General features: G+C 43.0%; 2 protein-coding genes across 3 annotated transcripts; one reads left to right on the top strand and one right to left on the bottom strand.

Moving 5' to 3' along the window:
- Positions 1-6292: 6292 nt before the first annotated feature.
- On the top strand, positions 6293-19444 carry SETD9 (SET domain containing 9). Its single transcript, XM_056848798.1, has 6 exons — positions 6293-6378; positions 10054-10418; positions 14311-14434; positions 18614-18729; positions 19114-19219; positions 19341-19444. The coding sequence occupies exons 1-6, from the start codon at positions 6293-6295 to the stop codon at positions 19426-19428; spliced, it is 885 nt and encodes a 294-aa protein (XP_056704776.1). The 3' UTR covers positions 19429-19444.
- An 8121-nt stretch (positions 19445-27565) lies between these two features.
- On the bottom strand, positions 27566-45933 carry MIER3 (MIER family member 3). 2 transcript variants are annotated; one of them, XM_056848724.1, is made up of 13 exons: positions 45837-45933; positions 44748-44772; positions 41767-41912; positions 40153-40287; positions 39041-39161; positions 38463-38548; positions 38141-38213; positions 34755-34906; positions 34480-34561; positions 33402-33493; positions 29119-29246; positions 28800-28945; positions 27566-28062 (listed from the first exon to the last, which is right to left on the bottom strand). In XM_056848724.1, exons 1-13 carry the CDS (start codon positions 45843-45845, stop codon positions 27605-27607), a joined length of 1653 nt encoding a protein of 550 aa, XP_056704702.1. In that variant the 5' UTR covers positions 45846-45933; the 3' UTR covers positions 27566-27604. The 2 variants fall into 2 exon arrangements, with proteins under 2 accessions (XP_056704702.1, XP_056704703.1); XM_056848725.1 differs by having other exon boundaries at positions 44698-44772; positions 45837-45878.
- Positions 45934-62640: the final 16707 nt, after the last annotated feature.

The following is a 62640-nucleotide window of genomic DNA, read 5'->3' as shown; positions in this document are numbered from 1 at the left end:
TAAGCGAAACCACTTTTGCTGCACTCAGAGCCGACTCTGAGGCTTTACCCGCCCCCGTCCAATTTGCCCAAATGGACGGAAGCCATTTCCAGGGGGGTCCAGTTGATCACCGCACCATAGGGGTGGCAATGGGAATTGGTTCCCACTGGGAACAAATAGACTTCACTATAGCCCCTATCCGATTTGAAGTGGTCTTGGGAATTAACTGGATTAAAGGACATAGTCCCAGTATTGATTGGGATACAAACACTATCTCCTTCGCTAGTCCCACCTGCGACCAGCATCGGCAAAACTTTGCTCTGCCATATCCGCCCGTTCCAGCATTAACCTCTACTGCCCCAGCACCACCGGCTCTACCCGCTGTATACCGAGACTTTGAAGATGTCTTCGACCTTAAGGAATGTGATGCCTTACCCCCCCACCGGGCCTCAGACTGTGCGATTGAAGTGGTAAAGGACTGCACATTAACCAAGAGTAAGATTTACCCTATGAGCGCTTCCGAGCGCACTGTCCTCCGGGACTTTTTGGACAAAAACCTCGCCAGAGGGTTCATTCGCCCTTCGAATGCCCCAAACTCGGCCCCCGCGTTTTTCGTCCGGAAAAAAGAGGGCGACCTTCGCCTGTGCATTGACTTCAGAAAGCTCAATGCGGTTACCCAGACCAATGCCTATCCTATCCCATTAATATCCGATATTTTGGGACAATTACAGGAAGGCCGTGTGTTCTCTAAATTAGACTTGGTGGAAGCTTACTACCGAGTCCGTATCCGCGAAGGGGATGAGCACCTCACTGCCTTCTCTAGCTGTTTCGGAATGTATGAATTCCTTGTGATGCCGTTCGGATTAAAAGGGGCTCCGGGGGTCTTCATGCAACTCATCAATGAAATCCTACATGACCTTCTATATCGTGGGGTGGTGGTCTACTTAGATGATATTCTCATTTATTCGAAAACTATGGACGAGCATGTGGCTCTGGTCAGGGAAGTTCTGCAACGCCTGCGTAACCATCAACTTTTCGCAAAACTAGCTAAGTGCGAATTTCACCAAAGCAAACTCACGTTTTTGGGATACATCATCTCCCACCAAGGTCTTCGCATGGACCCCGCCAAAGTCCAAGCCGTCCTCGATTGGACTCCCCCCACCAACCGGAAGCAAGTCCAGCAGTTTCTGGGATTTGCAAACTTCTATCGAGGATTCATCCCTAACTTCGCCCAGGTGGCTCTACCCATTACGGACCTACTGAAAACTAAGGGAAAAATAAGCTCGGCTGCCTTGCCCTCCGCGAAAATCCTATGGACTGAGCAATGCCAAGCCGCCTTTCTAGCCCTCAAACGCCTCTTCACTTCGGAGCCGGTGCTACAGCACCCAGACCCAAATCAAATGTTCATTGTGCAAGTCGATGCTTCCGATGTAGCCATGGGAGGGGCTCCCCTCCAGCAAGGACCGGATGGTCTTCTTCACCCTTGCGCTTACTTTTCAAAAAAATTTGCGCACGCTCAATTAAACTGGCCCATCTGGGAGAAAGAGGCCTCAGCAGTTCATCATGCACTGACTCTATGGCGACAATTCTTGGAGGGGTCTAAAGTCCCCTTTGAAGTTTGGACCGATCACAAAAATCTAGCTGCCCTCACGGGGTCCCATAAGCTATCGGCGAAACAACAACGGTGGGCGGAGTTCTTTGCGCAGTTCCGTTTCACCCTGAAGCACGTCCCTGGGAAACAGAACGTTCTTGCGGATGCCCTCTCCCGTTTACCACAATATCCGGTAAAACTCGAAAGACCCACCAACTCTCTGTTCACCCCTATGCAACGTGGGGCTCTACCTATGCTGGCTGTACAAACTCGATCCCAGCATCAACACACCTTACCCAACGTACAAGCTCCGCCAGCTCAACCGGCTGCCCAGCCGCCACCACAACAAACCGGAGTTCCCGCCCTTCCTACCCCTCCGACCGCCCAGCCGCCTGCAGTCTGCGCGCCGCCGCACGTAAGCACTAGCCCCATAACTGTTTCTAAGATCTCCATGGCCGACGGGGGGGCCCCCTCCAAAATCCCCATTTCCGAGTCCTTTTTAACTGTCCTTCGGGATCAGTGCCTTTTAGAACGTTCCGCTCATACCCTACCTCCTGGTGTTTTGGAACAAGGAGGATCCTGGTACAAGGACTCGAAATTATATGTCCCCAAGGCTCTCCGAAAGGACGTTTTACATTTAGCCCATGGAGCCAAAACAGCTGGGCACTTTGGGTTCCTGAAAACCCTTCACTTATTGCGCAGACAGTTCTGGTGGGGGGGAATGCGTTCCGACATTGACTCCTTCATCCGCAGCTGTCCCGTTTGTGCCGCTGCGAAACGATCGCAGGGCAAACCCCCGGGACTGCTACAACCTCTTGAAACGCCCAGCAAACCTTGGGAAGTGATTGCTATGGACTTCATGACTGATCTCCCTCTCAGTGGGGGTAAAACTGTATTGTGGGTTGTTACTGATTTGTTTTCTAAGCAAATACATTTGATTCCATGCGCAGGAATCCCCTCTGCTCAGAAACTGGCCCGCCTCTTCGTGACGCATATCTTTCGTTTACATTCGTTTCCGCGTAAGATAATTTGTGACCGCGGCAGTGGTTTCGTTTCTAAGTTTTGGAAAGCTTTCCTCAAGTTGGTGGGAGTGGAACAAGGGTTGTCTAGTGCATACCATCCTCAAACTGATGGTCAAACTGAACGTGTCAATGCTGTACTTGAATGTTATTTACGCTGTTATGTTAACTACCACCAGGATAACTGGGTAGAACTGTTACCTTTAGCAGAATATGCCTACAATAATGCCATGCATCAATCCACAGGTTTTAGCCCATTTTTTGCTGTGTATGGACAAGATTTCAGTCCCATCGCTCCTACAGATGATATAGAGGGGGAGGGGAACCCCGACATTGCCTCCTGGGCACACGCCCTCCGTACCACTTGGCCCTGGCTTGTTAGCAACCTCGACCGAGCCAAACGTAAATACAAAGCACAAGCTGACAAACATCGCTCCCCCGGGGGTGATCTGCAAGTGGGTACTTTGGTTTACCTTTCCACCAAAAATCTCCGTTCCACCCAACCGTGCCATAAGCTCAGTGCCAAATACATTGGCCCTTTCCCCATCACCCGGGTCATAAACCCTGTCACGGTGGAACTGGCTCTCCCCAAGTCCTTGAGGCGTGTGCATCCTGTTTTCCACATTAGCCTCCTCAAACCCCATGTTGCTTCTCCACGATGGCATCCGGACCCACCTCCTGCGCAACCCATCATGGTGGGGGGGGAGGAACACTTCGAAGTCTCCAAGATCCTTGACTCCCGTGTTCACCATGGCAACCTGCAATATTTGGTCCGTTGGAAACATTTCCCCCCTGCCTATGACGAATGGGTACGTGCACGGGATGTCTCCGCCCCCGACCTCGTCGACGCCTTTCACATTGCTTACCCAGATCGGCCAGCCCCCTTGCGAACTGGGAGGGGGCCTTGAGGGGAGCAGAATGTCAGGCTGCTATCTCGGTTTCGTTATTGCCTCTGTCTCTGCGTTGTATTGTCTGCCCCCCAAGGTCGCATACCTAGGCCTGGGAACCCAGCTCCTGAGAAACTGTATTCAGCCTGTACGTGTAATCTCCCGCCTTCCCTGCCTTATAATATCTCCCAGCTAGTGAGCCTCTCATAGCTGTCATTTTATTCGTTTGCACTGTATGCCTAATTGACCAGTAAAAGCCATCTGTTTGGACTCTATATGACTTTGTGGTGATTTCTGGTTCTGTGGGCCAAGGGCTGACATCTACGCCCATTAACCAACCCTGTTTTAAGCCGCCCACTTGAAGGTAAAGAGTTAAGAATATAAGAAAGGTAGGGTTGCCAACCTCCAGGTACTAGGAGAAGATCTCCTGCTATTACAACTGATCTCCATCCGACAGAGATCAGTTCACCTGGAGAAAATGGCCGTTTTGGCAATTGGACTCTAGGGCAAAGCTTCTTAAACTATGGGTCGCAACCCCATATGGGGTCGTGTAACGGAATGTGGGGGTCACGAAAAATTTGGCAACAGTATGCAAATTGGTATGCAAATTTGCTTCCATCTTTAATAGAGGGTAAAATTATATGTATACCAAATAATTGTTTTAAAATAAATTTCTTTACGATTTATTATCAGTAAATGTTTGATTTGTATACCTATTTTATATACCGATATACCCGGGGTCACGTAAAAATTTCTTGACCGAAAAGGGGTCGCGAGTGGAAAAAGTTTAAGCAGCCCTGCTCTGGGGCATTGAAGCCCCTCCCCTTCCCAAACCCCGCCCTCCTCAGGCTCCGCCCCCCAAATCCTCCCGCTGACGGCGAAGAGGGACCTGGCAGCCCTAAAAAAAGGCTATGCTGGGTCAGACCAAGGCCCATCAAGCCCAGCAGTCTGTTCGCACAGTGGCCACCCAGGTGCCTCTAGGAAGCCCCCAAATAAGACGGCTGCGGCAGCACCGTCCTGCCTGTGCTCCACAGCACTCGATATAACAGTTCAGAGCCTAGGGCCAGCGCTGTTGCTGTCAGGACTCGGCTTAGAGTGGAGGCCAGGGGCATCCGCCCCTCCGCCGCCCTCCCTCGAAATTGGTCCCCCCGGCAAATGCTGCCGGAGGCACTTTGGTTCCGCAGCCCGACCCCCACCGCGTTCCTCTTCGCGACCTGAACAGGGCATCCCTAAGGAGAGAGATCGTGCTGGGCAGCCATGTTAGTCTGTCTCTAGCAGTAGAAAAGAGCAAGAGTCCAGTAGCACCTTAAAGACTAACCACATTTTTTGATCTAATTCAAATGATCCAAGTAGGAAAAATATTACTGTTATAATTTAGATTAGGCCCTGTCCTGGATGGCCCAGGCTAGCCTGATCTCGTCAGATCTCAGAAGCTAAGCAGGGTCAGCCCTGGTTAGTATTTGGATGGGAGACCACCAAGGAAGTCCAGGGTTGCTGTGCAGAGGAAAGCGATGACAAACCATCTCTGTTAGTCTCTTGCCATGAAAACCCCAAAAAGGGGTTGCCATAAGTCGGCTGCGACTTGACGGCACTTTACACGCACACAGCAGTAGAAAAGAGCAAGAGTCCAGTAGTGCCTTAAAGACTAACCACATTTCTGGCAGGGGGTGAGCTGTTGTGAGCCGTGGCTCACGACAGCTCACCCCCTGCCAGAAATGTGGTTAGTCTTTAAGGTGCTACGGCTCACAACAGCTCACCCCCTGCCAGAAATGTGGTTAGTCTTTAAGGTGCTACTGGACTCTTGCTCTTTTCTGTTCCTAAGGAGAGTTACTCCAGCCTAAGCCCATTCATTTCAATGGGCTTCGATTGGAGTAACTGTGACAGTACCCCAGAGATCTCCCGGTATGAGTTATGAGTTGCACCTGTAGGGTGACTCAGCCTGAAGGTAATGAGTTGCACCTGAAGGGTGACTCAGCCCGTAACACTAATTGCTGCCTGGAGATGGCATCTGTATATAAGTATTTGACTCCATGAGTCTAATGTCGGGAGATAGTGGTGGAAGAGCGTGAATAGCACTGTGAATAAACAACTGCATTTTCTACAATCTTCTACAAGGGCCCTGAAGATTTTGTGTATTGTGTTTGTAATTGTTTGGTTACCTGAAGTTATATGTTGTGCTGTTATATTAAATGTTTTGCTATTCTACTGTAAGCAATTTCACACCTGTCCACAAGTAGTGCTGTCAGTTGATTGAATTCAGAAAAGAAAAAAACAAAAAACCCTTATCCTCTAGTGGGCATTTGTATCAACAGGGTTACATATGCCTAAGTTGTGGATGTATCGTCATCACTGGAATTGGGATCCCTATCTCTTCCCCAGTATCATCGGGACTCGAGAGATTTCTGCCCATCAGGGCCTCTGAGTCAGCAGCTGCAAATAAACGGTTTTCTGGAGAGCGATCTTGGGTTTCTCCCTCTCCCCAGCGAACCCCTGCTTTACTGCAACAGAAATAAATAAAATAATAATAATAATAATAATAATAATAATAATAATAATAATAATAATACTTGGCATTAGTCGCGTGCCTCTCAACCACGTGAGGACGAAGCTAAGCAGTCAGGGGCCTCTCCTGGGCCAGATCTCCCGCCCCTCCCCCCACGTTTGGGCGTTGGGACGAACGGCCGAGACAGGAGCGGGGACTCCGGTCATCCCCTCCCACCAGCCCTATGATTGGCGGTCGGGGAGGAGCTGCGGAGGCGGGCCCGCTTCCCCTCCTTCCGGTCCGCGGCCTTCCTTGGCGGGCGGAAGCCGTCGCCATGCTGGCAGCCCTGCGGCGGCGCTGGGAGGCCTACAAATACCGCTTCGTGCCCTGGGTCGCGCTCAACCTCCGCCACAAGCGCAGGTGATATTGGGGGCGCGGGGGGTGGGTGGGGGAAGAGTGTTGTGCCTTTTTCTCTCACCGGCTCCCCCCCCCCTTCCCATGTGCGTGTGGTGATGGCTGCCAGCTTCGAGGGCTTTCAGAGGGGAGGGGACATGTGCATGGAGCAGAGGGGCAAGAGTCCAGGAGCACCTTCAAGACTAACAGAAGTATTACTGGACTCTTGCCCTTTTTGACTAGAAGTATTTTCCGGCAGGGTTATGAGCTTTCGTGAGCCACAGCTCACTTCTTCAGATAGAAAAGGGCAAGAGTCCAGTAGCACCTTCAAGACTAACAGAAGTATTTTCCGGCAGGGTTATGAGCTTTCATGAGCCACAGCTCACTTCTTCAGGGGACCTTCAGACTCAGCGAGATGGATTGCAGTGTAAATCAATGTAATCCGCAGGATGAAACATCTAATAAGCAATGTAATAGGACTAGGATTACAGTAATCTCAAACAAAGCATAGACATATGTTAAACAATATAGAATATGGCATTATATAAGTATAAAAACAAAGCAGAGGAGTAGGATAATAAAGGTAAAGGTCCCCTGTGCAAGCACCAGGTCATTCCTGACCTATGAGGTAACGTCACATCCTGATGTTTACTGGGTGGTTTGCCAGGGCCTTTCCCAGTCATCTTCCCTTTACCCCCAGCAAGCTGGATACTAATTTGACCGAACTTGGAAGGATGGAAGGCTGAGTCAACCTTGAGCCGACCACCTGAAACCAACTTCCGTCGGGATCGAACTCAGGTCATGAACGGAGCATTTGACTGCAGTACTGCAGCTTACCACTCTGTGCCACGAGGCTGGGAGTAAATCCCACTGAACATACTGACTTTATATGGTTAGAACGGCGGTGCATCACTGGGCATAGAGGCCAGGGAAGGCTGGAAGGCTGAGTCAACCTTGAGCCGGCCAACTGAAATCAACTTCAGTTGGGATCGAACTCAAGTCGTGAGCAGAGCTTGGACTGCAGTACTGCAGCTTACCACTCTGCGCCACGGGGGTCTTCTAGTAGGATAATACATACAGCAAAAAGATAATGCACAACCTGGGGACTTGCAAGGACTTGTGTGGGGCATCTTGATTCCCCTCCACCACTATTTTCTCTTTCCTTCCCCTGAGGCCCCCATACCCTCACCCCTTTTCTTGCTTCATTTTCTTCTTCCCACCTAACAGCCAACCTGCCTTTATCTATCCCTCTGTCTTCAGCATTCCCTCCTTCCCTCCCCCTTGTGGTCTCTCCCCAGAAATACTTTGGTCAAGTTGCGTGGTGCTGGCTGAACTGGGCCCAGTTGCATAGCAGCCCCCATATCCTCTCCTTTCTCTGTTTCCCTCTCTCCTTCCCACTCACCAGCCAACCTGCCTTTTATCTAAACCTCTATCTTCAGCTATATTTAGTATTTATTTACTTCATTTATTTTTATTTTATTTGTTTTGATTTTTATCCCACCCTCAATTTCCCACCAAGGCTGGGCTCAGGGCAGCTAACAACAAGATATTTGATACAATAAAATACAGTAAAATCGATAAAAAGATAAAAAGCTATTTGACAGCCCCATAAAGTCATTGAATTAAAGATAAAACAGACAAATGGTGCTCATTTATTGAAGCATAGAGACCCCTGTAGGGCCTGAAAAAGACAGCCAAGGCCCCCCTCCTACTTGTCGGTAACAGTAAGAAAACGAAACACAGGTGCCAGGCAAGCCTCAAGAGAAGGGCATTTCCCAAAAAGGTGACACCACTGATAAAGCCCTGTTTCTGGTCTCTGCACACCTTCCCTCTGCAGCTGGTGGCTCAGAGGGCAGGGCTTAAGAAGCAGACCGGACAGTATGGGAAGAGGCGGTCTTTAATATTACCAGAATTGTGACAGTGCATGCTAACATGATCCTGACCTGGATGGCCCAGGCTAGCCTGATCTCGTCAGATCTCAGAAGCTAAGCAGGGTCAGCCCCGGTTAGTAACTGGATGGGAGACCACCAAGGAATACCAGGTTCGCTATGCAGAGGAAAGCGATGGCAAACCACCTCTGTTAGTCTCTTGCTTTGAAAACTCTACTGGGTTGCCGTAAGTCGGCTGCAACTTGACAGCACTTTACATTCACACATGCTAACGTGTAACTCCCAGGAAGAAATACTTAACCAAACCCCAATAAAGTGTTAGCAAAATTCATGTTGAAACGCACAAAGAGAAGGTTGCAGTTGCTGCTCATGAACCTACAGTTCAGACAATGGTTCTGTCCTCTTAGCATGTTTAGTGTGTGTGTGTGTGTGTTAAGTGCCATCAAGTCGCTTTTGACTTATGGTGTAATATGAAGAGCAAACGTCAGTTTCTAGCAACTGAAATTGGCTGTTACTTGACAAACCTTAATTTGTCAGGAGGCTTTTTTCCCGCTGAGGCAAAATTTTCTTGTTTGAGCTATAGTGTTATTTACCAGCCATTCCCTCTGTATGGATTCTGTCGTACCCCCCATTGTGCCCTCAAGCCCCCCATAAATGTGACGGATGATGACACTCTCCTTCAAAAAGAGCATAAAATGGCTTCTCAAGGGAAGTGAACCATTAGAAGTAGAAATGAAGTATTTGCAAATGCGTTGCATAGGGGGCAATTTCTTACAACGGCTGCAGTGTGGATTAGGAAGCCTAATTGGTGTTTTTCCGTCTCTAATTTCTGTAATAACAAACAGATGCCCTGGAGTGAATACAAGTTTAAATTGATTCCTGGCTCTCCGGTGGAACTAATAAATATCTCAAGCTGGATACTTGTGGTTTAATGATCTCAGCACAGTTCTAATGAATCACAGCCTTATATTCGCTCAGAGATCATTTATTATTCTCTGTTAGTATGTTTACGCTTCTTATCTTTCTGTAGGAAAGGAAAAGAAGAAGAGTTGGTTTTTATACCCCGCTTTTCTCAAACTTTAAGGAATCTCAAAGCAGCTTACAATCACCTTCCCTTCCCCTCCCCAGGTGGGGGTAGGTAGGTGGGGCTGAGAGAATTCTGAGAGAACTGTGACTGGCCCAAGGTCACCCAGCAGGCTTCATGTGGATGGGTGAGGAATCAAACCTGGTTCTCCACATTAGAGTTTGCTGCTCATGTGGGGAATCAAACCCAGTTCTCCAGATTAGAGTCCGCCACTCTTAAAGGCCATTATCTTCAATACTGAACCTGCTTCAGAATCCCCATGATGAGTGATTTTATTCACTGGGGTGAATGGATGGCTGTAAGAGACAGGGCCTTCTTAGTAACGGCATATTGTTTGTAGACATCTCTACCCACTGATATATGACTGGCACTTCACTTGCAAAATTTAGGCACTAAGTGAAACCCTTTCTATGTACTCAGACATGTCCTTTAGTGTGTGATTTCACTGTATATACTGGGTATTTTTTTCTGGTCAGGTTGTTTTTAATTTGCTGCCAGTGTGCTTTTTTTTTTATAGTGAAGGTTGATCTAGTGTATAGCTTGCATCTTTTTAAAAAATTACTGTTGCTGCTTTTATTCCTTTATTTTTCAGGCTGTGTTATGGACAATGTGCTAATTTTTATCTTAGTAAAGACCAATATGAAAAAGCAACCAGATTGTGTTTATAGTAGCATCCTGTCAAATTATTTCACATCCAGTACTTATATGGCCTTTTCCCACCTCTTGCAGGACTGTACGATTTGTACCAGAAGAATCCAAAGACAAAACCATTTCTAATGAAGATGTCCTTCAGACGCTCTTGGAAACATTTAAAGCTCTATTTGTAAATGACTTGACTAGGCAGATGCCTCTTCTAAGCTTACTCCCAGAAGTTCAGTCTAAATATCTGGAAGTACCGATTGCCACCAATTGCTGTGGATGTTTCAGGCTGGGCAATCAGCAGAGCCAAACTACCTTCCATGCAGAAGATGTTCTTTTTAACACATTAGGATTCAGCATTGCTCGAAGGCTCAGTTCCCTCGTTTCTGCTGGGACAGGCGTCTTTGTGACCAGAGGGTTTGTCCCAGAAAGGACAGTGGTAGCTATGTACCCTGGTACTGAAATAATTTATTTCCAAACGTGAACAACTCAAGAGGTTTGATTTCCATTCTGTCAGGTTATACTCTTCCGAAAATAATGAGGATCTTGGTTCTTGTAGGTTATCCGGGCTGTGTAACCGTGGTCTTAGTATTTTCTTTCCTGACGTTTCGCCAGCAGCTGTGGCAGGCATCTTCAGAGGAGTAACACTGAAGGACAGTGTCTCTCAGTGTCAAGTGTGTAGGAAGAGTAATATATAGTCAGAAGGGGGTTGGGTTTGAGCTGAGTCATTGTCCTGCAAAGTATTAACGGTAATGTGCAAATCATTGTCCTGTAAGAATCAAGATAATGTGCTAATGAGGGTGTGGTATGTTAATGTGGAACCATTGTATCCTGAAGTGATCTGTTAACATGTGGAATCCAAGGCTAATCCGCATGGCTGTTGTGGACTGTAGTCTTTGTTAGTCTGGAGGTTTTCGAGACAGGAAGCCAAGCCTTATTCATTCTTAAACTCTCTTCTGTTAAAGTTGTGCTGATGTTTATGAATTTCAATGGCTTCTCTGTGCAATCTGACAAAATAGTTGGTAGAATTGTCCAGTATTTCAGTGTCTTGGAATAAGACCCTGTGTCCTGTTTGGGTCAGTCCATGTTCAGCCACTGCTGATTTCTCAGGTTGGCCAAGTCTGCAGTATCTTTCATGTTCTTTTATCCTTGTTTGTATGCTGCGTTGTGTGGTCCCGATGTAAACCTGTCTACAACTGCGAGGTATACGATATACTCCTGCAGAGGTGAGGGGGTCTCTTTTGTCTTTTGCTGATCGTAGCATCTGTTGTATTTTCTTGGTGGGTTTAAACACTGTTTGTGGGTTATGTTTTTTCAAAGGTTTTTCCATCCTATCAATGACTCCTTTAATAAATGGTAAGAATACCTTTCCTATGGGAGACTTTTTCCTGAGTTTTCTGAATTTTGTTTGGTTTAATGGTCCTTCTGATTTCATTTCTGGAATAGCCGTTTGCTAGCAGTGGTGATTAATTCCTTCCTTGAGAAACTGTGGTTCACAGATCCGTCTTGCACAGACCATTAATGTTTTGATTATTCCTCTTTTCTGTCGGGGGTGGCGGTTGGAGTTTTTGTGTAAGTAGCGATCTGTGTGAGTTGGTTTCCGGTAGAACATGAAAGATACTGCAGACTTGGCCAACCTGAGAAATCAGCAGTGGCTGAACATGGACTGACCCAAACAGGACACAGGGTCTTATTCCAAGACACTGAAATACTTGACAATTCTACCAACTATTTTGTCAGATTGCACAGAGAAGCCATTGAAATTCATAAACATCAGCACAACTTTAACAGAAAAGAAGAGAGTTTAAGAATGAATAAGGCTTGGCTTCCTGTCCTGAAAACCTCCAGACTAACAAAGACTACAGTCCACAACAGCCATGCGGATTAGCCTTGGATTCCACATGTTAACAGATCACTTCAGGATACAATGGTTCCACATTAACATACCACACCCTCATTAGCACATTATCTTGATTCTTACAGGACAACGATTTGCACATTACCGTTAATACTTTGCAGGACAATGACTCAGCTCAAACCCAACCCCCTTCTGACTATATATTACTCTTCCTACACACTTGACACTGAGAGACACTGTCCTTCAGTGTTACTCCTCTGAAGATGCCTGCCACAGCTGCTGGCGAAATGTCAGGAAAGAAAATACCAAGACCACGGTTACACAGCCCGGATAACCTACAAGAACCAATGAACTCTGACCGTGAAAGCCTTCAACAATATTTTAAATGAGGATCGTTCGGATGGGCTATGGGGGCCAAGGAGAAACTCTTGAAGGGGGGACAACTGGCACACCTTAGCCTTGGAGCTGTGAAACTTTTGGGCTTTGGGTCAGACTACATGAGACACCATTCATGAATCTCCAGTGGTCTTTTAAAGCTAAATTGCAGCCATGTGCCACCCCTATCGCCATATAGGGAAGGTTTAAGCCTTCAACCCTTGCACAGTTTTGCCTATCAAAACCTCCCTTCCCAATCTGCTCTTAAGCCTGGAAATGGAAAAAAAGGTGGCTTCCCCATCTTCTGACTTCCAGCATGGTGTAGTGGTTAAGAGTGGTGGTTTGGAGCGGTGGACTGATCTGGAGAACTGGGTTTGATTCCCCAGTCCTCCACATGAGTGGCAGAGGTTAATCTGGTGGACCGGGTTGGTTTCCCCACTCCTACACATGAAGCCAGCTGGGTGACCTTGGGCTAGTCACAGCTCTGTTAGAGCTCTCTCAGTCCCACCTACTTCACAGGGTGTCTGTTGTGGGGAGGGACGGTGATTGTAAGCTGGTTTGAGTCTCTCTTAAGAGGTAGAGAAAGTCGGCATATAAAAACCAACTCTTCTTCCTCCTCCTCTTTTCCCTCAGGGGAGCATGGGGGGCGGGGAGAGATGGTATAAATTGGATGCAAGGGTGTAAGCATTAAACCTTTTCTGCCTTCCCTGGGCAGTCCTGAGCCAATCTGAGTTGGAGCTGTGCATGGCTGAAATGTACTTTTGTAAAAAAAAAAAAAAAAAAAAAAAAACCCTGGAAAGATCCTATCACTAACTTCTCAGTGTCTTGTCTGTTTTGGCCCCCTGGTTCCCATTGTCCTTCTGACAAAGGCTTTGAGCCCTTTAGGATTGCATAGTACGAAAAAGATCAGCAGGGAGTACTTGCTTATAGCTGGTCACCACCAGCCCACCACCACCCTGATAAAGCTGCACTCTCATAAAGACCATTGGCAGATGAAAGTGTGATACAGGTTGAGAATCACTTATCCAGACTGCTTGGGACCAGAAGTGGTCCGTATTTCAGATCTTTCTGTATTTTGGAATTTTTGCATATACATAATGAGATATCTTGGGGATAGGACCCAAGTCTAAACATGAAATTCATTTATGGTTTATATATGGTTTATATATACATTCTTCATGTAGCCTGAATGTAATTTTAAACAATATTTTTAATAATTTTGTGTACTTTGAACCCTCAGTGGCATTGCTGAGGGTCTGAGTGTAACGCCTGTACCCTGGCTCTAAAGGTCCGGTTTTTTGATCAGTCCGGATATCGGATGTCTGGATAAGGGATACTCAACCTGTAGCCATTTTTGTCATATGCTAAGATTAACAGTTGTGTGATGGAGGCAACATGGTGTAGTTAAGTAGGCTGAGTGTCAAGACTTGGACTAAGCGTGGTCCAGGTTCAAATTGCTGTTTAGCCATCAAGGTCACTAGGGGACTTCGGACCAGCTGCTGTCTTCCAGCATAACCATCCTCACATGCTTGTGGGGATAAATGGAATGACTCCCACATGCACTGCCAGCATCATAGTAATGGAAAGATAAGCTTGGTGGTCCTACAGGTGTTATGGAAAGAAATGGGTTTGACCAAGTTTTTTAAAAGTTGGCTCTGATTCTACTAACATACTCGGCCATCCTTTTCCAAATATATCCTGGCTTAACTTTACCCTGGTGACAATCAGCAGAGCCAAATTACTACCTGTTTGTTTAAAATTTGGTGACGTCTAGGCCCAAACGTCATTCCTCTGGGTCCAGTACAGTCCCCCACCACTCCCCCAATCTCATCTCATATTTACAGTCTCTTATGAAATAAAATGTTCTATTTTATTTCTACAACAACTATGGCCGTGGGCTTGCAGCCCAGGATGCCTCCTCGTTTAGGAACTAAGTATATCCATCCTCCACCCGCAGTGCTTGGATCCAGGTAACTACAGCCTTTTCGATGTAAAAAAAAAGTTTTTATTCAGCCGTATTAAATTAATTGGTGCAGTCCTTTTTGCTGATTTTTTTTACTCATTCAGAAATGTCATACTGCTTCAATCTGAAAGACTTTTCCTCCCTTGAACAGGCACAGTGTATGAAAACTATGAACCCATCTTTTTCCAGTCTATTGGCAATCCGTTTATATTTAGATGCATAGATGGGGTGCTTATTGACGGTAATGACAAAGGCATCTCAAAAGCTGTGTACCGGTAGGTAATGGACAGAAAACGCCAATGCAAAAGTTTTGTTCTTTGTAAAAACTCCACCGATTCTATAATGGGTCTTGTTATCTGACAACAGACTTAGATTTATGTGGTTCAGTTTACTGTATAGAAATGGTGGATACAAACTGTTGCGAGAGTAGTATGTTTCTGTGTGGTTTGTAGCTGTTACGCAGTTGTGCCGATCTAGAACATAAGCCTGTGCAGTTATGCACCCTTGACCTGGAAGAAGGGGCAAACAGTTGTATATTAAGATCCTTGTTGGAAGTCTGACTCGGGCTGCTACCATCTTCAAAGATAAGAAAGACACTGCCATGGTGTGTCATTTCTGAAACTCATGATACCCGTTCATTTGGCATCTGTCTTAATGGTTTTAGGTGCCAAATAAATACGGTCTAAATTCTGCTGTTTTCCAATTAATTCTGTTTTGGCTGTCTTCTTGGCTATGTTTTGTTATGGGTTGTTGTTTTGGTTTGGTTTTGTACAGATGTTGTAAGCTACCTTGAAAACTAAACGTTATTCTGTAATTTGATATACATAATTTAAACATATGTATATGAGGGACAGAGAGAATTTGGCAGAGCCTCATGGCAATGGGATGAAACCAGAAAGCCTGATAGCTGCTTCCTCCCCCGCAGTAGGATATTCCACTATTTTATAAATTCAAAATTAACATAATTTGGATGGTATTCTCAACATAGATGTTCTCAGCTGTACAAATTTGAGCTAGATAATAATTCCCCAGTGTTACTGGGGAATTATACAACTTTAAGGTTGATGATGAAGAAATTGAAATTGTTAAAGATTTTCTATTCCCTGGCTCCATTATCTACCAAAAGAGAGACTGCAACCAAGAAATCAGGAGACTGAGAAGGGCAGCCACGAAAGAGCTGAAAAAGATCCTTAAGTGTAAGGGATGTGTCATTGGCTGCCAAGATCAAGATAATTTATGCCCTAGTATTCCCCATTATGATGTATGGGTGTGAAAGTTGGACAATGAAGAAAGCTGACAAGAAGTTGATTCATTTGAAATATGGTGTTGGAGAGTTTTATTGATACTGTGGACTACCAAAAAGACAAATCTGTGGGGTCTAGATCAAATCAAGACCAAACTCTCCCTAGCAGGTAAAATTACTAAACTGGGGCCATCATACTTTGGTCACATGAAGAGAAGACATTTTTATTATTATTATTTGATTTTTCTTTTAGTTGCTGCTCATCCAGAAGGTCTCACTTTGACTTACCACACTTAATGTCCTATTACAATACCTATAAAATTCTACTTTGATACATCAAATCATTAAATATTATTTTAAAGGCCTGCCCAGGCAACAGGTAGGATTTCTAGGTAGCAACTTCTTTTAAAGACATCAGCAGGCAGGGGGTGGGACTGAGCAGATTGAACAAAGATATGTAATATGTCCCTTCGATCAGCCTCTGTACCAGAGGACTGGAGAATGGCCAATGTAACACCCATTTATAAAAAAGGTTCCAGGGGGGACCCAGGAAATTACAGGCCAGTTAGCTTAACGTCTGTTCCGGGTAAATTAGTGGAAAGCATTATTAAAGATAGAATTGTCAAGCATATAGAAGGGCAAGGTGTGCTGGGCAAAACCCAACATGGCTTCTGTAAGGGTAGGTCCTGTCTCACTAACCTACTAGAGGTTTTTGAAAGCGTCAGTAAGCATGTGGACAGGAATGAGCCTGTGGATATTGTGTATTTGGATTTCCAAGAAGCTTTTGACAAAGTCCCCCACCAAAGACTGCTAAGCAAACTTCATAGCCATGGGATAAGAGGACAAGTCCTCTTATGGATTGAGAGCTGGCTGAAAAATAGGAAGTGGAGAGTAGGAATCAATGGTCAGTTCTCCCAATGGCGGGATGTGAGCAGTGGGGTGCCTCAGGGATCTGTGTTGGGACCGGTGCTTTTCAACCTGTTCATCAATGACCTGGAGTTGGGGTTAAACAGTGAAGTAGCCAAGTTTGCAGATGACACCAAATTATTTAGGGTGGTTAAAACAAAATCGGACTGTGAAGAGCTCCAGAAGGATCTCTGCATACTGGAAGAATGGGCATTAAAATGGCAAATGAGATTCAATGTGAGTAAGTGTAAAGTGATGCATATTGGGACAAAAAATCCCAACTTCACATATACAGTGATGGGATCTGTGCTGGCAGCGACAGACCAAGAAAGGGATCTTGGGGTGGTAGTGGATAGCTCAATGAAGATGTCAACCCAGTGTGTGGCTGCTGTAAAAAAGGCAAATTCTATGCTGGCCATAATTAGACAAGGAATAGAGAATAAAACTGCTATTACCATACTGCCCTTGTACAAATCTATGGTGAGACCACACTTGGAATACTGTGTTCAGTTCTGGTCACCACACCTAAAAAAGGATATTACAGAGCTTGAGAAGGTGCAGAAAAGAGCAACCAAAATGATTAGGGGACTAGAGCAACTGTCCTATGGGGAGCGGTTAGGACGCTTGGGGCTGTTTAGCTTGGAAAGAAGGCGGCTAAGGGGAGACATGATAAAGGTCTATAAAATTATGCATGGTTTGGAGAGAGTGGACAGGGAGAAGTTTTTCTCCCTCTCCCATAATACTAGAACACAGGGTCATCTGCTAAATCTGGAGGGCGAGAGGTTCAAAACAGATAAAAGGAAGTATTTTTTCACACAACGCATAGTTAAATTGTGGAACTCCCTGCCCCAGGATGTGGTGATGGCTGTCAGCTTGGAGGGCTTTAAGAGGGGAGTGGACATATTCATGGAGGAGAGGGGTATTCATGGCTATTAGTTAGAATGGATACTAGTCATGCTGCATACCTATTCTCTCTAGTATCAGAGGAGCATGCCTATTATTTTGGGTGCAGTGGAACACAGGCAGAATGGTGCTGCTGCACTCTTCTTGTTTGTGGCTTCCTAGAGGCACCTGGTTGGCCACTGTATGAACAGACTGCTGGACTTGATGGGCCTTGGTCTGATCCAGCACGGCCTTTCTTATGTTCTTATGTTAACCTAGATGGCCAGTCTTCCCAGGCAAAAAAGTCACTGGAAAAGGCAATAATGCTAAGAAAAGTTGAAGGCAGCAGAAATAGAGTAAGACCCAACATGAGATGGATTGACTCAATCAAGAAAGCCACAGCCCTCAGTTTGCAAGACCTGAGCAAGGTTGTTAACAATAGGACGTTCTGGAGGTCATTCATTCATAGGGTCACCATAAGTCAGAAGCGACTTGGTGGCACATAACACACACACACAGTAAATAGGGTCTAGGTTTGGCTGTATCACATATTCCCTAGAGCTGATTTGAGTGTCCGCCTAGAGCTGGAGTTCGCAGGTGCATAAATGACTTGTTTCTGCGCATAACTTGCTAATGATATAATGCACAAGTTGCCGATGCACAGGCCTTAAAGTGTGATCAGTTCCATGGTTTGAGAAGAACTCTCTAGCTCAATAGATGACTCTGATATTTGAATCATAATTTCACATATATAATACATTTAGTAGGTACGCAGTGGTACTGTATTCTTGCATCTGGAATACTTCCCCCAAAATAAAATAAAGGGATTGTTCCTTCCTTTTTTTGTTACGAAACGAAAACATGTTGCTTTAAGTGGAACATTCAGTCAGGCTGGTACAGCTAGCGACCAACCAAGCTGATCACAGCTTATGAGCCATATATCGCGGGCTGCCAGATCACAGTTCAATGTGGTTCTGGTGGCTCACCATATACAACCGATAATTTGGGGTATGATTTGATGGTTCACAAGTTGTCCAAGTGCTCAAATCCTGTTTGCTGCTTGTGAATGTTATGTAGAATTTTTGTGTTGTTAACAAATACATTAAATTGTGCGTGTATACTCTGTTGGGAGGGGCTGTGGCTCAGTGGTAGAGCATCTGCTTGGCATGCAGAAGGTCTCAAGTTCAATCCCTGGCATCTCCAGTTAAAGGGATTAGGCAAGTAGGTGATGTGAAAGACCCCTGCCTGAGACCCTGGAGAGCCGCTGCCAGTCTGAGTAAACAATACTGACTTTGATGGACCAAAGGTATGATTCAGTATAAGGCAGCTTCATGTGTTCATGTGTTTACAAAAAGGTCATATGAGTATACAAAAAGTCAATTCAGGGATGTGTTCTTTAGGTTAATACTGCAACGTCTTTCAGGTCATGCAGCAAGAGAGATCAACTTGGTCCTTTAAAAATGAATGATGTCTCTTGGCTTGTAGCGGCTGCGCAGAATCCACTGGCTGTGGGACAATACGTCAACAACTGCTCAGCAGGTAGGCAGAAATTGCTGTTTCTTTTACCTAGTTCAGGTTCACTGCAATTCTCCACAAGGAAGATTCTGTGGATGTAACCATTCGGAGGGTGGCATACGACTCAGCAGTGTCTTATCCTGGCTACAAATTATGTGAGTGTTTGGCTAATGGTATCCTTACTACAGTCATGCCAGGTCAAATGTTACTTTCTCCATGTGGTTTTGTCCATGGGGATGCTCTATGTGCTCAGTTCTAGAGTGTCTGAATGGATCTGTTGTTAGAATTACCAAGACACAGCATCAGTGATTTCCTTCAATAGAGCTGAAGGATACGTACATTAACTGAGGGTTGCCCAAGTATGAATCACCATTCCTTTTAAATCCCCCCTTTTCTTTTTGTTATCAGACAAAGCAGCCAACGTATGCTACCAAGAATTTGATATACCTGAATGTTTTCCTATAGAATTCAGACAGTATCTTCCCAACATAAGCTACAGCCATGAAATACAGAGGTGAGGATTTTAATTGTGATCATTTAGTTTCATCTGGCATATGGTCTGGAAATATAAATGCATGTGCACAATAATCTCATCAGAAAAAGAAAACCCTCTCCTGTAATGTGTCTTTTTGCAGGCCGTTGAGAATTGTAGTGTTGGTTGCTCTCAGAGACATTGGGCTAGGAGAAGAGCTTTTTTCCAACTATTACACAATCATCAGCTAAGGCTGAAGAACCAGCAGCGGAACAAACAGCTTTGGATTCCTAAGGTGCTTGCATGGTTGGTATTCTAGCCATTGGAAGCCAGCAACTTAGTCTAGAGGGTGGGTGACCTTGGGCTAATGACAGTTCTCTCAGAACTCGCTCAGCCCCCCCCCCACCTCACACAGGGCCTGTTGTGGGGAGAGGAAGGGAGGGAATGTGATTGTAAGCTGCTTTGAGATTCCTTCATGTAGAGAGAGAAAAAAGGTAAAGGTCCCCTGTCCAAGCACCGGGTCATTCCTGACCCATGGGGAGGCGTCACATCCCGACGTTTTCTAGGCAGACTTTGTTTGCGGGGTGGTTTGCCAGTGCCTTTCCCGGTTATCTTCCCTTTACCCCCAGCAAGCTGGGTACTCATTTCACCGACCTCGGAAGGATGGAAGGCTGAGTCAACCTTGAGCCGGCTACCTGAAACCGACTTCCGTCGGGATCGAACTCAGGTTGTGAGCAGAGCTTTTGACTGCAGTACTGCAGCTTAACACTCTGCGCCACGGGGCTCCTATGTAGAGAAAAGCAGGGTATAAAAACATACTCTTCTAAAGCCATCTGTGTTAGTGGTCATCACTACATCCTCTTGCAGGGAGTTGTTCATTTTAAACACTCTAGGTAAAGAAGCGTGCTGTAGTGGTTAAGAGAGGCAAACTCTAATCTGGAGAACTAGAGTCGATTCCCCACTCCTCCAAAATTGTTTTAATCTATGTTATATGTACGTTTTGAGAGCCAGCGTGGTGTAGTGATTAAGAGTGTTGGACTTTAATCTGGAGAACTGGGCTCGATTCCCCACTCTTCCACATGAAGCATGCTGGGTGACCTTGGGCAACTCACAGTTCTCTCTCAACACTCTCAGCCCACATGGAGGCAGGCAATGGCAAACCACCGCTGAAGGTCTCTTACCTTGAAAATCCTATGGGGTCACTGTAAGTCAGATGTGACTTTACTGCACTTTCTACAACCGCTGAGTAAAGAAGCACTTCCTTTTGTTCATTCTTAATCAACAGCCCATCGACTTTATTGGATGCCACTACATTCTAGTATTTTCAGAGAGGAAGAAAAAGTTCTCCCTATCCACTCTCGGTGGCCTATGCATAATTTTATAAGCCTCTATCGTGTCCCCCCCTTAGACAATGTTTATTTTCTAAACTGAAAAGTCCCAGTCTCTTTAGCCTTTCCTCATAGAAATCATTCCAAGATAGCACCCTGCTTTTACACTAGCCAGATTTAATGTTTTCCTATCTGCATTGATGACAGGAATATATAAAAATATTCCAGCTAGTCATAAATTTTGTCCCTGCTGTGATAATGTAATTGAATCACTGGCTCGTGTATTGTTACACTGTACATTTTATAGCGAAGCACATCTGGATTTACTGGAACACAGTAAGGTGAACTATTTTCTGAGCAGAAGCGTCAGATTTTACTGGCTGGAGATGACAGAAGAATCCCTGTACAAGTAGGTAAGTCCGCTGCTATCAAATTACAGGTTGAGATATCTTGTGTATAATCTCTTTTGATAACCCCTAACTTTTTTCATTGTGTGATGTACATGGATAAACAATGTATGCTGAGATATGATTTTAGGTTAATTGTTGTCTGTTCTGCTTCTGAATGAGAATGCTGACTATCTTCTATTAAATGGTTGGAACCATACCTGCTTACTTGGTCTTAATTTCCATTGTTGTTTCTTCTACAGAGTACCCATCACCTTGAATAACTCAGAAGGTACCTGACCTTAGTGGATGATTACCAATATATGGTCTACACTGGGCTCTCTTTAAAAAAAGTTTGGGAAAGTACATTTGTTGCAAAATGTGATGGCTGGAATTCTGACCCATCAGTCTTACTCCAACTACACTGCTTCAGATTTCTTTCTGGACTCATTCCAAAGTGCTGGTTTTGTTCTTGAAAACCCAGGCCCAGAATACCTGACTTTCTGTGCCCAGGTGCTGAAATTGTCCAGTGGCTCTCAAGTAATCACAATAGGAAGACTTTTACAGCTGTGGCCAAGCTATGGAATTCCCTACCCATTCAAGTATGGCTCTTACCCTTTTTATAGTTTTGCAATAAAATCTTTCTTCATGAAGGCCTTCAATATTTGATTATAGCAAATAATTAATAGAAAGTCTTTCCACTTATTTATATGGATTATATATTGCCGCTAATATGAACAAAACATTTTAATTCTGATTCAGGCATTGCTGTCAGCTTATGCTGCTTTTTGGCTTTTAATCTGCTGTTTGGAAAACCTTTTTCATGATAAAGGCATCTAAAAGGATCTTTTTTTTAATACTCTGATTTTAATTTTATATATTCTCTGTAAGCAGCCTTGAGTACTTATTTTGTAGAAAGGAGGGATATAAATTCTCTGAATAAATACTCCCTGAAATACTTACCTTCTCTTATCATCACAATGGTCTGTCCCGCGTGAGTGACTAACAGTGCAATCGTATGCAGTTACTCCAATGTAAACCCATTGAAATTAATGGGATTAGACTGGAGTAACTCTCTTTAGGATTGCACTGTATTTATTTATTTTATTTATTTTGTGACTTATAGCCCACCCTCCCCGGCCAAGGCCAGGCTCAGGGCAAGTGACATCGTTTAAAAATACATCAATAGTGATAACAGTAAAATTAACAATAACTGAGTTAAAACAATAAAATTCCAATTAAGATAGTCCTCAAATCACAAACTCAAGATGGCGCCTGAACTACACTCATATTCATGTTTGCCCGAAACAAGCGATAGGTTGCCCCCTCAAGATGGCATAACCACAAACGTAAAAGGGGGGAGGGGGGTGCGGAGGCCAGCAAGATGATATCCAGTGATGTATCATACCAGCCATGACCTTTATCCCCATGAAGCTTGATTGCGTACCATTATATAAGTAATTTACAAGGCTCTCTGAAAGGCAATAGTACTGGACACATTCACAAGCTATATTACAAAAATTACGCAAACAGTACATAGTGATCAGAACCCTGAAGCTCCATTCTCTCCGAGTGTTCGTACTGTATACGTACAAAAATAGCATTCGCTGAGCATAAGCCATTATAAAAGTTATGATAGGACCTGGCCTTGATGAATTAATTTTTTTTTATTAGGCAGGTTATGATTTTGTTTACTTGTAAAGGAAGGTGTTGTAACAGCAAAATAAGCTATGTCCAGCTCAGCCATTATCAAAACACTTTCAAGTTTGGCTCTTACAATTGGGTATAGGTCAGGTTAAGAACATAAGAAAAGCCATGCTGGTTCAGACCAAGGTCCATCAAGTCCAGCAGTCTGTTCACACAGTGGCCAAACAGGTACCTCTAGGAAGCCCACAAACAAGATGACTGCAGCAGCATTATCCTGCTTGTATTCCACAGCACCTAATATAATAGGCATGCTCCTCTGATCCTGGAGAGAATAGGTATGCATTAAGACTAGTATCCATTTTTACTAGTAGCCATGGATAGCCCTATCCTCCATGAACATGTCCACTCCCCTCTTAAAGCCTTCCAAGTTGGCAGCCATCACCATACCCTGGGGCAGCGAGTTCCACAATTTAACTATGTGTTGTGTGAAGAAATATTTTCTTTTGTCTGTTTTGAATCTCTCACCCTCCAGCTTCAGCAGATGACCCAGCATTCTAGTATTATGAGGGAGAAAAGCTTCTCCCTGTCCACTCTCTCCATACCATGCATAATTTTATAGGCCTCTATCATGTCTCCCCTTAACCGCCTTCTTTCCAAGTGTTTTAACCACTCCTCATAGGGGCAGTTGCACTAGCCCCATGATCATTTTGGTTGCTCTTTTCTGCACTTTCTCAAGCTGTGCAATATCCTTTTTTAGGTGTGGTGACCAGAACTTTACACAGTATTCCAAGTGTGGTCTCACCATAGATTTGTACAAGGGAAGTTATGATAGCAGCAGTTTTATTCTCTATTACTTGTCTAATTAAGGCCAGCATGGAATTTGCCTTTTTCACAGCAGCCACACACTGGATTGACATCTTCATCGAGCTATCCACTACCACCCCAAGATCCCTTTCTTGGTCTGTCACTGCCAGCACAGATCTCCTCAGTGTATATGTGATTTTTTGCCCCAATATGCATCACCTTACACTTGCTCACATTTAGATCAACGGAGGATTTGTACTTTGTTTCACTCTTCCCCTGAAGCTTAGTCAACGATGACAAAGTCTACTGTTGCAAGCTGTATACCAGGAAAGAAAGGGAACCTAGTAGGGTCAGGACAGCTGACCTTGGCGGATTACTGAAAACTGTTTAGGATGGACAGCCTGTTGAATACTCTGCCCGTTTTTAAAGTTGCAATGGACTACTGATCAGATTGTGAAGGCTTCCCCCTATGGTCGGTTTATGCAAAGGAAAAGGTAAGTATTACTGCCTAGTAATGTGATACTGCTGCTAAATTGGGCAACATAGTTAAGTACAGAATTATTACACACCAGAAAAAAAGAGGAGAGGATTATGGTACCAAGAGGCAGAACTGAAGATATAGTTGGAGTCCACTGGCTCAGTTGCAGTGGTCACAGAGGGAATATTACCAATAGACATCAAAACAAGATAGACTCATACAACCTATTTGTAGGAAATGCTCCTTCAGAAAGTATAAGCACACTTGGTTCCCCTAAAGCACTTGTTACCAGAGAACAGCATACAATTTTCATGACTTACTCTCACCCTCCCTTCCAGAGCAAAGGGATATTATACAACCATTCAAATTCCATTCTTTAAATAAATAGACCTGAAGATGTAAAAAACAAAACACCACTTTAAAAGCTGTGTGTGTGTCTGTCTAACAATATAGAAGTGAAATAATGTAGCAGAGGCATGAAAACTTTCACAGGAGGGGGAAAAAAAAGATTTCCAGACATTTATTTCTGGAACTGTACACCAGGTATTAAAGTACAACAAATACAAAATGATGTCCAAAAAAATCAGTGTTTATGTACAAATATTAAAACCAATGCAACAATAGCAACTTCCTCTTGGACACCTGATACTAAAACCAGTTGCGATTGTCACTAATTTATGCCATTACGCACAGGGAATACTAGGCTGATCTTGGAATGACTGGTGGCTTCAGGACAGCAGTCCTCTCAACTATTCTTAAACAAAAACTAGAAAGTTCTCAATCTGATGGGGAAAAAATCATAACCATGATAGTGTAAATTCAGTTTCCCATTTATAAACAATGTGCTTGTAACACTGAGCAATACAGAGTCTTCTGTTGGTCAGTTAATCCACTAGTTTACATTCAAAATTGAAGTATCAACTAAAGACTTTGGTTAAATTAAATAGTATCACTCATACGCTACTGATCTGAAACTGACACATCGTATTGACTCAATTTTAAAAGGAAACTGCACAAATCAACCAAATCGTACACAATTCAGTATTCTTTGGACAGTATTGTACAGCTTTCAAGTAAAGTCAGCAGTTTGACCATGACAAGAGGGGAAAACAATTAAAAAGCTATAAATGGAGATACAATGCCTAAGTAAAAGTATTGCTCTTATCACAGCACCAGTTACACTTCTAAGTGAATCTGTTACCCTTTTCAGACTCTCTGTAGTTAAGTGAGACATCTACCAAACTGCAATTGCCCATGATGGATTTTTGGTTTGCTCTTATCAAGGGGTGGGGGGAAGAAAAGAATATATTCAGCAAAGAACTAAAGAAGTCGTTACGGTTTGTTATAAGAACTGTGTCACCCACTAAGAACCAAAGCAATGACCCTCCAACGCAATTCTTTCAATAAACAGTAACAAGTTCTCCATTAAAATGTTTAAAACAGAGAAAGACAGGTTAAGTCCAGCTTTTAAAAGAAAAAAATCAATAAATAGCTATTTTACATGAATAAAGTCATAGTGGTACAAATTTATGAATGTCACATCAAGCATGCACAAAATGTTACTATACACAGAAGTAGTCAGAAAATATTGAAATAGATATCTAAAAAGATATGCAGAATGTACATATTTACATAATCTTGCAAATTATTGCCTCATTTTAACAAGGAATTAAAAGTAAACATTACCAGCTAGCTAGCCAAGAGGCTAAATTAGATCATCAATTAAAAATCTATTAAAACTAGCCAGAATTCATTGTTCTCTCATACCATTTTCAGAATTTTGGTCAAAAGTCTTTATTAAATAACTAAAGTGTCCATTCAACTCGCTGACAATCAAAACTTTAGACGAGAAACTAGACTGTCTCGGTCTTCATTAAGACCCCAGCAATGCATAGATAAACTGAACATAGTACTGCCTCAGCTAATGAGAATGGGTGTGTTAATTTAAGTGCAACTGGTATCAGCATTCAGACATTTCCGAGTAATGATTTTTATACAGACCAGCCACTGTAAACCCATATGCTTGAATGTATAGCAAAACAAAAATATGGCCAGTATTTTACAAAATTACATTAAGATGTGTTGACTAAAAAAAATAAAGACGGGGGAAAAAAACAAGGTATGGAGTTCAGCACAAATCACAGCAACAAGAAGCTGACAATTTGGCTAAAAATGGGCCAAGGCTACCCGTTATTGACTGTGTACTTATTAGACTAAAGGTTTTCAGACACACATTTTGGAACAAATCACCACCAACTTTTTGTCCGCTGTGTTAAAATTAAAATTACTAAAATGGTTAAGTGCGCTACTGGTGTAGAACTCTTCAACGCCACTTTTGTTACAATGCCATGAAGAACACAAAGCACTATGCTGCATTTTGAACTTGTGATGTCAATGCAGTTCACAGTATGTAGAATAAATACCCTCCCTCTGAAGTACTAACTAAGGCTTCTGCTTTCTATTTACGCAGTGCAACCGTGAAATCATTACTACCAACACTAAACTCGCTTTAAAAAAATTGCAATATTCAAAAGGAAATTAAATATGCATAATGGCCAGTGCAAAACTAGACAAGTTTTTACTGCATTTCAATTGTAAGAAAGCTCAGCATTTTTGCAACACAAATTTGTGCCATTCAAGACACGTGACCAATACTTTCCAACTAATAGTATGACTGATAGCCACTTAAAATCCAACCCTCTAGTGGCCATTCACACATCTTCTGTGAAATTTAACGAAAACAACATAAAACAGTCTCAAACAAAGCCTCCCAGTATAAAACACACTTGAACTTCTTTTCATTTCAGGAAGGAAAATATATCCACGCTTGAAAATGCAGTTACGTATATTTCAGGGTGGTACGGCTTCATCCTCCATTAATCGAGAGTCCCTCATAAATTTAACACTTTGAACTGCAATGCTCTGAACTTAAGGTGAGTCTTAAGATGTAAACCATTAGTGGTAAATCCTAAGTTGTGCAGACTGTACCATTCGCTCTCAGTGGGTCTTTAAAAAAAGAAAAGTTACATAACATTTGATGTTGAGTTTCACATTACACTCCTCAGAAGTGTGGACAATCCCCCTACCCCAGCATAACACCACATAATTTCAGCCAATAGGTTTAAGTACACAGAAACCTTTGGACAGTATAATTATCTCTGTGTAAGGTAGCCATGGCCTGTAATTTGGTAAGAGCATCCAAATATAGGTCTTCAGACTTTGCTCCTACAGTCCCTTGTGCTAGTATCCATCAAGACGAACCTGTTGTTTTGTAAACTGAAGTGCTCTGGTTTAGTATCACGAGAGAAGGTTCCATTTAAAAAAGATCCTTTGTGTGTTTTTGTGCAGTTTAAATTAAACAAACCTTTCCCCCTGCTTTTATTTATTCATTTTTAAATGCTACATTGAGCAGGGATCAGGACTGGTACCTGTAAACAATCATTATTCCACTGCATCCAGTAGGGGCAGAAACAACTGAGCCTAAAAAAGCCACTCCAATCAGTTCAGAACTTCTGTGCTGGTTTTTAGACAGCCATCTCTGTCTACAGGTTTAACAAGAAAGAGGAAGCAGAGCTTAAAGCTGCACCACAGAGTTCTCTTAGTCCCCAAACTCTGCTAAACATGGTATGAAGTTTCCACATTTACGGATTGGAAAATGAAATCACTCTTGATAAAATCAAGATATAGTTCTGTACATAAAGACATCACTGATGTCAGAGTTCAAACTTCCAGTGAAAGACTAATTGCCAAGAGCGTCCACCGTCTCTTCCATTGGCTGCCAAATTCATTCCGAGTGGAGGGCAGTGTGCTGGTGTAACGCATGGGCGCTGATGAAGCCGTTGGTCTCATTCGCAGATAGACTGCTGAAGTCAGCCACTGAGACGGCCATTTTGGCACTGGTAATATGGTGCGTGTGATTCTCAAAATCAACGCCCAAGTTATTTACAGAGACATCATTCATGTAGGATTCCGGGACCGAAATTCCCATTTTTAGTCTCTTCGTAGGCCTCTCAGACTCCTCGCTGCACATGTTCATTGGGTTTAGCTCAGAGTGATAAAATCCAGTCTCAAATAAATTAAAACAATCACTTTCGCCATTACTAGGCAAGTTAAGCAAATCTTCTGTTACAACAGGCACATGATTAACTGCCGTTCGGGGCAAGCTGTCCAGAGGTGGGAAGGCATCATCTAAGCAGTTCACATCTGTAGAGTGGCAAACCGTGGCTACACTGTTGGTCAGTGCTGGGGAAAAAAGAAAACAGAAATTTTACAGTATAGTAGAAAGCAAGTACATTAGGTAGGTAGGTAGGATAGACAGATGATAGAGGGGCTGTAGCTCAGTGGTAGAGCATCTGCTTGGCATGCAGAAGGTCCCAGGTTCAATCCCCGGCATCTCCAGTTAAAGGGACTAGGCAAGTAGGTGATGTGAAAGACCCCTGCCTGAGACCTTGGAGAGCCACTGCAGTATAGTAGAAAGCAAGTACATTTGGTAGGTAGGTAGGTAAGTAGGATAGACAGATGATAGAGGGGCTGTAGCTCAGTGGTAGAGCATCTGCTTGGCATGCAGAAGGTCCTAGGTTCAATCCCCGGCATCTCCAGTTAAAGGGACTAGGCAAGTAGGTGATGTGAAAGACCCCTGCCTGAGACCTTGGAGAGCCACTGCAGTATAGTAGAAAGCAAGTACATTAGGTAGGTAGGTCGGTAGGATAGACAGATGACAGGGGGCTGTGGCTCAGTGGTAGAGGATCTGTTTGGCATGCAGAAGGTCCCAGGTTCAATCCCTGGCATCGCCAGTTAAAGGGACTAGACAAGTAGGTGATGTGAAAGAACCCTGCCTGAGACCCCGGAGAGCCACTGCCAGTCTGAGTAGACAAGTCTGACTTTGATGGACCAAGGGTCTGGTTCAGTATAAGGCAGCTTCATGTGTTCAGATAGATTCCCCCCTTTCCCTGTGATCTTTCCTACACCTTTAGATTTACCTGTCAAATCATTGGCAGTGATAGAGTTCAGGATGCTTAGCTGTTGGTCAGCAATGGGCTCCGGCCTACTGTTTGATGTTATGGCTGATGAATGAACAGCTCCACCGAGAGCTTCTGCTTCATCCACTAATCGATCCATGTAGTCCCTGCAAGGGCATCATCAACACAGTTTTAAAACTCACTCTGGCCTGGGAGGAAAGACTTTACATCTTTAGAATAACATCAGTGCAGTGTCACAACACAAGAGGATGGTGTAAAAAGCAGCCAGTTAACAAAGCAAAAAGAAAAAGAAGCGGCACTCCAAGGGCTCTGAACTTACGTGACTCCAGGATGGTGGTTGTACCTCTTTTTTCCAAATCTCGTTTGCTGAGCGAAGTAGTCGTATCGTTCCGATTTCTTCCACATGTAATAAAATGCTACACATTCAGCAACTGTTCTGCTTCTCACCTAGAAAGAAGGCAAGGGAAAAAATAATCCTTGACACTGGATTCTGTCATCAATCCTTACTGTAAACTACAAAATATTAGAAGGCGTAGAATTTATTTCCTAGTTAGGCTCCAAGTTAAAGAGGTGAAACCCCCATAAATCCTGTTTGGGTGGTGCCCCGCTAAGGGGCAGTTGTTCACGGGTCAAGAAACAATATAATCTGCGGCCGTCTCATATTGAGAAAGTTCAAAAAAATGAAAACCTTTCTCTTCTCTGCACAAAGTGACAACCATCACTAGAGCAAATACATAAAAATCTCCCTGACATCAAGAGGAAAGTTTACTACATATTTGGAACAATATATATTAAAGGGCCATTCATTCTCTCAGTCTGCCCTAGATCAAAAAAAGGAGATGTGTGAGGATAGAGTGGAGAAGACTATTGATAGCACCTTGAGCCCTTGGGAGGAAAGACAAGGTCAGTTTAATAAATACATTCAAACATTTAACTAATAGTAGCTGCTACTTTGAAGAAAGATCAAAATGCCTGCCTATTTCTGGAGGGCCAGTATGGTGCAAATCGAAGGCTTTGCACCATACTGGCCCTCCAGAAATAGGCAGGCATTTTGATCTTTCTTCAAAGTAGCAGCTACTATTAGTTAAATGTTTGAATGTATTTGCAAGATTTGCAAGATCTGAGCAAGGCTGTCAAAGACAGGACATTTTGGAGGACTTTCATTCATAGGGCCGCCATGAGTCGGAAGCGACTTGACGGCACTTAACACACACACACAGTATGGTGCAGCGGTTAGAGTGTTGGACTAGGATCTGGAAGACCCACTCACGACCTTGGGATAGTCACATACACTCTCAGCTTAGCCTGCCTCACTGGGTTGGTGTGATAATAAAAAGGAGTAAGGAGTATATATCTTTAGAATAACGTCTAACTTATATGAGAATAACATATACGGTGTGATGATAAAAAGGAGGAGTATAGATTCTGTTCCTATACTTTTCAAAGTCCTTTCAGGGGGCCAGGTCACAAGTCCTTAGCAATATGGGAACCAAGCTAATTCCTCTCACCCCTGGTATACTGGGGCCTATGTATTTTGAGTTTAGTTTATAAAGTAAAGTCAAGCAACACACTATTTTAGATTTACTTTAGCTGAATATAGTCTTGTACTTAGTTAGCTATTTTCCTGTTTGTCAGTGGGGACTTATAACTGTTCGCAGCTATCCAGAGACAGGATATACTCTAGGAGTAGCAACCTTTCATCTGGGGTCCTATATGTACATACAGCTCTACCAGAAGAACAGGGTGCGTGGCTCTCCCTTCCCTTCCAGGCAGAACTACTGGCTTCTTAATGTTTGCCACTCCTTAAAGAATACCCCGGCTTCACAGAAGTCCCACGTAAACATTTGGCAGCACCACAGAGTCAACACAGGGCTCACTTCTACATTAAGCTGAACTACATGTTACTATCGCCTCAGAAGTCTTTCTGTTGAGAACACAGGATACAAATCTTTTCAATGAAATAATCATGACAAAGAAAGCTCCTATGGTAACAGCAGCTGCAGTAAATCCGACAGTCTCCAGGTTGTGCTCCAACTCCTATTCGCTTTTTCGTCCTACTGTTGCTTTCTTATGATCCTCTCTCAGATTAATTCAAATGTATGATTCTACAATGCCTTTCACATCCTACTCAAACACACAATTACACTTTTCCTTTTTTTAATGAAAGATTTCAGCATTCCCCCCCCCCCCTTTGTTCAAGGCTTCGGTTGTGTCAGAATAATACATACTGCTAAAAACAAGACTTAAAAGGCAACAATATAAAAACACCAATTCAAAAAAGTAAATGGTGGACTACATAGAATCATAGAGTTGGAAGAGACCACCAGGGTCATCTAGTCCAACCCCCTAACAATGCAGGAAATTCACAACTACCTCCCCCCACCACATCCCCAGTGACCCCTACTCCATGCCCAGAAGATGGCCAAGATGCCCTCCCTCTCATCATCTGCTTAAGGTAATAGAAACAGCATTGCTGACAGATGGCCATCTAACCTCTTTTTAAAAACCTCCAGGGAAGGAGCGCTTACCACCTCCCGAGGAAGCCTGTTCCACTGAGGAGCCGCTCTAACTGTTAGAAAAACATGATTAGAAGAGTCTGTTCTATCCATGCTCTACTCCTTGTTTTACTTTCACTTTCTACACAGCATTCATTCGCAAGCAGCATCAACAATCACACGGCGGATGCATTGTGGGTTTCATCGCAAGAAATGTTGACATTACGACCATTGAGGCCAGCTCAATTCATTACATATTCATTACAATTCATTACTTTTTAAAGTGGGATCACAATAAATGTTTGTTAAAAGATTATGATGAAGTCAAGAACCATTTGACCTGGTTTCAATATCATCAGATAAATTCTGTCTTTACTCAGGATTTGAAAACAGGATTTCTTAAAAATAAATCAACCTTTCAAAAACTCTTACTGGATACAAATGATAATCTAATACCCAAAATGTACAAGTTATTGCTAGAACTTTATTGTGAACAAGATCAAATAAAACCCACTATGATCAGCTGGGCACAGATGCTGGGCCATGATATACTATTGAATAAATGGGAAAGACTTTGGTCACGAGACATGAAACTCATACTTTCTCAATCACTAAGGGAAAATATCTACAAAATGATGTATAGATGGTATCTAACACCTAAAAAACTGGCAAAGACCTACAAATCAATGTCCCCGAAGTGCTGGAAGTGTAACAATGAAATAGGTTCATTTCATCATATGTGGTGGACTTGTGATAAAACAAAAAACTTTTGGGACATGATCTACAATGAAATAAGGTTAATTATACAAAACAATGTACCTAAAACACCTGAGATGATGTTACTAAGTATGATACCTGACTCTATTTTAACTCAGATATCATTTTTGATATATGCCACCACAGCTGCAAGATTAATTTATGCAGCTAAATGGAAGACAATGGAAATTCCAGACAAAAGAGACTGGATGCAAAAGATGTTAGAAATGGCGGAAATGGCAAAACTTACCGCATTGATAAATCAAAAAGACAATGCACAATTTATGGGTGAATGGGAGGCATGGAGGGTTTACTGTGAAACTGAAATTCAAATGGGGAAACTTAAAGGTTACTCATTGATCTAATCCACTTTCTAAAGATATTGTTGTAAAAAATGATGCATTAATTCTGTTTTTTAGTTTTAAATAACTTTTTTATTACTACGTATAAAGTTTAATAATCAAAATTCTTAATTGATATATTATATTGGGTTTAAAATAATGAAATAAGCATCTCTGGTTTGAATACATTGTAATTATAGTGGAACTGATATTGAACGAATAAACTATATTTAAATATACAAAACAATATTAGGATTAGAATTTTTAATACAAAAGAGCAAATAGATTTATAAAAAGATGGAGGGAGATGAAGAGGAAGTTTTTACTCTTTATTTAGTAACAAGGATGTATTTCCAACACCACCACACTGTTTTTTCTTTTTTTATTGATAAACTGTATAAATTGTTGAAATGTCTGATTATAATATTGTGGAAAATAATAACAATTGTTTAAAAAAAATACCAATCACACAGCAGATGCAGAAGGTCCTGGCCCACAGAAATTTATGCCGCCCAAAACTGGTTAAACTTTAAGGTGCCACACAACTCTTTGTTGGCATTTTTCTTCAACAGGCTAACCTGCCTGCCCCCTCTGGAATCAGCAAATATCAAGTGGGATTTCAGAACAGAAGCCAATAGTATCACAGCTCAGAGAGGACTGAATTGAATTTAGCATTCCCCCCCGCTTCCTACTCTAAAATAATAATGCACTTCTTGAGTATGGTCATGCAAAGCCAAAACCTAAATGAGGAAAGTGAACTCTTTAAAAATAAATAACATCATACAAAGAAGCAATACCCTGCTATAGACTTTTTCAGAGATGAACAGGCTGACTCATCTACTACATGGCTGCTTTACAGTGTTTGTTGTCAAATTAGCATGCAAATGGCAAGACAGCCACAATATGCTGTTTATAAGACTCTCCACATTATAACTAATTGAATTAGATCTTTCTCGGAATTTAAACAACTTAAGTAACCATTTGTTTCATTTATTTGTATATCAACTTACCTTGTTTTTTTGTATGAGATGAAAATCTTTCCCGTACATCAGAAGTGCGTGTTCGAAGTTTCTACATTCTTCTTCTGTCCAAGCTGTCATCTCTTAAGAAAGAGAGAAGGGGGAGAAAAAAGATTGGCATTTTGGCCTTTCCGGCTTGGAGTATTTGGACCAAAAGAGAAGTACTTCAACCGAATACCAGTAACAGGCTCACTGAAAATGGCTTCTAGGTGCAGATCAGCTGAACCCAGGATGCAATAAGCCTTAGTGAAGTGGGGAGATAATGTATGCTGAACCAGATGCATGACTTCGTTTGGGCTCCTCTGTAGCAGACTTGCTTTGGACAGCAGTTCCAGATGTTTTCACTTCACATGCTATAAAATATTCCACACACTTGTATTCTCATGATGGCCCTCATCTCCTTGAGCCAGTTGTGATGGCAAAATCTTAACATCTGGATTTGATGTCCATGTTCAAAGCAAGCTACTACGCACTCCTAATTCAAATTTGCTGAAAATAATTTATTTATATTTTAAAACTACTGGAATTTACTTTACGGTTAAAAAAAAATCTGGCAGACACACATACATGAGCCCAGTCTGCCAGGGGGGAGGGCAGGGTACAAATAAAATTTATCATCATCATTATTATTGTTCTGTTTGTATTGATAGCCTTCTAAACTGAAAGTAACCTATTTTATTTGAGCACCAATTTGTCTTTAAAAACCCCAACTTTGACTTATTGTGGATTCACAAAAACTTTTCCACGTGAAAAGACCATCTTGTCGGTTCAAGTAATCTCCTACATGCAGTCCAAAGGATCTCTGAAAAGTCTGACTGATGCTTATCACTGAAATAATATTCCAGAAGCAGCTGTAATGATATAAAAGAGTGTTCCGAGATCGAACACCAAAAACTACAGAACCTTAAAACTATTACTTTTGTATTTTTCCCAACAGCAGCTAAACATTCTGGTCTGATGCCATAAGGGATGAGGAACTGGGGGGATAATTTGCCATCCAAGCTCATTTCTGTACCTTGCAGCTTAAAAATGGTTAAAACATGCTGAACTCTGCCTAACGTGTTCTTACCTTGAGATGCCTTTCCATTTGAACAGTATCTCTCAATTGCTTCTTTGATGTTGTGGTTACATTTGAGAAGTTCATAGAGTGCCTAGGAAAGGATCGCAACAGTGAAAAGTCAGACAATCCAGTGACTAAACTCACAAGTCAATTAAAGATGGTATTTCTCCACTTAATGGTTAAAGCAGCATAAAATGGAGTTTTAAAAAGAAATCTAAGCAAACAAAAAAGTGTTTGGTGCACAAGAACATACAATTCTTAACAGGTTAATATTAGAAATATACCTGTTCATTGTCCCGCATATGTATTCCCTCAGGAATTCTGCCAATCATTTTTTCATTTCCAGTTCTTAAAGAAGTCTCAAAAAGGTACTCTTTAACTTTGCTCTCTGAAATTGCATCAGGTTGCCAGAGTAGCTGGTCTTCATTTTCGTACACTGTTAAGAAAAGCCATTTAAGGGTTACGGATCAGACCATTTGACTGCTTTGGAAGGCAGAATGACACAAAAACATATAACTTTACTTTACAGTGCAACCTCCACCTGGAGGTTGGCAACCCTAGTTCTCACAGAGGAAATGGCTGCTTTGGAAAGTGGAGTCTTTGGCACTATACCCTTTTGAGGTCCCTCCCCTCCTCAAACCTCACCCTCCCCAGGCTCCACCACAAATCTCCAGGTATTTTCTAACCTGGAGTTGGTAACCCTATATCCTTCCCACCTAACATTCAACCTACTTTTATCGCCCCCTCTGTCTTAAGCTTTCCCTCTCCTACCCCCAGATGCCTCTGCCTAGGAAAACTGTGGGCCAGGCCCACTTGCATGGTAGGGAACCCCTCAAGGACATGTGGGGTGGCACCTCATTACCCCCCTCTATCCACCTCCCCACACAATTTCCTCTTTCCCTCTCCCTGACAACTCCAATATCCTCACCCTTCCCCTGCCTCATTACCTCCTTCTCAGCCATTCACTAATCTGTCTTTTATCTGCTGCTCATCTTCAGCTATATTATTTATTTACTCCATTTGTACCCCACCTTTCTCCACAGTGGGGACCAAAGCAGCTTACATTATTCTCCTCTCCTCCTTTTTATCTGCATAACAACCCTGTGAAGTAGGTTAGGCTGAAAGTGTGTGATTGGTCCAGGCCTGGAGAGGCTCCCAAAGTGCTTCGCCATGGTGGTTGGGCCCAGAAACTCTCCTGACGTTCGCTGCTGTGGCTGAGCCTGGAGCTTCTCCCAGCATCCACTGCCATGGCAACCAGGCCCCCAGCGGAACCCTGCAGCAGTAGCTGCCCCCAGCTCAACTGGTAAGCGTGTTGTTTTAATCTGGGGGTAATTTAAACCCCCAATTGATTTTTTTTAATTTTCAGATTTTTCTGCAAACCTAGGGAATACCCTAAGTTTGCAGAAAAATCTGTTTAGCATCAGTGTGGCCCCAATCCTTGAATTTAGGTATCCGCAGATGGGGGGGGCATGTCGCTATTAGATATAGAGTTTATCTAATCTAAAAGTAATAAATCATCCAGCATAAAAATAGATTACACATAAATGAATAAAGTTTCACGATCAGCCTCCTGATCTCAAGGATACGGCCAAAATCCTGCTGAAAGATACTGGCATGGACCAAACAGACTGAAGTCTAATAAACCACCCAGGATAACCTCCTGGTGTATCTTAACCAGACACAATGGGTTGGACCTCATGAAGTTCTAATGAAACCAAAAAGTTATTTAGCAGTGTTCCGCTGCATAAAGAATGTTTCTGTGCTCATGAGCTCCCACTTCTTCGCCTTGTGTGTACAGCAGGGAGCTTGATTAAACCAGGAAGATTTTAATCAAGCTCTATGTGCAAGGGGAGAAGGGAGCACACAAGCACTGGAGATTGGAAACAATCTTTGTTCATGCCCCAGAAGCTTGTCCTGGTGCCTGGAACCCTGAGTGCCTGTGGAAACACTGAGGCTCTATGAGCACTAGCGATCTCCACAAGGTAATGACTACTCTGCTGACGCTACAGCCCTCAGGCCAACGGAAGGTCTCTGGAGTATCCAATCAGATGCTGAACATTAAGACACTTTTAAGAGACAAAGTGGCCTCAGATTACTTTTAGAATATGGAAATACTAGTCTGCCATGCAAATTATAGTAGAGTTTAGCACAGGATTATATGTTATGCATTGCAGTTTAACATGTAAAATGCAGTTCTAAAACAACAAGATGTGCAAGTTCATTATCTTCCAAATGTAAGTAAAGATGCTGGTTTAAACCTATAAAGCCTTAGGTAACTTTAACCTGACATTAAGAGGAATCGCTAAGAGGGCCCCTCACTGAGGGTGGGTGGGGGGCTGCTCACAATTCCACTACTTCACTTCACTGAATCAGTACTAATACAAAGCACGGCCTTCATTACTGTGGCCCCAGTATTACAGATTCTATTGATAGAAGTTTATGCATTTAATTTTTTTTTTATTGGGAGGTGGGATCTCTGCTTCAACGTGTTTGGCAAGATTTTCCTCTTACAATATCAGAACTTGTTATCAGGGCACAGGACCATAGTCAATATTCTTTCATCTTTGTGATCTTTTTGGATATCATACTGCAGGGCAGCCAATAGCTACATTCTCCCTGCAACTGCTACACAGGTATGGCACCGCAACACTGGAATCAATACTCTGGCACGTCATCCTATGTTACTGATGCAGTAATAGTCAAGACACAGAGCATCCATGCCAACCTTCTCCAGATGCCATATAACTAACTAACTAAACTGTATTTCCTACATTATTCTATATTCTTTACCCAGTGCTTACAAATTCATAACGGGTTGCAATCCTGCACTGTTACAGGTAGTCACATTTATTTATTTATGGTATTTATAGTCTGCCTTTCTCTCTGAGACACTAATTGAAATCTATGTTACATGTTTCTATAAAAGACTGAAACATTTGTTGCTACCGTTTCAATGCTACTTTGCAATATACAAAGTACTTATCATTAATACTTATCATTAAACTTCAGAACAAACCTATGGAAGATTTAAAGATGAAAGATACCCTGCCCAGGCGTAGCCAGAGAGCATTATGATAGAGAGTCAAATGAGACATGATGCCAGAACATTCATGAATGGCTTTCCAGAGGGTTTTTAAAAAAGAAATGGCACCCTGAATTAAGGCCCCCTTTCCCCACAACTGTCATTCCCTCTTTAAACAAAAATATGAAGAGATATCCCCAGATTTCCCAAGGTCATATCTAGTATGACCCCCAAGTGTTTTGAACTTGATTAGCTAGTCTCCAACTAGCATGGTGTAGTGGTTAAGAGCATCGGACTCTAATCTGGAGAACTGGGTTTGATTCCCCACTCCTCGACATGAAGCCTGCTGAGTGACCATGGGCTAATCACAGTTCTCTCCGAACTCTCTCAGCCCCACCTACCTCATAAAGGTGTCTGTTGCAGGGAGAGGAAGGGAAGGCAATTGGAAGCCGGTTTGAGACTCCTTAAAGGTAGAGAACATCGGAGTATAAAGACCAACTCTTCTTCTGCTACTTTATATCTACCAAACTATGCAGGCAGTTTTCTGGTCATTATATCATACCTTTCCTGTGACAGTACCTTTTCAAAATGCAATTTTCAAACACTGAAATTAAAAATACTGAATCAAATCAAATAATAAATCCTTACCCTTTTCATCATCACTGCATTTGCTTAAATAAGGTGGAATTTCTGCTTGGTACTGTAAGCCAATCATTATTTCCTAAAAAAAAAGATAAAACCAATATTTTAGCTACACATTTATTGATATACAGCACTTATCAATACTACAAATTTGAAAAAGAAAATAGGTACAATCCCCATGTGGATGGAAAGTCTTTCCACAATATTGACAACAAATACAATTGCATTTGCAGGACACAGCATTTGTAATATATTTTTATTTCAGACTTTTTATTGCATCATAATAAATAAGATTAAATACAGTAGTGTGGATCAATTCCAGGGCTACCTTTCGCAGATCTTCAGATGAATTGCCAGTATCCACTTCTACATCCTCACCATCTGATTCCTTCTCACCATCACACGTCGTGTTTGCTTTACACAACAGAAAAGGCACCAGAGTTAATTCAGCAACACTTAGTAACTTATAGTTTCATATCATCTAGCATAATTCCAACACAATTTATTTTTCGTTTGGGGTTCTAGATAATAAAAATGAATTTGCATTCATTTTCAGTTGCCACAAAACAGGAAACAGCAGCAAATGGTGTGGGTGCACAATGCTCTGGTCATACAGTACACCCTAGCACTGTCACAACAGCAGAGCCCTGATGATTCATACATTTCCCCCGTAGAACTATAATTTATTAGCACAAACTGTAGCAGGGAAGACCAAAATGCTTGTTCTAGGAAAATATTGCATTCCTAATTTGAAAGTGGTAAAAACAAGCCAAGTCAGAACGTATTCCTCAAGTTAGACGATAAATAAATAAGGGTCCAACTGGCCTCACACATTCTCAATACTCTTTAACTACCATTCTGACACAGTATATATACATAAATGTTAACAAATACTCATTTCCCTACATCTTAAAGGTCGTGGGAAAAAGTCTGTAGCTTCATGAGAGGTAACTGATGGTGTCAAATCATCAGCAGAAGACTGTGTTTCTTCATCATCGCCTGACAAGAGGTCTTTGGCTATTTCCTCCTGCAACCAGAAGTCAAGGTTTAGTATAATTCGAATCTGGAAAGTGTAGCTGTATCTTTAAATTAATCCCAACAACATTGTCTCTTATGCAGAGGCCTGGAGAAAGAGGTAAACTTTCACAACAGAATCCCATTCACTTGGCATTTCATACCCAACTGGAGTCATATTTTAGAAAGCTCAGAAAAGGAAACCACTGAAAGTATCAAGTAGATTTAGATTCCACTAAAAACAGAATGCACCTGAACTCTGTATATAAGAAGTCTCATCTTCTGGGTCACACATGTCGAGCGTTTAAACCCAGTAGAGTTCTACCACTCTGCCCAGCTAAGAATGAAGCCTTACGTCAATGGAAGATGTTCTTCCTCCAAAGGAAGACTCCATACTTATCCAAAAGGAGTGGTAGGCTACAGACCCCTGTATCTAGTTTAAAGAACTTTGTCTTCAGGAGAAACGATATACCTTGTGTCAAATGTTATTTTGTATTTGAATACGACATACACTACTTCCTTTTTTGTACATACAACTGAGCATCTCTTTTCATTCAGAGGTGTGCTATCCTACCAGTAGTGCAGTCCTAACCATGCTTACCCATAGGATCACACAAAGCTGTCTTATACAGTCAGACCACTGGTCCAACGAGTACTGTCTACTTTGATTGGCTGCAGCTCTCCAAAGAAAGGCTTTCCCCCTCCAACCTGAGACCCTTTAACTAGAGATGCCAGGGACTGAACCTTCTGCATGCCAAGGTAGGTCACCGGTTTCAGTGGAACAATTTCAAGTTAATATGCATAGAACTGCAACCTAGTCCACTCCTACACAGTAAAAACATGTGCCAGAATTCCCAGTTCATGTTATCTGTGCCATAATACTGAACAGTTGACACTTGATATCTAACGCAATGAGGGTATTTGCCCTCTACAGACTAAAAGGGAAAGATTAATTGCAACCATAGAACTTAAGAGGGTATCGTAGAAAAGTGTTTGCAACTTACTTTATCTAAAGTCATGTCTGGCAGTTCATCTGCAAGTTCACTTGGGGAGCTATCCGCACTGGAGCTTGCTATAACTGGAATCGTAGGTTCATAACCGTAGAATGCCAGTAAGTCTTCTAAGGGCATACTTCCTTCCTGTAGTTTTTGTCAAATGAAAACCAAACATATCACTAGCTGTAGAAAACAGTACATTTTTACATATGCAGGCAGGGACAAAATGGTTTTCACATCTAAGTGGAAATACTATCCAGACGATACTGATATACATTGAGGAAGACTTTAAGTATAGAAGCTAAACTGATGCTGCCTGCCTTCACAATTAGATCCAGTTGTTGCTATTTAGGATGCTACTTTCATGTTGCAGCTAACCGGTATATCCTTCATGTACCTCCTGAACAGCCACTGGCACAGTAGCGCTGCACAGCTCTGGGGCTTACAAAGGCTACTTGTGTAGCTGTGCCAGTAGCTACACTGCAAAGCAAAAATTATATTGAGAATGAAGCAATCAGCAGGTGAAACACTAAAAGAAACAGCAATAATACTTTATCTGGATATTAATATTTATGTTTTGCTAATGCAGTCTACGATGTAAACACGCGTGTTTATATGAAGTGGCCCTGTTCTCACCAAGGGAACATTTAGTTCCATATTATATACGTCATGTTATTAAACAGATTCTGGAATTGACATTTAAGATGATTGTCAGACATAAGCACACTTGTTTTTGTATACTGTAAAACATACTGACAAGCTGGGCATCTTGTAGCTGTTCTTTAAGTTGCTCTCAAATCATTTAATTGCTTGACTCATACCAATATTTATTTATGACTGACTCCCACCCCACAAAAAACCCTACAATGGTCATGTATGCTTATCTTAAAGTGCTTTACCTCTTGTAGAAACCATACCAAGGATAGCAACAAAGGCCATAATCCTAAGGACAATTTCTTGGGAGTAAACTCCATTTAATAATATGGAACTTACTTCTGAGTAGACCTGCTCAGGAATGCTCCCTAGACTGTAAAATAGAAAAAAAACTGCTTTGGCCCTCCCACAAAGTACATCATTATAGCATTCTGCTACTGAAACCTGATTTCTGAGTCATATCCATAATATCCTTTACTTTCCGAACATATCCTATTACTTTTCTTATGTCATTAACAAATAATGAAAAAACCGCTATTAAAATAAAACATCAACAATTATTTAAAAGGGTTTCCTACTATATATTAATATTTTCACCAAACCTAGTGCACTAAATACTTTTTAGTGCATGCCTTTAATATAGTCTTTAAACACAGCCATATTACAAATAACTGTTTCTATAAACTCCATCCTAAACTGCACTACCTGAGTATATGTTCAACAGGATACAAAACTTAATTTACTTTGTATTTATGTGTCCCCCTATCTCCTGAGCACCTCAGGACCCAACTTAACTATACATTTTATTTTGCTGAAATCCCACTGTCATCTGACATTCACCAAATGCAACCGATGCAGAGGCCAATTACTGTTTTAGTGGAATTTCTTTAAGCAAAATTTTCAAAAGTGGGTAGCCCCTCACTGGTAACAAGGAGACATCCAGAATGTACAGAAAAAAAACACTCTTACCTTTTCTAAATCTTCAATTTCAGAATTAAAATTTTTGCCCTCGTCCATCATTTCCTCTTCTTCAAGAGTCCTCTCGTCATCGTAGTCATGTACCAACATTTCAGCTGTAGGGTCAAAGTCATGATCCTCAGAAGATAAAGAGCCAACTATAAAAAACAATGTGAATCTCTTTAGCAACCCATACAATTATACCAGTGGCATAAAGCAATGACATAAAGCTCCAAACAACACGTATCAGATTTCATTTTTGTTACCCTGAAGTCACAAAGGCATCTGTGCATCCAGCAATTTAAATCACAAAAGCTTCATTTCTTTTGCTCTAGAATTACCTTTCTGGACAAGTGAAGTGACTATTTTGGAGCAGTCCTAGTAGTAACATCATGCTCATTCAATTTCACCCTTCACTGCAAGTTCTGTAAACATATTTGCATGAATGGGAAATATGTGTGCCAGGAAAAGCTATAAAAATGAACTGAGCCAATACATTGTAGCTATCTTTGTTAGATGGTATCTAGCCTTCCTGATCACCAACACTGCAACCCTAAATAGAGGTAACTCTAATTCTGCATAGGATTGAACTGCTGGATTTTGATGCAACGTACCACTCTGAGCACAAACCAGTGTAAGCATATTCACTGTTTAATTGACAAGTTTTGCACTGGTTAGATTTTAAATGAACACATTCTTTAGAAAGGATGGGAAGGGAACTATCTAAGGCTGCAGCCTAAGAACACATTCCTGGGACTAAGCCCCACTGAATAAAATAGGACTTGCATCCAAGCACAGTTGCTTAGGAATGCTCTCTAAAGGAGTTAAAATTGAGGATTCATAACTTAGCTTAAAAAAAATGGTAACATTTAAAAAATTGTGTTAAACTGGCCTCATTTAGACCTACCAAGAGCACAATATAGCATTTTGTTGCAGGTATGGGTGCTGAATATCATACTTCTTAAGCCTGAAAAAAAGCACATCTGCTTGGGTCTTTTTAAAAAAAATACTTCAAACTGTTGTTTTGTTTTGTTTCTACCAACACTGCATGAAGTATCTGTATCAGGAAAATTTGGACTTATATCAAATGTTTCAACTAAACCCTGTTTATCTGAAGTTTTTAGAATGGAACATTTTTTACAAGCTGTAATTCTGAAACAACAACACAAATAGGACACACACACACACACACAGAACTACTCATTTTCATTTTAAAGAGCATTTCCTCCTTTTGACCCCTACTACATATAACACTGTGTGAAGGTAAAAGTCCCCTGTGCAAGCACCGGGTCATTCCTGACCCATGGGGTGACGTCACATCCCAACGTTTTCTAGGCAGACTTTGTTTACGGGGTGGTTTGCCAGTGCCTTCCTCAGTCATCTTCCCTTTACCCCCAGCAAGCTGGGTACTCATTTTACCGACCTCGGAATGATGGAAGGCTGAGTCAACCTTGAGCCGGCTACCTGAAACCGCCTTCCATCGGGATCGAATTCAGGTCGTGAGCAGAGCTTTTGACTGCAGTACTGAAGCTTACCACTCTGCACCACGGGGCTCCTATATAACACTGTGTAGCGCAGTAAAAATGCTTTCTTAGATAGCAATTTACAAAAAAAAATTTTTTAAAGTAGAACTAGTCATGCTAATAGCAAAGAAAAGCATGTTATGTATTTAAAATACATGGGGCACAATCCAGCCAAAATTAGGCATTTAAACCTTTCCCATTGAAATCAATGGTATGTGAAGTGCTTACCTTTTCTATAAATGTAGCTAACATTAGATCCGAGTGCACAGATGTAATTCATACAGAAAATGTTACAGTGCTATAAACTCAGCAAGTCAACTAGAGCCATGAGATCAACAGTGCCATCCTAAACAGTTTCACCCTTCTAAATCCAATCCTAACTCTGTTTAGGATAGCACTTCTCTTCTACAATCCTATATGCACACTAAACTTAGTGGGACTTACTTCCACATGAACACACAGGCTACAATTGTTAACATGTACCCCGCTCATACTCATCACCCAATCCTAACCACAGAAGGAAGCTCCACTAGTTTTAATGGAATTTACTTCAAACCAAGTCTACAATCTTATTCAGGTTAGCTAAATGTATAATTATTGTGTTTTATTACCATTTAATGTTTCACGTGTTATGGACCATTTGTATTGTAGGTTTTTTCTGTTGTGAACTGCCATTAGCAGTTATCATAGAACAGCTGAATACTACGTTTTTTAAAGTCAGTTTCTTGAAATGAATGGGACTTACTTATATATGTTTGGGACCGCAAGGCTGAAATATCCAACACACCTTCCCAGTAACCATATTTAGAACCAGACTCAAATCACTTGCTGCAAAGCAAAAACTCTCCTAAATCATTATTCTGGAGTATGGCCCAGCTGAACTAGTGACCATTTAAAGCACTGGACATCTGACATCAGATTCTAGCAGCCTGAGTTCTCACAAATCTCAGATTTTAGTTTAGAAGGTTAGGTTTTGAGGATAGTTTATCTATATGAGCTAGTTAAGCAGTTTGAGGCGCCATCTGTGTTTTTAGAATAGGTTTACAGTTTTAAAGTTTTCAGTGAGGTATTATAATGTTAACATTGCATTGTATTTGTTGTTGTTGGAAGCCGCCCTGAGCCCCACTGTGCTGGGAAAGATGGGGTGCAAATCTAATAAAATAAACAAAGTTGTTTTTCTTTTATAGCACTCACAACAGATCAAAACCAATCACTATCAACTCTATAGGCAAGAACACTTCTGCAGAATGCTCCACATTTTGATTTAAGAATCAAAGTGTCGACTTTAAAATGAAAACCAAACAGGGAAGGGGGGTGGGGAGGAGTGAGGGAGAAGGAAAGGTCACCGCAACAAACGGGGGAGAAAAATGCACAAAAGCGTATTTGACAGATGTGCCTGTAACCTCGCCCTTAACCGTACCCAAAAGCTTCCCAATGCCGGAATCACAGAAGGAACTGAACAGGACAAACCTGGGCTCGAACTCCCAAAGGAAGCCTGGAACAAGCAGAGGGAGAAAAGATTCGGTTAGGAGCCGGACCGTACGCTGTAAATCACTGGTTCCCAACCAGGGGTCCATGGACCCCCAGGGGTCCACGAGAACTAAATTAAGGTCCGCGAAACAAAGTTATAAACCCATAATAAATTAATATTTTCAATTATTATAAAATATATATATTCAAATATAATTCTAAGTTTAATGTTTAACTAACAGTTATGATTAAAGTTTATTTTCAAATTACTGGAATTTTTATTTTGAACCTTGGGGTCCCTGCACCGAACAAAAAAGTCCTAGTGGTCCCTGGTCAAAAAAAAGGTTGGGAACCACTGCTGTAAATAAAAGTATCTATCCAGGAGCCGGGGCCGGGAGTTTGGAAAGTGAGCTCTGGGCCCCTTCCCAGTTGCTCTCCCCCATCTCTCCCACCCCATCTCTCCCCTCCCTGCTGCCCTCCAAGGCCCCACCTGGGCTTTTGGTCCCCCTGCCTCCCTCCCCACCCCACCCCCCACCAGGTGGGCGCACCTACGCCCCTCTCCATCCCCGGGGCCGGTCCTGCCCGTCCCCTTTTCCCTCACCGGCCGGCCGGGGGGGGGGGCTGAGCCCTTTCCCCTGGCCCCTGCCGCCCGACCCCCTCCTCACCCGCCGCCGGGCCCCACATCCCGCATCCCCATCCCGGCCGGGCCCGCCCCAGAGGCGGCAGGGGCTGCCTGCCCGAGGCAGCGACGGAGGGAGCCGGGCCGCCCCGAGCCGGCCGCTCTCCCTCCACCCCCCCGGGGCCTCGAGCCCCCGGAGCCCGGCCGCCCCCCAACCCCCGCCGCAGGGCTGCAGGCGGAGGCCGGCCGGCCGCACACCGCTCCAGGCAGAGCCGGCCGCGGCCTAGTCGCGCAGGCTCCGCTTCCCCGGAGCGAGAGGCTCGGCCGGCCCCCGCGGCCTCCTCGGGGGGGGCCCCGGCCCCCGGGCGGGAGTTGTGGGGCCGCCGGGGGCCCCGCGAGGGGCCGCCCCGCCAGGAGCCCCGCCAGGAGCCCGCCGGACCCCGGCGCCCCTGCCCGCTTTCCCCGCTCACCTCCGCCATATTGGGAGCGCTCGGGCAGAGCGGCGGCGATGCGCCAAGTGCCCGGATGGGGCCGCTAAGCCAATGGCGGCGAGGCCGGGACTGGGGCTCCGGCAGGGAGGGAGGGAGGGAGGGAGGGAGGGAGGCGCGCGGAGTGGAGTGGAGCGGAGTGGAGCGGAGTGGAGCGGGGGGGGCCTCCGCAGGCGCGGCCCCCTGCCCGGGCTGTCGGGGGCGCGCCCCGCCCCGCGGAGAGGCCCAGCGCGTTCGGGGGCTGGCTCGCGCCCTCGAGCCCAGGGAGCTGACGGGGTCCCTCCGGCTACTTGCTGAAGTTTTGACAGGCGCCTCTTCCGTCCCTCCTCCCTCCCTCCCCAGCAGGGAAGAGGCTGGCCGAAAAGCCACTTGAATAAGTCAAAACTTATTTTTTTAAAAACATTTTATTTTTATTTTTTTAAAAAAATTATTTAAAAAAAAACATTTTATTTAAAAAAAAAAAAACATTTCATTTTTTTAGAAAAGGGCAAGAGTCCAGTAGCACCTTAAAGACGAACAGAAATATTTTCTGGTAGAAAAGGGCAAGAGTCCAGTAGTACCTTCAAGACTAACAGAAACATTTTCGAGTAGAAAAGGGCAAGAGTCCAGGAGCACCTTAAAGGCTAACAGGAACAGGAATATCTTCTGGCGTGAGCCACAGCTCACTTCTTCAGATACCAAAAAGGCGGAGGCCGGCCTACCAGAATATCTTCTGGCGTGAGCCACAGCTCACTTCTTCAGATACCAAAAAGGCGGAGGCCGGCCTACCAGAAAATATTTCTGTTCGTCTTTAAGGTGCTCCTGGATTCTTGCCCTTTTCTACCAGAAAATATTTCTGTTCGTCTTTAAGGTGCTACTGGACTCTTGCTCTTGTTTATGTTATACGTAAATCCGGCACTGATCTGCCAGCTACTGGACTCTTGGGTTTTTTTATATATATATAGGGATATAGAAAAAGGGAAAAATATAGGGGAAATCAGCGTGGAAGTATCAGCGTGGCTGTGCCCAAGCTTCAATACAGCGATACATATTTGCCCCCTTCGGCGACATCAAACTTCTCTTAATATTTTCTATGCTTAACCGATATTTTACCGTACTTCTAAAATACACACTTATTATGAAAGGTTTAATATGTTTAATATTAGATAATTAAATACTAATTATCTGAATGTTAAACATTAATACTAATTACTAAGTCAAAAATTATTGACAGGAGGATGGTGGGAAAGAGGGACATTATACTTATCTTAATATTTTACCATATTTCTAAAATACACACTTATTATGAAAGGTTTAAATGTTTAATAGTCAGATAATTAAATACTAATTATCAGAATATTAAACAATACTAATCAATAAGTCAAAAATTATTGACAGGGGGATGGTGGTAAAGAGGGACATTATATTTATCTTAATATTTTCTATGCTTAACTGATATTTTACCATGTTTCTAAAATACACGCTTATTAGGAAAGGTCATTAAATAATGTTTAATATTCAGATAATTAAATACTAATTATCTGAATGTTAAACATTAATACTAATTAATAAGTCAAAATTTATTGACGGGGATGGTGGTAAAGAGGGATGGTTCTTATCTTCCCCCACCCCGAGAATCCATATTTTGAGGAGGAAATGAGAAGGGGCTGTCAGGGACTTGGGGGGGGGGATTTTCCCCACCTGAAAACACTCATACACACAAATACCACCACCACATCTAGCCGTAAAGCCTTGCCCTTCCTAAAGCTAACAGTTACAATCTTTTGACATGAACTAATGGGTGGTCCATTTCATAAGATGGTAAGGGGTCTGGAGACCATGTCCTATGAGGAAAGGTTGAAGGAGCTGGGTATGTTTAGCCTGAAGAGGAGAAGACTGAGTGGGGATATCATAACCATCTTCAAGTACTTGAACGGCTGTCATATAGAGGATGGTGCTGAATTGTTTTCTGTTGTTCCAGAAGGTCGGACCTGAACCATGAGTTGGAAGTGACTTGACAGCACAGAATACACTCACCTTAGCAAAGAAATCAAGTCTTTGGCATATTTCAAACCACCTCTCCAAGCAACATTTTTTGGTGAGTAGGTGGATGAAATGTGCATGTTTCATGCACAAAAGGCCCCCAACTGGGCTTTGGGCTGTGTCTCAGTGATAGAGTGCATACTTTCTGGGATCAGAGTGCATACTCTCCAGGATCAGAGGAGCATGCCTATTATATTAGGTGCTGTGCAACACAGGCAGGATAGTGCTGCTGCAGTTGTCCTGTTTGTAGGCTTCCTAGAGGCACCAGGTTGGCCACTGAGTGAACAGACTGCTGGACTTGATGGACCTTGGTCTGATCCAGCATGGCTTTTCTTATACTCTTATGTTCTTATACTTTTCATGCAGCAAGTTTCAAGTGCAGTCGTTGACATCTACAATCCAGTCAAGTGATCTTGGATGGCAGGAATTAGAAAAGCCACTGGGAGCCACTGCCAGTCACAGCAGACAAGAAAACAAACTTGTCATTAAAAAAAAAAAACACCCAGTAAGTGGTCATGGATTAGTGGTAGAGCACTTCCTTTGCATGGAGGAGGTCACATTCACACTCTTCTAAACATTTACATGATGAGACTAGATGGGTATGTTTAGCCTGAAGAAGAGAAGACTGAGAGGGGATATGATAACCATCAAGTACTTGAAGGGCTGTCATATAGAGGAGGGTGCTGAATTGTTTTCTGTTGCTCCAGAAGGTAGAACCAGAAGCAATGGTTACATGGTTCCTCAGTGGAACAGGCTTCCTCGGGAGGTGGTAAGCTCTCCTTCCCTGGAAGTTTTTAAGAAGAGGCTAGATTGCCATCTCTCAGCAATGCTGACTATGACCTTAGGCAGATCATGGGGTTGAACTAGATGACCCTGGTGGTCCCTTGCAACTCTGTGATTCTATGATTCTATAAGACCTTGGTCCACTGTGTAAACAAAACAGCTAGATTCCAGTCCAATAGCACCTTAGAGACCAACAAGATTTGGGGTGTGTGTGTGTGTAAACTCTGGAGAGTCAAAGCTCCTTTGGTCAGATACCTAAACAGAGAGGTGGTAGCATCTTCTCAGCAGTTAACAGGATACACAGGTAGTTAACACATATAAGTAAATGATTCCTTGTAAACATTTAACACACGCCGTATGGATGAGCTGGTCAATTTCACCAGCTGACAAAAATGGCATCCTGATAAAACAGGTTTTGTTTCATTCCCACCAGTCTTAAAAACACCCCCCCCCCCAAAAAAAACCTGCTGACAGCATACAATGGCAGTTCAGATGTAGTTAGTTGTTCTTGTTTTGCAAGCGGAAAACTGCATCGCTTGTGAGCAAGTTTTGCCTCCGCTTCCCAATCTAATGATCTTGATAAACAGGGATATGATCACCCGGCAGGATACTTATTTGTTTACAGGTCTCAAGCTCTGTTCTCCCTCGCTGCCCCCTTATGCCTGGATTTGCATCCCAGGATTCTTATAATACTATTTGTCTCTTCCTCCTAACCTCTGCTCCAAAACCCGACTCTTGCAGAAAGACCGTATCTAAATCCAGTGGCTCTCAAACTGTGGGTCAGGACCTAAAAGCAGGTTGCAACTCTCTTGCCAGGAGGGAGGAGGAAGAAAGGGGGAGGGAGGAAAGGAAGTCGCAGGAGTCTTGATGGCAAAATTATGTTTGCCTCTGGCTAATGTGCAAAATGGCCATGAAAGACAGCCTGTTGCTCTGCAGTGCTGGGTATTGATAAATACTAAAAATGCAAAATAAAATATAAACATGATCAGTGTCAACTGTTGTGAAAATCTTGCATTTCCATTTGGGGGGGGGGGGAAGCAGGCAGTTACACTGAAAGAGGGTCCAGAAAAGTAGAGTAAATTTAGGTTTGAACAGGTTGAGAACCACTGGTTGAGATCCTTTAGTTCTCATACCTAACTTACATAAAGCACTTTACATGTACATTCATCCCCTACTTGGGTTGGTATGATTGGGCAGAGGCACAAGTTCCAGCAGGGTACCCATAGCAGATTACCTTCTGCCACTCATCTTCCTTGTCTCTCCCTCCAGCCCAGGGTGTGGCAAGCTGGAGCAGGCTCCGTCACTGCCTTTGTGCTCATTCACTTGCCTACTACGGGGGCGGAGAGGGGGGTGAGGTTGGATCCAGAACAATAAGCAGAGGGTATAGATCAGTAGACAGTTTTCACATGGATGGAAGCTGCCATTCCTTAGGGTTGCGAGGTCCCTCTTCGCCACCAGCGGGAGGTTTTGGGGGCAGAGCCTGAGGAGGGCGGGGTTTGGGGAGGGACTTCAATGCCATAGAGTCCAATTGCCAAAGCAGCCATTTTCTCCAGGTGAACTGATCTCAATTGGCTGGAGATCAGTTATACTAGCAGAAGATCTCTAGCTAGTACTTGGAGGTTGGCAGCCCTAGCATTCCTTTAGGATGTTTATTGGGACCTGGGCTATTTAACTCATACATAACAATCCACAGTCACTCAGGTATTCTCTGCCTTGTCTGTTTCTGCTCAGAGCTCTCTTGCTATGCACTGTGCCCATTCTGTGTGGTTCCCATCACCAAAGTCTCTGCATCTGGGTTCTAATGTATGAATTTCACATGTGGCAATAGATATATAGCCACATGCCCTATCATTGTACCAATGGTTGTCTTGGCTGGGGTTCATATAACAGTTTGGAAAGCTATGATGGGCTGCAGACTAATAGTGCTTTCACACATACTGAATAACGCACTTTCAATACACTTTCAATGCACTTTCACGATAGTTTGCAAGTGGATTTTGCCCTTTCACACAGCTGTAAAATGTATTGAAAGTGTATTGAAAGTGCATTATTTGGCATGTGTGAAAGCACTCAAATCAAATCACACCTTTATTTGGCATTAATGTGAAAGCGCCCTTAGCTGGTATCCTAAGATGCATCAGGTCTTGGGGGCAGAATGGGAGGGGCACTTCTGTTTATTTAAGACATTTTTATGCCACCTTTCCACCCAAATAGGTTCCCCAAGGCAGCAAAAATAAAAACATTTTAACATTAAAACAGCATATAAAATAATATATAAAATAATTCAATAAAATACAAATATATAGACACTATTGTCACTAGCGTCTGTCTATATGGGATGCTTTAAAGATATGGCCAGGTCTTCAGTGCTGTGGTGTTGCACTGGTGTTGAGGGGCATCAGTGATAGGAAAATCTGTTTGAATCACTGGTTGTACCCTTAAATGCTTGAAAAATGGCTTTTTATTGAATACTCAACATGGTTCTAAGTCAGAGGTGTCAAACATAAGGCCTGGGGTCCGGATCTGGCCCCTTGAGAGCTCTTATCCGGCCCGCAGCCACCACCACCCCACTCTCGATGTGGGCTGGCGAGGCATGGCCCGGCCCAACCAAGTCACATTTATGTCATAACCAGCGCTCGTAACAATTGAGTTCGACACCCCTGTTCTAAGTGGTGTCACAAATGTTTTACATGGACACCTTCTCGTTATATTTTCCCATGACTATCCTTATCCCCCTCCACCTTGCACTGTCTGCCAATCCACCCAACTTTAAAAAACACACACACACACACACAAAAGGTGCTCTCTTTGATTCTCTCAGCCCTGCTGGGATGGTGATGTGACCACTTTGTAACTTATTTCTCTAGGATTCCATCCCAAAGCAAAGTATGTTAATTAAACATTCTGAATCGGACCACAAATACATTGTGCTTTCTGGCTGCTGCCTGAGAACTATAGTTTGATCCAGAATGCACAAAAGCAGGGCATACATGCAAAATGTATTTGTATTTTAAATTGTGCCTGTTCTTCCCCAGGCCAATGCCCCTCAGGCATTGAGCACACCAGTACATTATGAGAATAGGCTGCATCAGCTGTCCATCCAGACTGCATCGCTGAACAGATGCAAAAACCAATCAAAATGTTGCTCATTTGAAACTGCAAATAACCTTCAGTGCATTTGTATGGCTTCCCAACAGAAGAGAAAATGGGACAAATAACTTTTATTGAATCTTATTTGCACAAACCAGATCATCTCTATGTTCCCTTGCCTCTGTCATAGTACCACAGTACACAGCACGCAGGTATGCACATATTAAAGTCCTGTTGATTCTGAGGACAATTTGAACAACTACCAGGTCTGTGGAATACTTTGCAATTTTACAAAGTTCTTTACTGTTGCTCTGGAACCCTTTGGAGCTTCTTGGCAGCAACACGTGGAAAGTGATGGAAAGGAAAGACAGGCTGTTCTTTGTTACATTGAACAAACTAAAAGAAGAACTACTCTCACAGAATAAACTTGCAAGACCTAAAAGTAGAAGATGGGTTCCAGGAGAGTAGAAAGACGACATTTTTGCTGGATTTTACCCAAAGAGAACTGCAGTACAAGCGTGCTCTTTCCTACAGTGGCCCTGGCTTGTAAAAGCTGAAGCTATTTCACACATTACGGACTACACAGGTTGGGTCGGGGGTCCCTACCCTGTGTTATAGTCCAACATGAGTTGGGTGTTCTCAGTTTCCATGTGTTCAGAGCCCAATTTAAATCACAACTGTGGTATACTTGAAGAAGTGATTTCAGCCTTCTCCCACGGTGCTTTCCCAACCTGAAATGGTTCCTGGGGTGCTATTTGGCCCATTGGGGAAATCCATGCATTCTCTGGGATCAGAATTGGGCACCCACAATTCACATCTTTACAGAGGGAGGGGACCCCGACCCAACTTGTCAACTCCATAGCGTATGAAACAGGATTTGTATTATAAAGACAGAGATATCTCCAACTGGTGATGTTATCTGCTCAGAAATATACAGTGAAGCACTGAGTATGTTCTCTAATTTGTGGGTATCTGTTCATCTTGGCTCTTGCATGTTTTTCACTAAAATGTTAACATCTTTCTATTTTTTTTAAGCCCAACAACTTGGCAGCATTATGAAATGGAAATGGTTTCTGTGAAAGTATTTACCCATCACTGTTAAACTTACCGCAGTGCAAGCAAGTCATTTGCAATTTTTCACCTGCGCCAAAACATTATTATAATCCAGATCACACAGAGATAATGTGAGATCTCAGAACATTTTAACAGTCCCTGACACACATCTTGAAGGGATAACATTATTTAACAGCAAGAGTTTCTGAAGATTATATGAACACATAAGGGACATATGAGATCAGATATAAATAACATTCCACTTGAACCAGAAATGTCTCCTCCAGATGTTTGCTAGGAGCATGGCTGCTAGGATGATCTCCCAAACTTCAGTGAGGTTTCTGTTTGTTTCCTTGTGGGGTTTTCCCCTTTGAACCAGAGCAAAAAATCCCCCCAACAACCATCCTCCTTGTGTCATATCAAACAGGAAGCAGTAGGGTGGCTGTGGGCAAGCGTCCCTGTGGACACTTGGGCTACGGCCAATCTGGGGATGGTGACAGAGCTAAGCTCTGCTTCCCTTGCTTCTCAGGAGGAAAGAACAGGGAAGGGGAATTGCCTGACGAAGAAGAAGAGTTGGTTTTTATATGCTGACTTTCTCTACCACTTAAGGGAGACTCAGACCGGCTTCCAATCACCTTCCCTTCCACTCCTCACAACAGACACCCTGTGAGGTAGGTGGAGCTGAGAGAGCTCTATCAGAGCTGTGACTAGCCCAAGGTTACCCAGTTGGCTTCGTGTGTAGGAGTGGGGAAACAAATCCAGTTCACCAGATTAGCGTCTGCCGCTCGTGTGGAGGAATGGGGAATCAAACCTGGTTCTCCACATCAGACTCCACAGTTCCAAATCACTGCTCTTAACCACTATACCACGCTATGGAAGAGGCCCTGCAAGATGTGTGAAAGCAGAAGGGGGTGTTGAGGTGATATCAATGAGTGATGCAGGGACAGGGTGTACAGATGCACTTCTGCCCTCCCCCTTGCTCCTGCTTCTGCAGCAGGGGCGACTTTTCCCTGTGTGGAAGCAGCCTAAGGCATGGTGTGATATAGGACAACCATAACAGGCCATGAGCTGGAATCAGAATGCTGGACAAGATGGACTTTGGTCTGAGCCAGCGAAGCTATTCTTATGCAAACATGGCACCTTGTATCATATGGACAAGAGAGCTTGGCATATCTGTGATCCCCAACTGCTGATGGGCATCACTAATCAAAGGTGGTGCCAGGGTTGGTGTACTTGGGCACCTGCCAAAGCCCATGGCCCAATGCCTCCTGGAGATGCTGAATGGACCCCCCCCAATTCCCAATGGGAAAAGCACCTTGAGAAAACAAAGGAAGCTGAGCATAATCTGAGAATTGCTCTGTCACCTCCTTGAGGCACCCCTCCCATCATGAAATGGGTCATCAAAAGAAGAAGAAGAGTGGGTTTTTATATGCCGACTTTCTCTACCACTTAAAGAAGAATCAAACCGGCTTACAATCACCTTCCCTTCCCCTCCCCATAACAGACAACTTGTGAGGTAGGTGGGGCTGAGAGAGTTCTGAGAGAACTGTGACTAGCCCATGGTCACCCAACAGGCTTCATGTGGAGGAGTGGGGAAACCCACCCGGTTCACTAGATTAGAGTCCACTGCTCATATGGAGAAGTGGGGATTCAAACCCAGTACTCCGGATTAGATTCCACCACTCTTAACCACTACACAACACTGCTCCTGGCTTGAAGACTGATGACCTGCTGGCTTATTCAGGCAACAGACCCTTACAGCCCCATCCTAAAAAACAGTTTCATGAGAGTAAGCCCCAGTAAACAAAATAAGACTTACTTCCAAGTAAACACACTTTAGGTTCTCCCTTAATTAGTGCCCCCTAATTAGCTTATTCTGTATTGAGACTAATAACCACACCAACTGTAATTGTAGATGACACTTTGAGATAATGCGGAAAGAACAATTTATGCTACCTGTCTCTTGAAGAGGATAAAACCATCTGGCAGGGTAGCAATGCGTCTGTTATGACGAGAAAAGTACACTTCAGAACTAAAAAGAGAAAGAACATAGTGTGCAGGCAAGCACCCTTACGAAAAAAGGGGATCTTTTTCTCTATACGAAAAGCTAGGTGCTGTTCCCATAGATGTGCTTTTTGTGATACGGACTGCTAATTTACAAGGCATTTGCAGTAACGTATGAATGGCAATTTCTGTACAGAGGAGGGGGGGAAGAAGGGGAAGGATTGCAAAGGATTGTGAAGAATCTATCCTAAAGATCCCAAATCCAATTTCTTCTATTTGAGCCTCATTACTTGCAATGCAACTCTCAAGAGATGATACCACTTTACATTGCCAAGGGGTTTTATCTGTGGAAAAGAGCAAGGGGAAAGCACCAAGATAATTAGGGTCTCTTGACTTGCCTTTAATTAATCTCTCTGGATAAATAGGATTGTAAAGAAACATGGCAGGATTGTTCTTTTAGGCGTACGGAGATGGGCAATGTGCAGAACAGGCAGCTAGCACATGCCGATAATGTCTGCATTGAGATGTCATGAAAAACCTCTGCTTGTCTGTGAAAAACTCAGACTGTTTTCATGATTGCGAGCCCCCTTTTCCCCTCATGCCTGAAGTGCCGTCGAAAATGTCCTGTTCTTGGTAGACTTCAGCCAAACTCTAGTTTGCCATGACTTCCCAAGGCAGGTGCATGGACAAATAGGGTCGCCAGGTCCCTCTTCTCCACCGGTGGGAGGTTTTTGGGGCAGAGCCTGAGGAGGGCAGGGACTTCAATGCCATAGGGTCCAATTGCTAAAGTGGCCATTTTCTCCAGGTGATCTGATCTCTATCAGCTGGAGATCAGTTGTAGTAGCAGGACATCTCCAGCTAGTACCTGGAGGTTGGCAACCCTATGGACAAATGGGAGAATCCTGGATTCAGGGATGGAAGCAAATTCCTGCATTTGAATGTCATGGTCAGTTGAAGTCTGCAAACCAGGCTTTGCAAATCTGGAAGTTTTCAACGATGCTCCCAGCAGGAAGGAGGGAGGACTGTATGAGAACAAGGTATGTTTGTGCCTACCAGGGACAGAGGTTTGTTGTGACACCTGAGAGAGGTCTATGTATTTTATTTACTTTCTTACATTTGTATCCTTTCCGTTCAAGGAGCGCAAGGTGGCATACCTGGTTCTTTCCTGTTGCCCTTATAACAACCCCGCAAGGTAGGTTAGGCTAAGAGAAAAACAACTGGCCCAAGTTCAACCAATAAGGAGCCAGTGTGGTGTAGTGGTTAGGAGCAGTGGAGTCTAATCTGGATAACTGGGTTCGATTCACCACTCCTCCAGATGAGTGGTTTCCCCACTCCTCCACACAAAGCCAACTGGGTGACCTTGGGCTAGTCACAGTTCTCTCTGAACTCTCTCAGCCTCACCTACCTCACAAGGTGTCTGTTGTGGGGAGAGGAAGGGAAATCAGTTGTAAGCCGGTTTGAGACTCCTTAAAAGGTAGAGAAAATTGGGGTATAAAAACCAACTCTTCTCCTCCTCCTCCATAGTTCAGTGAGGAATCTGAACCCAGCTGTTCCTGATTCTAGTCCAGTATTCTAGGTTGTTTGTTTGTTTGTGTGTGTGTGCATCCACAAAACAAAAAGAGCCTTCCAGTGGTATGTTGGGAGGATAAATGAAGAAGATATCCCACATTTCTCTACTTTTAAAGAGTCTCCAAGCAGCTTACAATTGCCTTCCCTTTCCCTCCCAACAATAAACACCTTGTGAGGTAGGTGGGGCTGAGAGAGTTCGGAGAGAACTGTGAATAGCCCAAGGTCACCCAGTAGGCTTCATGTGTAGGAGTGAGGAAAACAACCTGGTTCACCAGAGTAGCGTCCGCCACTCATGTGGAGGAGTTGGGGAATCAAACCCGGTTCTCCAGATTAGAGTCGGCCACTCTTAACCACGACATTATGCTAGCTCTTGCCAATCCCCCATTTCCCAGTGGGAGGGGGACTGAGTGGGAAATCAAACCTGGTTCTCCAGATTAGAGGGCACCACTGGTGTAGTGGCTGGTGGTTGATGAAGGAAAGTGCAGACGAAGCTCCTGTCTGGATATTCCATTGTCAGAACGAATCCTTCTGCACTCCTGACTGGGATGACAGGGAAGTGAACCATGTGGATGCAGCCTCAGCTGCTACACCGCACTTCAAATCACTTCTAAGAGTACAAGGAGGTGGATCATCTTTACAAACTTCATCATAGAGATCTATAGAACAAATACCGCCACCACCCCTTTCCATAGTGCTTTCTAACCTTAAAACTCTGCAAGGTTCTGTTTTTAAAACAGTAGCGCAATTCTCAGCACAGCTTCACCCTTCTAAATCCATTAAAGTCAGTGATGGTGTAGTGGTTAATAGCAGTGGTTTGGAGCGGTGGAGCCTGATCTGGAGAACCGGGCTTGATTCCCCACTCCTCCACATGAGCGGCGGAGGCTAATCTGGTGAACTGGATTCGTTTCCCCACTCCTGCACATGAAGCCAGCTGGGTGACCTTTGGAAAGTCATACTCTCTCAGCCCCACCTACCTCACAGGGTGTCTGTTGTGGGGAGGGGAAGGGAAGGTGATTGTAAGCCAATTTGATTCTTCCTTAAGTGGTAGAGAAAGTCAGCATATAAAAACCAACTCTTCTTCTTCTGATCTTAGAAGGGTGCACTATAAATCTCCTCCCCCCCACCAGCAAATCAATTTTTATTCCAATATCCATTCCATAACATACATTTATGCAATTGAATCAACATTTCTCAAGCTTGTTTGAGCTTGGCCCCCAATTGTAAATTTATTCTACCTTCTGCTCCCCTACCACTATCAACCCAGCATCAACAATCTGTTCCGTAGCAGAGTGCGCAGAAATCCTTGTGTGCCGCCATCTACATGCAGCCTGCTGCAGTGTGCAAAAACCTGTGGACTAGGGCACCAAGCCAACATTGCAATTACAGTGTTGTGAGAACTGCTATAGAAACAAGACACTTCTGTGCTTAATTAGGAACGACTTATTTACAAAAGCTGTCTGGAAGATCCGGTGGAAAACCTATATTGTGCAAAACTGCAAACACTATTTCCAGCTTGTCTTTTCCCAGGCCCAATCCCCTCCCCGTGTCCCTCTAGATCACTGGTTCCCAACCAGGGGTCCGTGGACCCCCAGGGGTCCGCGAGAACTAAATTAAAGTCCGCGGAACAAAGTTATAAACCCATAATAAATTAATATTTTCACTTAAAAGTTCTCTATTATAAAAATATATATTCAAATATTATTCTAAGTTTAATGTTTAACTGACAGTTATGATTAAAGTTTATTTTCAAATTCTCGGAATTTTTATTTTGAACCTTGGGGTCCCTGCACCGAACAAAAAAGTCCTAGTGGTCCCTGGTCAAGAAAAGGTTGGGAACCACTGCTCTAGATGAACCAGCATTTGGCCATTGGTTGAAAAACAGTGCCTCTCTTGCAGAATCACAAGGCTTGAGAAGCCACTGTAAGACTTATTGCTGGCAAAAAAAAATGCAGGAATTAGCATTAGGAATAACACTTTTTAAAGGAGATTTGTATTCCACCTCTTCAGAGTTCTCCTCGATGAGGCTTACAATCAGTGGCGGACTGGCCAGGGTGTCAGATTGCCTGATGGCAAGTGGGCCCCCTTAAACATTAGACAATATGTTAAAAATGTTAATGACCTTTTAGTAGCTTGAAAATATAATAAATTTATTTAAAATTATTTATTTAAAATTTAACAAAATAAAAATTCAGTTATAACAATCTGTATTTACATTTAGTATCTACTGTATACTGCCAGTAATATGTACAATATATGTACACTGTAATTACTAAAAATATATATATACATTTATTTCGCAAAAAAAATTATTGTACCTTTTTCCCACTTATGTATTTTTTGAAAATTTTATTTATTTCTTATAAAAATTAAATGATAGCCTTATAGTTGTGGGTGGGCTCCCTTTGTCACCTGGCGACCAGTCCGCTACTGCTTACAATAGAACAGGTTATCTCTCTGACTAGAATTCTCATATCTATGGCTGCTGACGCATGGGTATTTTGCTCTGCTGCCCTGTCTTAAGTTTCAGTGGGTGTTTTCTTAGACTATCCATATGATGTTGTCCTCCGGATGTTGTCGTTTCATCTTCTTCTATGATTTCCCTTGGGTTGCTCTGATCTTCACACAAAGAATGGAGCCAAAGAGGATTTGCTCACTACGTGGACGGAAAGGTGCTCATCTCCAAACCTACCCATATGCATCAGTTCCATTTCTCTCCATATTTCGTGGCACCTTTTTTCCCTCCTAGCCACCAGTGGTCTTTTTAAAAAAAAGTTGCTATATCGCTATAGCGTTATAACACTATATCTACTACCAATTTTTTTAAAGACAGCAAAAAGCCCTGCAGTGGCACAGTTGTGTGTGTAGGGGGCGGCTGTAGACATGCAGGGATACTGAGGAAAGAACAGAGAATCCAGTGTTGATGCTCCATTCCACTTTGAATAGTTTTGCCTTTGCAGTGGCAATAAGCACACAATGGAGAATCCTCATCGTGTGGAAGCAGCCCATGTTCATGGGGGTGACCTAATCTGTATAGTATGCAAATTGTTTGTGAATTATGCAATTCAAGCACATAAGTGGTTGTGCTAGCTACTAGCTGCTTTCATCTTTTCCTGTTAACTGCCACAAAAAGTTGGGGAAGGGTCGTAGAAGACATCTCTTTACCCGACACTTTGTTTATTGTCAGAATTTGCTCAGATGTTGTTCTACAGCAAAGCTCATCCAACGTAGAGAAAGATGGGGCAAGGAAGGCACCAGGCCTAATGATCTCTGTTTATGTTACTCCTCCACAGCATCTGTTCAATTAATCCGTAAGACGTTCTCGTGTAGAAGATTCTTGTTAGTTTGTCTCCCAAGTCTTGAATACACTTGACAAATAAATTAAATATAAACACCCACACATGACTGTAGCACTTAGCCTTAGTTAGCAGAAATGGAATGTCCTTCTACTAAGCTGAAATCCGATTTGGGTTGCTGTTCTATGCACACCTACTTCATATTGATTTCAGCAGATGTGTGTGTGGGAGGGGGGGTTCATTGGTTTCCATGAAACTTGCTGTCAGTCAGATGTGAAGGAAACTGCAGCCTTCAAGTCTAATCCTAACTTTTTCTTTTGCTGTCAAGTTGCAACCGACTCATGACCACCCTTGTAGGGTTTTCAAGGCAAGACACATTCAGAGGTGGTTTGCCATTGCCTGCCTTTGTGCAGCAACTCTAGACTTCCTTGGTAGTCTCCCATCCAAGTACTAACCACCAGGGCTGACCCTGCTTAGCTTCCAAGGTCTGACAAGTTTAGGCTAGCCTGGGCCTCCAGGTCATAGAAAACTTAACTTATCCAGAAATAAATCGTAAATGTCTGAGCCCATCCTAAATCTACACAGAGGCTGCTATCGTGAGAACAAAGCTGTGGCTCTTCCTGAAGTTTCTTTTCCCCAAAGCATATTAGATTGATGGAGAAATGAGAGTTCAGACCTCCCCAACCCGCAGATCCAATATGGAGCACTATGAGTCATGTAAAAGTAAGGTGAGGTAGCTGTTGGCATGTAGAGAGCAGCTGAATCTGCCTCACAGTTCTGTCCCACAGTGTCCATGAGGGTAAGGTGGGGCAATTGGTGAGAGGTTTTTGGGGTGGAGCCTGAGAAGGGGAATTTGGGGAGGGGAGGGACTTCAATGCCATAGAGCCCAATCGCCAAAGTGGCCATTTTCTCCAAGTGAACTGATCTCTATCAGCTGGAGATGAGTTGTAATAGCAGGAGATCTCCAGCTAGCACCTGGAGGTTGGCAACCCTAGGCAATTGCCCTGGGATCCCATCCCACTACTGTTCATCTAAGTTTATTTGTGTATCCCCCTTACTGCCCTAATAGCCTGGCAGTGTCTGTGCCTCCATCCTGCATTAGTTCCTCCCCACCTCTGGGAGCGCTGTGGGATCATTTGTGGCTGCCTCCCAGGGTTGAGGCAAGGCAGAGCATTAGTTAGGGCAGGTGTGCTGATTCATACTATTGTTGGCCACACAGATCTACAGTCCACCTAGGATTATAGCCCTAGTTCTAGCTTCCAAGGAGGGAGGTGCCCAGCTATCTACCAATAGGGTAAGGGTGTGTCGTTTCATTTTGCACATGGTATTAAATGTATTGTGGAAGTTTTTAACTTGCATTCACATATTACATAAATAGCGATTTGCTTTTCATATGTAGTGAAGAAGCGTTTGCAGTTTTGGGTTTTGTATGATTTTTAACATTTTTACAATACAATACCAGAAAAGCCAACTAAGAAAAAGTGAAGTTGAGAGGGGAGGGAAGTCGGTTTGCTACCTGTTCCTTATATCAGGGAACTGTTCTTTATTTAGTATTAAAATGGAGTGTTCCTTTTCTAGAAGAAATCTATCTCTTCTAATAAAGTATGTTCTGATACTCAAAACATGTCTTACGCCTTGTTTTATATTTTGGAGCTCTTTGAGTGGCACTCTAGAGGGAAGTTAAATAAGGAAATAATTTAAAACAACATATTTTCTTTGTACGTGCACAAATGGGGGAGTGTACAGGGTGAGCCAATAATGTACCTTGCCCCAGGGCCCCACAATCTTAGGTATACCACTGTTGACCCTCCCTCAGACCTGGAACCCCCCTTCCATATGTTGCACACACCCCAAGTGGAAACCCACCCACAATTTACTAGATTAAATATTTTTAATAATTGAGACCTCACACTATTACACCAACTAGGTGATGATAAGAAAAAATAATCAGAGCATATGTTTAAGGTTGTCTTGTTTTTCCAGTGATTCATAAAGGGTTAACAAACTGATTGGTTTTGTTGGCTTCCTTTAATAAACTGGAGCTTGTTTCTAGTATGCAAACCAGGATTCTAAACATCAGTTTAAAACTGATCTAGAATACTGATTGTTGGGTGATAAACCCCCATTTGTTAACATGTCCAAATTAGATGTCACAACGAATTGTGTGATAAAATCAAAGACTTCCTAAACAAAGACGATGTCCTTCTTTGATCCCTGTACAAGAAGTAGGGTTGTGCATACTGATATACCTGAACTGAAAATAAACCCGAAATTAGCCATTTCGGCAATATTCAGGTTTTGGGTAGACCAAATACCAAAACCTGGGAATCTGCCCTAAGCCGAATAGGCGATTATTCAGCTTTTTTCGGATTTGGCAATTCGCCTTTGCTCAGATGCAAGGCTCTGTGCTTTCTCCCTTTTTTCTATCTTTGACTGGTTTTGTTAGGGCCCTTTTGAAGCAGGAGTCATTTAATTAAAGCCAACTTGGTCTAACCAACACCTTTCAGTGGTTAATCTGGATCGAGCATAAGGGTTATTTAAAAGACGGGGCTCACCAAATCCCATCTGAAGGCATATGCCCTCCAACTAAAAAGAACCAGCTTTGACAGCCGCATCAAAGCATTAAAGTCTGATTTCATCAACTGGCGCACAATAATAAGACATTAAACTACATTGGGTCATGGGTAGTGTTAGCCGAATTGCTCCTTTATATGGGGAAATTAGCTGAGCAATCGGTAACTATGTATTTTTATAGCGATCTCGCACTCAACTATACCAGAATCCGTTTAATGAGACGTTTGAATAAAGACAGAGACTAGGAGTTCCAAATTAAACAGTGTTTATGTATTCACGCATTCAAATGGTGCATTACAAGCATACAAGAAGCTAGTAAATAAAGGCAGTAGTACAGGGAAATTTGCCAATTTGGCAGGATATCGTAGACCCAATATATTTACCTTATCTAGATGAGG

The sequence above is a fragment of the Euleptes europaea genome, chromosome 4 (genome assembly GCF_029931775.1).
Source record: "Euleptes europaea isolate rEulEur1 chromosome 4, rEulEur1.hap1, whole genome shotgun sequence".
NCBI classification, from domain to species: domain Eukaryota; kingdom Metazoa; phylum Chordata; class Lepidosauria; order Squamata; family Sphaerodactylidae; genus Euleptes; species Euleptes europaea.
The sequence above is the reverse complement of the archived record's forward strand: the minus strand, read 5'-3'. Positions and strand labels throughout refer to the sequence as shown.

What these genes read in the sequence shown, in the direction of transcription:
- MIER3 (XM_056848724.1), bottom strand. An exon ending in TTTCCCACGACCTTTAAGAT is followed by an intron (nt 38,549 to 39,040) that starts GTAGGGAAATGA and finishes TGTTGTGTAAAG; the next exon opens with CAAACACGACGTGTGATGGT. An exon ending in AACCACCATCCTGGAGTCAC is followed by an intron (nt 28,946 to 29,118) that starts GTAAGTTCAGAG and finishes ATGCCCTTGCAG; the next exon opens with GGACTACATGGATCGATTAG.
- SETD9 (XM_056848798.1), top strand. Translation starts at nt 6,293, where the DNA reads ATGCTGGCAGCCCTGCGGCGGCGCTGGGAGGCCTACAAATACCGCTTC. An exon ending in ATCTCAAAAGCTGTGTACCG is followed by an intron (nt 14,435 to 18,613) that starts GTAGGTAATGGA and finishes AACGTCTTTCAG; the next exon opens with GTCATGCAGCAAGAGAGATC. An exon ending in CGTCAACAACTGCTCAGCAG is followed by an intron (nt 18,730 to 19,113) that starts GTAGGCAGAAAT and finishes TTTTGTTATCAG; the next exon opens with ACAAAGCAGCCAACGTATGC.